We start from the raw sequence: 72,089 nt of genomic DNA on the forward strand, positions 1-72,089 counted from the left end.
GCGGGGCATACTACTGATCAAAGAAGTTAGAAAGTCGTGGTCCATGCTGTCCCAATATCGGACCCCCTCTTCTTTCATTTCAGCAATATTTGTCAGATTTTTCTTATTGACACTTTCCTTCATAAGTCCCAAAACATTTTCTATTGGATTTAGGTTAGGGTTATAGGTTTTGGGTCCGAAACCAGGCCTGTGAATGCTTTGAACGATGTTTTGGGTCGTTGTCCTGCTGGAAAATCAAAACATTTCAATGGAACACGTGAGCAGATGAAAGTTAATGTCCCTCGAGAATATCTGTGTACCGCTCACTGTTCATATTCCCTTCAAATACACAGAGGGGCGTTGCCCCTAACACAGATATGCAACCCCACACGTTAAATTTCGGACTGTGCTTTGGGCGCTGATACAAAGGTTTTTGAGTTTGTTTGGTCCAGAATTTCAGTGTATTAGGAAACAGCCACACAGAACTTTCATCTGAGAAAATCCCATTGTCCCAATTATAATTTCCATGGTGTAAGCACCAGTTCAACCTTCGGTCCTTTTGTTCAGGTTACATGATCGGTGATAGAATTCCTCGACTTTTCTACCAACCCATTGCATGCAGCTCAGTTCTAATTGTCTCCTTACAGAGAGCAACAGTTCCTCTATCAATCAAATCCAGCCTTAAGTTTTCTAAACTCCTTCGTTTGTTTTTAGAAACAAGAATACCAAGCCGCCTCCTGTCACTGACAGTCAATTTTCTGGGCCTACCTGCGCCTCCCTGGTGCTCAATGCCATATCCATTTGCAATATTTTTCAAAAACACGATAAACAGTGCACAAAGGGATGCCTGTTCTACTTGAAATCACTTTAGCTGATCTGATGTCCTTGTTATAATACTCTAAAATCAACTTCCTCTTCTCTAAATCATCCATACTGAGGATCACTGATAATGTCGTCTGCTAGCAAGTAAACAAAGGGGGATAACTCTTCACAAACTAATGAAAAAGGATTAACGGAGTTGTCTCTTGAATGAAACCAAGCACTTGATAGCTGGTCAAGGTTGTTTATACTAGAAATCCAATTAAACATATTCCTAAAATTCTCAATAATTTCTGGTCATACTATAAGTTAGCCATGCTGTCCGACGTGATTCATCGAGGTATTTTAGCACTGGTGAGGCAACACTTGTAGTCGATGAAGTAATCAACACCAATATACGTATACTGCAATGGTAATAGTATCGCCGACATTCACCAGGAGCCATATTGTTATTTACATTTTTACCAGAATAAATATAAAAATCAATATGTAATTCAAGAATATCTCATTCCTCAGCAGTTTGTAAGAGACAACAAGAATGTGTTAAGTAATCTCAGCATTGTGAATGTCAGACATGTCATGATGCATATATACTACCCATCAAAAGTTTAGACTCATTAGTGTAAATGTAGTCACTTACTTTAGTCAACTGTTCTAAACTTGATTTTGCAAAATAGTCCATTCAGTTTAAAGGTACTGTTTACACATGAACTAATGTATTGTAAAACAAATTCGTCACGTTGAAAAGATTATTGTCATGAGTTCAGTAAACGATGTAAATCAGTGAAAATTGGCGAATTCTTAACAAAACTTTACATCAAAACGCAGCTGTTCACATGAACGATATTTGCACATGCTTTTTAGCAATTTGATGCATGATCCTCGTACAATTCGTCTGCATAAGGTTTGCTGTTGGTTCCCCAAGTTAGTGGAGACATTCATCTTCGATGTAACCACATATATATACATAACATATAGTGAGTGTTTTAGGTGAGTCTAAACTTTTGATGGGTAGTATATGATAATAAATACTTTCAGTGAGAAGCATTGCCCTCTTTAGAGCTCGCACACAATAGACCCTAAAACCTCGTGCAGCAATATCGCGAGTCGCATATGTCATTGGCGTGGTGTCCTTAGCTAATTTACCACCTGCATGGCATGGGCACCAAGCTCGGAAACTCACGTGCACCCTTCAAGTGACACATCTACTTATCATCATGACATCCTTTCCATAAAAACAATATTTCTGAGTGCACTCTTTTGCATAACGGGCGGTATTTCAATGTTGAATTTCTCGTATTTCTCAGTTTTGCACAGGCCGCCATGTTGTTAGTTTGGCCAACGTAAAATTGAAACGCACATACTAATTGGTCCGTTAGACTGAGATTGAGTAGAGTAGCAAATGAATTGACAAATGACCAAGGAGGGATAAATTGAGATCGCGAGAACTATAGGAATGAATCTTGGGGTTGTGAATGTTTACCGAGATGCGAGCCCTGGAGAGCCTGAGGATGTCAGATGGCGTCAGAAAAACATTATTACGTCACGAAGTCAGTACTTACAGACCAGATGACGTGCATGAGTACTTATCATTACTCGTTATCCAATTCAACTATCTGACTGGCGTTTTCCCATCAGGCAATATCCCATGCACGTTATCATGACGTAATAGTGTTTCATATGACGTCATCTGCTTCTCACGTCACGACCTGTTCACATTTTATTTACACAGAACCACAAACAAATGTCATATTGTTGTATAGATATATTTCAGTAAATATTAATCGCTAAAATGATAAATTCATTGTCCCTGTCGGTGTGTACATGAGCAGACGAAAAGGTAGGTTTGTTAATAACTGATGAGTATATAAATATAACAAATATAAGCCCATGAGCGGTGCACTTTTTTCAACTGTCATTTGCTCTGCTGTATCGCTCATAGAATCTGGACCCCACCATCTTCTCCTCATACACACGGTAGTACTCATCCAGCATGTCCTTCGTGAACCACTTCCTCCACTCGCCAGAAACACCTGAAATGATAAAAGTTCTACGCTAAACGGGACGACTGAGTTGGGCTCAACGCCTGATTGATCACCATACTACACCAAATCCAGAAATTACTACCACAAGTACGATGCTGACCGTGTTTGAACGTCGATTATTGTTTGAGGGAGCATATACGATAATCACTTTTGATAAACCAATCATTAATTACGTTGTGGATACTTATGAACGAATATTTAAGTGTAATATCACAGAAGAATAGGTATCGATGTAACGATATTCCTCTGAGGAAACGCAGCATTCCTCCTTTCAGGATTTACTTTAGGTGATTAAAACGTTGGCTCGTCACGATGAAGACCCAGTTTCGATCCCCAACATGGGCACATTTGTGTGAAGCCCATTTCTGGTGTTCCCCGCCGTGATATTGCTGGAATATTGCTAAACACTAAACTCACTCACTACGGAGGGTACTATGAACAATTTTGGTGTTCACATACGTGAAATATATATTTAAAAAATGTGTATGTCAAAATTCAGAGTTATCAAGGTTCGTTACTGATAATACCAATCACTAGATAGTCTAATCTGATCCAGACTGGATTATGTAATGGCCACTGTAAAACAAGAAACCAACAGAGATATGAAATATACTATTTAAAAAATAGAAACGCATAACCCACAAATTTGTTGCGAAAATGTTGTATTTTCAAACATGTATAACTCGTCCACAACTAAACTTTAGTACATGAATTTTTACATCAGTTTAGAAGAAGGAAATGTCTATACAACCAAGTGGATAACATTAGACAAAGGATACGTTGAGCGCGATGGTGATGACGTAGCACGGTCCCGACGTCGTGTCTCCTGGCTCTCAGTCCAATTTTTCTCAACCTGTTCCGTACAGTTTGACCGGATATTCTCCGAAGTCCAGGCACACTGGCTGCTTGGCTCTCACCCGTGGCAGTACGATCACACAATCGTAGTACCGGATGTACCGATCTTGTCCAGCAGTGGTGACTCGATATCTGCCTGTACGGGGACGGTCATTTGTTATACCTGTTTGGTTGTAACGATCTGCAAGCCGTGACATCATGCTCAGACTAACATTCAGAATCCCCTTGCAACAAAAGATTGGTAATCTCCAGAGTGCATTCTTGCATAGGCAATGTTCCGTGTCGCAGTGTCAAGATGTGGCGTAGTGATTTGACCTTGAAACTCCTTCAAAACGAATGCCGATTTCCGAAAGTAATCTGGATTTTTATAGCATGCTCTTTCCTGCACAATTTCAACCGGAAGCTGATTCTTGTTGCGTTGTGGCGATGCCTGTTTAATCCTTGTAAGAAATCTCATCAAAATCAACATTTTCAGGTAAAATCGATTTTCTACTTGTGCAATTGTGTAAAATCATGTTATCAACACTTTCGTTGCATATTTTGACGATTGTTTGAACACAGTAGGTAATTAATATATTTTTAAAAACAAAATGCCTATGCGTTTCGTTTTTGGGATAGTATATATTGTACCTTTCCAGAAAAATAGACTATCCCCGTCAACTTTCACAGCATAGGCATCTTTGTCCACCTTCATCTTCGTTATGTGACACTTTTCTGCAATGGACTTGCACAGATCGTCATTTCTAGGGAGTCCTAAAAAGTCCGACAATTTCTGTACAGCCGCAACTGGGTCCTGTAACATATATATGTATGTGAGTTAGAGTAGAATGGACCAGCATGGATGGGTGGGAGCCATTTCAAGATCAACACAATTACAACTCGTACAAGTCCATGTCTCCAAAACAACATTATCAAACCAGCATAGGCTCGTAAATCTCAAGTCTGGACTATAGTATGAGAGAAACTAAATTGCCACTTGAAAAGAGTATTTTCTTTCAGATACCCCAAAGCATGCCCCGCGACGGGATTTTACACTCTGCATCTGGACTATTGCTCGTTTGTGAAAGTTCGTGTGACTCTGTACTGCTTTCCCATTTCCCACAAGGATCGGTTCTGCGACCAGTGTTGTTTACGCTTTACACCAGAGATCTAGGAGATGTAATCAGTACACATGATGTGAGTCACCATGTTTATGCTGATGACACCCAGTTGTCTGATTCGTGCAATCCCAGTACAGCAGATCGAATTTGGGAACGACTGTCAGAGTGTACAAGTGACGTAAAAACATGGATGACGACACATTTGCTCAAACTGAATGAGACGAAAACAGAGGCGTTGCTTGTCGGCACTAAGAAGAATCTTCATCAAGTGATGACTAACTCAGTCACAGTTTGCAACACTGTCATTCCATTTTCGAAAACTGGACTCTGATCTCTCTTTGAAAGCTCATATTGACACAGTCTGCAAATCCTGTTACTTCCATTTGCGGAACATTAGCAGCATCCGAAGCTCCCTTACTACAGCGGCAGCTCATGCACTGGTGCGATCTCTGGTTCTCTCAAAGATTGACTACTGTAATAGCATCCTCTATGGACTTTCCGAAAAACTTCTATCAAAACTCAAGAAAGTACAAAACTCTGCAGCTCGACTTGTCAGCAAAGTTCCCTCTAGGATCCACATAACGCCTGTTCTTAAGTCTCTTCACTGGCTACCAATCAGAGCCAGAATTGAATTCAAGGTCCTGAATCTTGCCTACCAGTGTTACCATCTTACGGCTCCAGACTACCTTGTTGAGCTAGTCACCAATCACAATCCTTCCAGAATGTTAAGATCGGCAGATAGACACCTTCTCACCATTCCCAGACAGAAACTCTGGGCATTCGGGTTTCGCTCCTTCAGCTATGGTGCTCCACAGTTGTGGAATCAACTCCCGACTGAACTCAAAATGTCTCCCTCCATTTACTCATTTAAAAGTTCCCTGAAAACCCATCTTTTCAGAAAATATTACAATCTATAACTGAACTTTCCAAATATTTCACCCTCGTTCTAGCATAACCTTTGCTTTGTAAATATTTGTAAATATGTAGCGCTTGCCTGATGTGTGGAATTCAGCGCATTATAAATACACATATTATTTATAATTATGTATTTCGGAACCAGCTGGATGTCATTGATCTTATATTAGCTAGTGTTTACTTGTACAAACATTGCCATGTTTACTCGCCACCCCTGAAGACCCTGGTTATAATCTTCAGTGGCCCATGCTTGTCTTAAGAGGCGACTAACGGGACGTATGTCATGGTATCCATTTGCGACGATCGATGCTCATGCTGTTCATCACTAGATTGTCTTGTCCAGACTCGATTATTAACATATGTAGCTGGATTATTGCTGAGAGAGGCGTTTCAGAATAAACAGAAAACAAACATGCTCAAGCGTCAGTTTGTCTCTTTACAAGCTAACGATTCTGTATCAGCCAGTAAGATAATTTTAATGTCAATATGGGTAAGTTCTCAATTTGAAGACTGACTGACTGAGTTTGGTTTACGCCGCTTTTAGCAATATTCCAGCCATATCACGGCGGGGGACACCAGAAATGAGCTTCACTCATTGTACCCATGTGGGGATTCGAACCCGGATCTTCGGCGTGACGAGCCAACGCTTTAACCATTAGACTACCCCACCGCCCCCTCAATTTGAAGAAAGATCCAGTGAATCCGCGACGTGTATGACAGATACCTTTATTGTGTCTTCGTATACTTGGAAATGGACTGGTACATCAGGATTTTCACTGAAATACGCTTCTGCGTCTCTGAGGTGGTCAAACATACCGTTGTTTATCACTGAAAGTAAACACAATGGGCAGCATGAGTTTAAAGGAAAGAGGCCAGTCCGTGAATGAAATATGGTGTAAATGCAAATTTGTACATTATGAATGAGTTGAAAATTACTTCGACTTCAAGACTATATCAACCAAATTCACCTAGCCCTAGCCTTTGTAATCTGACTTTGTACGGTTTTTTGCGTCTCTGAGGTGATCAACGATACCGTTGTGTATCACTGAAAGTGAACAAAATGAGATTAAAGGGTAGAGGAAAGGAAACATAGTGTAAATACAAATTTGTACATTTTGAATGAGATGAAAATTACTGAGACCACACGGATAAACCAAATACTATCACCTAGCCCATATAGTGACTTTGTATTCTGAATTCATAATGTGATAGACAGACAATCCAATATGTTACATATTTGTTGGGTCACAAACATGTATTTAACCGAACCCTCGCACATTTTATAATCATGGAGAAGGGAGTTATGACTGGTGTAATGATATAAAGTAGAATAATAAAATACGCTACCGTTTGTGCACTTTTGTACGTTTGTACTCTCATTAAAAGGGTTATCTCATTACATGGACATAGACATAACCATATTTAACAAACTGAGACACACTTAACACATTTAACAAATATTTAAGAACAATGCTTTATGTCACGCCCTTCAAGGATGATTTAACGTAGCCTTCGGTGTCCTTATTCTGTAGTATATGTGGACATGTATGACTGACAACCACCTGTGCTGTCGTCACAAACATAATGGTCTGTTTCAGCAATAGACTGAGTATGTTGCAAAAGCAATGAAATATCAAGACATCAGCAATGGCATAGAACAGGTCAAGGCCTCAAGAAGGTCAATGCAGTGAAACGTCGTTTACCCGGACAGTCTCGAAATACACAATGCCATTTTAGAAAGTGATCAAATGTAACATATGTTATATTTGGGATTACACTTTCTCTAGCACTTTTTGAGTTGAGTCCCATCCGGGATTCGAACCCACACCCTCAGAGTCAGGCACCTGAAACAATTCGGGAAACCTAAGGTACAAGTCAAAATAGGGAATTGCATCACACACCATATTTTGTCTCTGATGCATCAAATTTCGAAATGTATTCCACATCTAATGCCTCTTTCGCAGTGAACAATTTTCAGAAAAACAATGTTGTTGTACTGCATGATACTGGTATTTTTCTTCAAGGTAATGATTACCTCTTTGTTCAAGGAACAGCTGCAGGAAGTCCTCAAACGTTCCAAGGTACAGAGTGTTCAGATGGTGTCGATCGTAGTGAATCTTGTACAGAGAAACTGCTACATCTTTAGGATCCCTCACTGTAAAGATGACCCGACACTTCTTTTCCTTCAGATCAAGCGGTGCTTGAGACATGAAGAAGTGGCAGTTCAGAACGCGAGGCGATGGCAGTTTGAACACTTCTTCATCAGGTATCAGTTCTAGATGGTCCTTAAACCTTGGGATAGTTTCTGCTTTGCCTTGCAGCAGCATGTTAGTCATCTCCCACGTCCAGTGATTGCCTGGAGATGGCAGCATGTACATTTCAGAGGCGACTACCATTTGATATCCTCATCAATAGACTAATTGGTAAAACTAAAGGTTTTGTTTTACCTGTATCAATGTCAGTATCTCTTCGGCAAATCGACACACATTTTTTGTTACTAGGCGACTATCACTTTGTCACTTTACTTTCTGAACAGAAGAAAATATTAATAAGGTGCATCTTTCATACCTTTTCACCACAACTATAATTGCAAGTTTCGTGACAATATCAATAAGAAAGATAATATCTCAAAGCTCGGGACTGTTAACGTAAAGTCCATTCTGTACTTTCACGAAGCTGGAACATTATTCTTTTTGTATATACTCTAACCTGTCCTGAGATAGCCAGGGAGATAGATATCGTCCGGTCTAAGCTGTAAGGTTCGGATTCCCTTCAAGCAGCTAAGAGGAAAGTAGTTGCTGGTTCGCAGTCCTTCAAACATCTGAAACATGACTGACTGTCCCTGGCGGTCCTTCTCATGGACGATCGTCTGACCAGAGAGATCCGGCACCAAGACTTTGCCTTCCATCTAAACATACAATGACTATGGTTCATTTAATGGCCTTATAACAATTTTATGAACAGGATTGCTTGGGGTTTCTTCATAAAATTGTATATGACACAAATGACAGAGACAATTTCTTGTATAAGTTTTCATTGATATGACAAAATTATATATGTACTTGTCTGTGTCAATTTTATGAACAGAATTGCTTGGTTTTTTTCATAAAACTGACACAGACAAGTACGTATATAATTTTGTCATATCAATGAAAAATTATACAAGAAATTGTCTCTGTCATTTGTGTCATATATACCCCTTGAGTGCAAAATAGCATTATTGTGTCAGAGATATATTACTACAGCAGCAAATCAACATCCAATGGATGGCAGTAAAACAAGAAGCTAAATATCACTTAGTGTCCATTGCACAAACTTCACCAAGAGTAATATTTCAACATATTGAACGGTTTTCAGAGAGACAGAATAAAGGCAATAATGACAGAGTGAGTATGGTTTTACGACACTTTTAGCAATATTCCATCAATATCACGGCGGGAGACACCAGAAATGTGTTTCACACATTGTACCAATGTGGGGATTCGAACCCGGGTCTTCGGCGTGAAGAGCGAACGTTATAACCATTAGGCTACCCCAACGCCCTGTATAAAGGCATTATGATTTGATCAGGTGGACATGAGTCGATTCGGCGAAGTCTACCAAAAACATGATTTCTGTTGTAGAAGATTTTTTATTTCCCAGAGATAAATACAAGATGAATGCCGTTGCTAAGGAACGCCGCGAGTGCCTTTACGAGGTACAAATAGTCTCACTGGCCTAACCACCACTTTGGCTGAATTAGGCCATCTGCTGCAAGAGGCGTACCCACTCCCTCGTCACTGCATTTAAGGGTCTGATTTGGGCCCAGCCCCGACTTAAAAATGTTTCTGACGTTCTATCGTTTTGATGTTATGGTATGCACGTTTATGAAGTTATGTTACATAACTTACCGTGTATACACCCGTTGTTTGTTTCCCCGTCCATCGTGTTGTGTGCTTGATAAACACTGTTATACCAGGGCAGTGACCGCGTGACCGATGGTCAGGCGATACCCTCTACACAGCGCTGTCTCGTTATAAGGATGCGTGTTGGGAACTCTTGGGCCTGAATGGTCATTACGTTTAGATGTGTAGCTGCTATTTAAGTTACAACAAACGCACGCACGCACGCACGCACGCACGCACGCACGCACGCACGCGCACACACACGAGAGAGAGAGGGGGGGAGAAAGAAAGAGAGGTAAAGGTAGGTATAATAACTGCAAAAAACATGTCTATTCATAATGTTTCTGTAGAGTACTGTATGATTAGTATGCTGGCGGAATAAGTGTGCGTGTGTAAAGTACACCAGCATAACACATCCCGTACATACATGTCCCCTTTTTTGCATTGTTATGAAGCGGGCCCATGTTGACACCGGGTATGAACTAGTCCAGGGTCTGATAAGACTGCCTTGAGATGTGATCAAACGGATCGAGTGCAATAGGGGTAACGGGCATATATGAATAATGATAGCCACACTTAATGGTGCAGTTTACCATACAGATTTTACATGTAAGTTCGCAAATACGCTGCAAGACAGATATCTGGTCGATAAGTAACAGAGTACTGTTTGAACCCACAGGCTACAGTATTTCCATGTTAACCAAAGTGAGGGCTGAAAGGAGTATTGTTTTACCCCGCCTTTAGCAATATCCCAGCAATATCACGACGGGGGAAACCAGACATGCGCTTCAGAAACTGTGCCCATTTTGGGAACCGAACCCGGGTCTTCAGTGAGACGAGCGGAAAACCTTACAGATCTAAACGTATCAATAACCCAATACTTGTTGCAGAAAGTCATTGATCTTGCCATGATTGAATTGTTTTACACTTTGTACATATACAAGAAGCCGAAGAAATTTTCGCAAGCTTCCCCGTTTTTCAGTCAAAAATATTTGTTAGCGGTAACTTTTCAGAAAGAGTTATCGCATATATAACATATTTGACCACTTTCTGTCAGTCAGTGAAGGTTTACCCCGCTTTTAACAATATTATAGCAATATCATGGCGGCAGACACCAGAAATGGGCTTCACACATTCTACCTCTGTGGGGAATCGAACCCAGCTCTTTAGCGTGACGAGCAGACGCTTTAACCATTAGGCTACCCCACCGCCACAACAGTCAGTTAGACTGCCTAGAGTAACCAATCAAATTGACAAATGATCAAGAACGAATGAATTGAGATCGCGAGAACCACGGGAATGGGGTTGTGAAGGTTTACCCAGATGCGAGCCCTGGAAAGCCTTGGGATATCAGTCTGAGTTCACAAGCTACAAATACATTTCCTGTGACATCATTACCGCCATCGGACTCGCAATATGGCAAAACCTGCGAGACATGCAATTGACGTCAGAACAAACATTACTATGTCACGAAGTCACTACTTACAGACCAGCTGACATGCATTATAAGTTGTATGCTTCTTTTGAGGGTAATGCGGTCTGATGTACGCTTCTTTGTAGTAGGGTTACCCGAGCCGGTAGGCGAAGGATGACACTGCTACAAAGTGAGTGAGTGAGTTTAGTTTTACGCCGCACTCAGCAATATTCCCGCTATATGGCGGCGGTCTGCTACAAAGAGGCGTACATCAGACCGTATTACCCTCGAAAGAAGCATACAACGTATTTATCTTACCACCATGTTGAATGTACAAAATATCCTTTTATTTTAGTTTAAAGATCGCTATCGACTACAATGTATATGACATATAAACAAAATGGCGTCAGCCTCTCGACTGAATTTTTTATATCAGTGAAGCATATTCTGACAAGCTTAACACTGCTATAAAAATGGTTCATTATGTTTAAGTTGAGTGTGCAAACGACTAAATGTATTAAACAGTTTAAATAAAGCAGTAAAAGTCGGTAAAATAAATCTGCACAGAGTGAACTCAAAAACAGCTAATCGAACGGTTTTCGAACTCCGGACACTGCATGCGTCATATTATGACGTCATACGATTGTTAACGAAACAGCTTCTCGGCGGAGAGTTTGGCGGGTACCGTGGCAGCGGGTAATATTTTTTCCAGTCGTCACCCTTCTGAGAGGGGTGACACGGAAACTTGTTAAAGCGTCATTGACCAATGACATTAAAGTATTTCACATGAGGGTAAGATAAGAGTACTTATCATTACTCGATATCCAGTTCAGCTATCTGACTTGCATTTTCCCATCATGTAAAATCCAATGCACGTCGACCCGCCATCGTGACGAAATAGTGTTCATATGCAGCATCTGCTTCTTACGTAATGACCTATTGTCAGTTATTTTTACACAGAACCACAAACAAATGTCATATTGTTAAAAAAATATATTTCAGCAAAAAGAAATGGCTAAAATGATAAATCCATTGCCCTGTCTCTTCGTGTACATGATCGTGTACGTGTAAGTTTGTTAATAACTGGTGAGTAAATAAATATATAATACGGATTCTGAGTAGTGAGTGAGTGAGTATGTTCTTACGCCGTTTTTAACACTATTCCAGCAATATTACGTAGGAGGATACATAATCTTTTGATTATATTGTTAGTACCATTATGTTTAAGGTACTCTTGTATGTATGAATACTCTTTTGGTTATGTAGAGGGTTTTCCGAGTTATACATTGTTAATACCCATACGTTTAAGGGAACGATTTGATCACTTTATGTGTAAATATCCTTGCGATAATGGAAAGATTTTCGCATTATTTATTGTTAACACCATTATGTTTAAGGAAAGGGTTTCCTTCATTATGTCGAAGGCTTTTGCGTGATTTATTGCAAAAACATTTATGTTTAAGAAAAGGGGTTTTGTATTTGTAAATACTCTTCTCGATGTATTTTATGCATTAAATTTATTGAAAGTGTCTTTTCGCTTATGTTTAACCATTTGTACGCCCATGGCTGGAGCACATTTTCAACTGTCATTTGCTCTGCTGTATCGCTCATAGAATCTGGAGCCCGCCATCTTCTCCTCATACACACGGTAGTACTCATCCAGCATGTCCTTCGTGAACCAGTTCCTCCACTCGCCAGAAACACCTGGAATGATAAAGGTACTACCCTAAATGGGGTGACTGATTTGGGCCCAGAGCCTGTTTGGTATCAGCACGCTACACAAACACCAGAAATTACCAGATTTTGTATATTATCAGAAGGTGTGGCGGTGAATGGAACACAAGTTTGAATGGTGTACTATTGTTCGCGGGAGCAAACCCTTAAGAGACGCAGGTCATATACGATGATCACATTTGATTTTTGTTTTAACCAATCATTTATTACATTAACGTAATGTAACTTATGAAAGAATATTTAAGTGTTATATTACAGATGAATACGCATTGATGTTACAATATTCCTCTGATGAAACGCAATATACATCCTTTCATGATTTATTTGGGGTAGCCTAATGGTTAAAGCTTTTGTTCGCCACGCCGAGTAAATAGTTAACTGTATTTTCGAAGAATACATATCGATGCCATGGTTTTGTAGCGATATTGCTCTGGTGAAACGCAATATACCTCCTTTCAGGATTTACGTTAGGTGTCATAATGGTTAAAGCGTTGGCTCGTCACGACGAAGAACAAGTTTCGATTCCCAACATGGGTACAATGTGTGAAGCCAATTTCTGGAATATTGCTAAACACTAAACTCACTCACGTTTGGGGTTACTATGACAATTTATTTCAGAAACGTATATGTCTCCAAAGTTCAGAATTATCAAAAAATGCCAGACATGTATGGTGGTCATAAGTTTCGAATCGTAGGTCGAATGGCTAGATATCCTTCCGGTCAGGTTCCTTACTGATGATACCAATTACTCTGGATAGTCAAATCTGATCCAGACTGCTTTATGTACTGGCCACCGTAAAACAAGAATTCAACAGAGATATGAAACATATTGTACCTTTCCAGAAAAATAGACTATCCCCGTCAACTTTCACAGCATAGGCATCTTTGTCCACCTTCATCTTGGACATGTGACACTTTTCTGCAATGGACTTGCACAGATCGTCATTTCTAGGGAGTCCTAAAAAGTCCGACAATTTCTGTACAGCCGCAACTGGGTCCTGTAACATATATATGTATGTGTGTTAGAGTAGAATGGACCAAGAGGGATGGGTGGGAGCCATTTCAAGATCAACACAAATACAACTCGTACAAGTCCATGTCTAAACGACAACATTATCTACAATATAACAGAAACTAAATTGCCAGTTGTAAAGAGTGTTTTCTTTCATATTTCTCCAAAGCATACCCGTGAAGGGATATTACAGTGTGAATCTGGACTATTGCTCGTTTGTGAGAGTTTGTGTGGCTCTTCACTGCTTCCGCCTTTTCGGAAACATCAACGTGTCATTGATTTTATATCAGCTAGTGTGGACCATTGTTTGTGTGTTTGTTTGTTTGTTGTTGATAGCTGCATACATTAATATTCCACCTATAATATGGCGTCATTCTGTAATTAATCGAGTACAGAGCAGACAGTCCTTTGATAAAAAGTATGTTAACATTTGTCAAACAAGGCAGCGAGCCTGACCACCCGATCCTGTTAGTCGCCTCTTACGACCAGCACTTCTAACCTGGATCTGCACGAGTGGTAAATGTTGACAAGCTGATGTAGCTTGACCACTCAGTCATGCTTACACGTCAGTGTGAATCAGCTGATGAATCTGTATCAGTCGGTTACAACTGTTTAATGTCAGCATTGGTAAGAGTTCAATTTAAAGAAAATTCCAGTGCTGGATCCGTGACGTAAATGACAGATACCTTTAACGTGTCTTCATACACCTGGAAATGGACTGGTACATCAGGATTGTCACTAAAATACGCTTCTGCGTCTCTGAGGTGATCAAACATACCGTTGTTCATCACTGGAAGTAAACACGATGGGCAGCATGAGTTTAAAGGGAAGAGGTCTGTCCGTGAGTGAAATATGGTGTAAATGCAAATTTGAACATTATGAATGAGTTGACAATTACTTAGACTTTAAGACTATATCAACTAAATTCACCTAGCCCCAGCCTTTGTAATCTGACTTTCTACTAAAATGCATAGATTGTGCATGGTCAGAAACAAGTATTTTTACAAAAAGGGAACACGTACCATTAGTTCTAAAATCACGGAGAAGGGAATTAATATGAGGAGTGTAATGATCCGAACTAGAATAATAAACGAAAATGCCATCCGTTTATTTTATTTTCTCATCAACAGGGTTATCTACATAGACATAATCATATTTAACAAAGCGAGACACACTTAACACATTTAACAAACATTTAATAGCAATACTTAATGGTAAATGTCACTCCAGTCAAGGGTGTTTTAACGTAGCCAACGTTGCTCTTATTCTGGAGATTATGTGTGCATGAATGACAACCAACTGTCCATTATGACAATAGTGAGTAAGTGAGTTTGGATTTACAAAACTTTTAGCAACATTCGAGCAATATCACGAAGGGGAATACCTGAACTGAAATAACAACTTCCAGAAAGACAATGTAGTCGTACTGTATGATACTGATATATTTCTTCAAGGTAATGGTTACCTCTTTGTTCAAGGAACAGCTGCAGGAAGTCCTCAAACGTTCCAAGGTACACAGTGTTCAGATGGTGTCGATCGTAGTGAATCTTGTACAGAGAAACTGCTACATCTTTAGGATCCCTCACTGTAAAGATGACCCGACACTTCTTTTCCTTCAGATCAAGCGGTGCTTGAGACATGAAGAAGTGGCAGGTCAGAACGCGAGGCGATGGCAGTTTGATCACTTCTTCTTCAGGTATCAGTCCTAGATGGTCCTTAAACCTTGGGATAGTTTCTGCTTTGCCTTGCAGCAGCATGTTAGTCATCTCCCACGTCCAGTGATTGCCTGGAGATGGCAGCATGTACATTTCAGTGGCGACGTCTATTCGATATTATCATAAACAGACTAAATAGTAAAACTAAAGGTTTTGCTTTGCCTGTATCAATCTCAGCTTCTATTCGGCATATCGACAGAATTATTTTGTTATCACTATGCAAATTTCACTTTGTCGCTTTACTTTCTGAACAGAAGAAAATATCATTAATAAGTTTCATCGTTCATACTTTTTCACCACAACTATATTTGCAAGTTCGAGTTTCGAAACAATGTCAATATAAAGATAATATCTTGAACCTCGGGGCTGTTAACGTTAAGTCCACTCTATACTTTCACGAAGTTCGAATATTGTTCTCTTTGTATATACTCTAACCTGTCCTGAGATAGCCAGGGAGATAGATATCGTCCGGTCTAAGCTGTAAGGTTCGGATTCCCTTCAAGCAGCTAAGAGGAAAGTAGTTGCTCAATCGCAGTCCTTCAAACATCTGGTACATGACTGACCGTCCCTGGCGGTCCTTCTCATGGACGATCGTCTGACCAGAGAGATCCGGCACCAAGACTTTGCCTTCCATCTAAACATACAATGACTATGGTTCATTTAATGTTCATAGAAGTTGACACAGACAAATACATATATAATTTTGTCATATCGATGAAAACTTATACAAGAAATTGTCTCTGTCATTTGTGTCATATATACCCCTTGAGTACAAAAGAGCATTATTGTGTCAGACATATGTACCTACAGCAGTAAATGGACATCAAATGGATGGCAGAAAAATAAGAAGCTAAATATCACTTAGTGTTCACTGCACAAACTTCAACAAAAGAGAGAGAGAGAGGGGGAGAGAGAATTTAGTCCAGTATAAAGGCAGTAGACCCAAAATATACTACAAACAAAAAGAATTGGAACACCTTAAAATTTGATAGTCATATGTAAACCTAAACGTGGTGGGGTTATATATACTCCAAGATAAATGCAATTGTGTGTGTGCTTAATGGGCACTATAAACGACATGTTGGAACATGCAGTGGAGCAATTGGTTCAGTATTCGTTGAGTTTGAGTGAAATGAAACATTATCAGCGAAAAGCAAGGGTGCTGAAAAACACCAGCACCATGTTTGATTCAAACGCCCAAACACAACAGCCTAGTCCACGTGGAAGACTGTAGCTTCCCTTGCAGCTTGTGGCAACTGGTCACTGGCAGAACTTTCGCAGAATCGGTTCTGAGGGGCTTGGAGCACAACACATCGGTCATCTGCCCTTGATGTTTTTCTGGGTCTTCCAGAGCGAGGTCTGTCCTGTCCTGTACCAGTGGCCTGGAACCTGTCCATTCAATCTGTGAATGACAGAGGGACGGCGAGCAACACTTCTTATGGATTCACCATCATGTAACCATGCAGTGGCCCTGCTTCTGCCTTGGGCGCTTAACGGTCTGCGCTGTGGCATGGTGAAGAAGTTGTGAGGCTTCAATATTGTCTGTAGCTTCTTTTAAAGGAAACATTGCCATAAGCTGCAAGGGGAGTCTGTCTTCCACATGCACTAGGCTGTTGTGTTGGGGCGTTTGAATCAAACATGGTGCTGTCGTGTATCAGCACCCTTGTTTTTCGCTGTTTTTGACAATGTTTCATTTCACTCAAACTCAACGAATATTGAATCAGTTGCTTCACTGCATGTTCCAACATGTCGTTTATAGTGCCCATTAAGCACACACACAATTGCATTTATCTTAGAGTATAAATAACCCCACCACGTTTAGGTTTATATATGACTTTCAAAATTTAGGTTGTTCCCATAATCTTTGTTTGTAGTATACATTCATCGCAATATTGCATTGAGGGCAATGTATATGCCTATTAATTAGAATATGCATGTACATGACTGTATAGTCACAGTGATGAATGAATGCCTTTGCTAAGGAACGCTGCAAATGACTTCATGAGATCCATGACACAGCCAGCACTTTGGCCGAATTAGGCCATCTGCTGCAAGGGGTGTACCCGCTCCCTCGTCACCACTTTTAATGATTTTGACATTCTGTGATGTTTATGTTATGAAGTTATGTTGCATAACTTACCGTGTATACACCCGTTGTTTGTTTCCCGTCCATCTTGTTGTGTGCTTGATAAACACTGTTATGTCTGGTTGGTGTCAATGACTGCGTGACTGATTGTGTACCTCTACATAGCGCCAGCGTCGCCTCCCTATAAGGCTGTGTGTAGGTCAGCCTCGGTCCTGCATGAACTTTACGTTTAGATGTGTAATTTACAACATACTCACACACTCACAAATGTACGTCTAAACATTGAGATGTGTAAGTGCAATTCAAGTTACAACATACTCATGCACGCACACGCACATACACACGCGCACACCCACACTGACAGACACAAACACAGAGGTAAAGGTAGGTATAAAAATGCAAAAAGACACACAATGTTTTAGGTGTACATTGTGTTCTTTGTAGTGCATGATTAGTATGCTGGAGGAATATGTGTGCGTGTCTGAAGTGCACCAGCTTAACAAATCCCGTGCATAGACCTCCCCTATTTGCATTGTTATGAAGCGGGCCCATGTTGACACCGGATATGAACTAGTCCAGGGTCTGATAAGACTGTCGTGAGATGTGCCTACGGAACGCGTGCAATAGGGTTGACTGGCATATATGAATAATGATAGCCACCCTTAATAGTGCAATAGGGTTGACGGGCATATATGAATAATGATAGCCACCCTTAATAGTGCACTTTACCATACAGGTTGTACATGTCAGTTAGCTAATACGCTGCATACAGCTAATACATGGTCGATAAGTAACAGAGTATTGTACGAACACACAGACAGTATTTCTACTACCAATATTTCCATCTTGACGAAAGTGTGTGAATGAGGGAGTATGGTTTTACGTCGATTTTAGCAACATTCCAGCAATATCAGGACAGGGGACACCAGAAATGGGCTTCAGAAATTGTACCCATGTTGGGAATCGAACCCGGGTTTTCAGTGAGACGAGCGGACGCTTTAACCATTAGGCTACCCCATCCATCCGCAATCAAGAACAAAGACATTTCAAGAACAGAAAACCTTACAAATCTCAAAATATCTATAACCCAAAATTGTTGCAGAAAGTCAATGGCCTTACCATGACTGAATGGTATTGTACTGTGTACGTATACAAGAAGTTGAAGATGTTCAGTCAAATACATTTGTAACGAGTAGCATAACTTTTCAGAAAGTGTTATCCCATATATATCATATTTGACCACTTTCTATATCGCAACTTGTATTCACGTTTGCTGGAGTAAAAGGAGCGGACATTAGAAATGTTGGGCACTTATAAGGGTTCTAAGAAGAGAAACTACTTGCAATTCGACAGAGTCCAGTATATGTGAGGAGAAATATAGATGGAACTTGAAGTTGAGTTCGGGAAAACATCCAAGTACCACAAGTTTGACCCAACGAGGCTCAAATGTTTGGTGATTCTTGTGAATAAAGCTAAAAGCGACCTAAAACTGTATTCACTCTATCAGAATCCCTATCTCTATCTTGTCCAGAATATTGCTGAGTGCGGCGTAAACCTTAATTCACTCACCTACTCATCGAGAATGTTTTCATTAAAGCCAATTCCCACAAAGGGCCAATCCTTTTCAGAGTAAAGATCATAATATACCCGGCGGCATTAACTAATCTTATATAGCAAACAAATAACGTTTAAAATCCTAAGGTGTACGTGCAATTCATTGTTAATTGCTATACATGGCATAAAGTGCACTCATGCATCCTGGGTAAATATGTAAAGTGTAGACAGCAGGTCTCTACATTGATTTGACACAAACATTGTACAAATACATGGGTTAGAAGAAGGATAGGTATTACTTTACATGTTTTTTCTGCTTTATTTTCAGGCCCTGTGCTTGGTCGCATGAGTCCTTGACATAGATACTAGTACCTATTTATACAAGGCTGGTAAAGCGGAAAGGTGGACAGCAAAAACATATCTTGGCATCTGTCGCCCACATGGAAATTACACTACTCTCCTTTATGACAATGTTAGCCTGTAGTGTTTCGTGTTTCTTTTGTATGTGACGCCAGCCTGTATTCGTTTGTTGTCATACAATATTTAAGTTCAATCAAGTTTGGATCTGAATAATCAGTGAGTGATATCATGAACAACTCTTAATGCCGTCGAAGTGTTATTGCCATAAATGTTTCATCACTGATAACCGTCTACGACCTTCGTAACTTTGAATGAGTGAGTGAGTCGGGTTTTACGCCGAATTTAGCAATAATCCATGGGCGTCCAGCGTGATGAGCGAACATTTTAACCACTAGCTTACCCCACCTTTCATCTTTCAGATATATGTCGAAGTGACTCTGGTAAAAATGTTCCCTCGTCATAACGATTCCATACGTTTATAGTTTATATGGCCAGTTAAACCATATTCATTCAGTCACGTTTTGTTTTCTTTCCGTTAAACGTCACAATGACAGAAACAACAGTCCATGATTCCCAAAGTATCGGGGCGGTGGGGTAGCCTAGTGGTTAAAGCGTTCGGTCGTCACGCCGAAGACCCGGGTTCGGTTCGATCCCCACCCATGGTGTCCCCGCCGTGATAGTGCTGAAACCACTCACTCCATCCTCCAGGACAGATCATTCGTGTTAGCTCGATCGTTATTCCCAAAATAATGTCCCCCGCCGTGATAGTGCTGGAATATTGGTAAAACCAAATTCACTCACTCACTCCATCCTCCGGGACAGATCATTCGTGTTAGCTCGATCGTTATTCCCAAAATAATGTGAAGAAAGTATAATGTATCTGTTACCAAAGTGTGGGGTGACAGTGCCACGAGCGTGGAAGGATATTCTTATATTTTAGCGAACACCTGTTGTTATCTGTACTGATACTGAGTAATGAAATACAAATGTAGTTTCAATAGTACGATGGACCTGCTTTTAAAAAAGCTTTCTAATGATTCTGGACATATTTCTTCGTATATCTTCACATTAAGAAAACCGTTTTAAAGCAAATCGTTACGGCGTAACGAAAGGGTCACGGTCATATATAAGCCGTATAAAGCCGTATACGAAAAGATCCGTTTTTCTGGGGTGATTCTGTGACTTGTCCACTTCATAAAGTTGGGTTAGCATCTACCCTCAAATCCCAACACTACAAGCCTTCTCAGCTTTCGTTCACACCCCAGGGATTCTTTTCACTGTGAGAAACGTTTTTTTCAGATTGACGGACCCTAGACACACCCATGTGAAGCCAACGGGGACTAGCGTCAGTTTGGTCAAATAGATAGATACTGACAAGCTGGAACTGGGGTGTTACAACCTAAGTTACGATGGCGGAGGAGTCCAAACCAATCAGGCTAACAGTGAGTATCGCTGTTATGTTGACATATGTTAGGAATCACATGTAGGTAATATCAAGGGTGGCTGATACGGGGTGTACATTCACTACGGCATTCTTTATAGATTCTTTATCAGTGACGTAGGTGTAGAATGAATGCGTCTTGGGTTCAATTCCCCACATGGGTACGATGTGTGAAGCCGATTTCCGGTTGCCCAATTGTTGGAAAATCGCTAAAAGCGGGGAAAATCTTTTATATTCACTCACTCACTAATGCATTGTTAAATTAAAGATAAAGCGTACAAAGTGTGAAACCCTTTTCTTGGGATATTGCTGAAACTATTGCCGAAACGATGTAAACCTACCTGCACTCACTCACTCACTCACTCACTCAAAATTTTATATATGTATGACGCTTAGATGTTCATATGCGATTCCTCGATGTTTATATCATAATCAAGGACATTCATTGTCACTGCATCCTTATGATCGCTCGTTTATGAGAATCCTTCCAGAATCCTTTTTATACAGATGAGACGTTGATATTATAATGCAGTCGGCAATGGTACGATTGATACAAAAACAGCTTTGTTTTGTTTGGTTTGTTTGTTTATTCGTTCATGCCGCACTCAGCAATAATCCAGCTGTACGACAGTGGTCGGTAACTAATCGAGTCCAGACACTGCGTATCCATGGCATGCATCAACACGATCCCGTTAGTCGCCTCTTACGACAAGCATGGGTTACTGAAGATCAATTCTAACCCGGATCTTCACGGGTTCTTCAACTTCCTCGCTGGTTCCAATCCCATTACCACCCATGGTTTGTCTGCGCCATTCCAGTGTTCTAGGATTTCACCAAAGTGACAAATGAATAACACTGCTGTATTTCTTGCTTTTCTACCACGTCACTATCGTACCCAACATACGGACATACTGTTCAAAGCGGGCTAAACCAAAATCAGAATTATTTTACTTTCACTGGAAGTTTCAATCAGGATTATTCCATACCTAAGAATTGGTCTTCACAAACCCATGCTTGTTAGCAGCGACCAATGGTTTCGGTTGGTCAGGAACGCTGACTTGGTTGATGTTATGCTGCGTGGTCCACAGTGTCAGTCACCTGATTGTCTGGTCCTGACCTGACTATTTACAAACCAACGTCATATTCAATTTTCCATTCTTTATTAACATTAAGTTTTACAACTTATCATCGGTGGTTACATAAGGCATAAATTAAATCGCGGATACAGGTGGACGGGTTTGACAATGGGTACTACATTTTGCAGAATGCGCATAATTTATTTTAGATACAAAATTCTTATATTACATGCAGTAAACAAATATTTACCAAGATTACACAACTGTTTAACGTTCTTTAAACCAAATAACTGGATTAATTTAAAGACAGATGGATATTTCCAGTAATATGGCTTAATATAATTTAGTCTGACATTTACATATATATGTCAAATCAACACAAAGTGAAACTCGTCCTCAATATCAAAATTACAATTGATACACTTTCTTTTATTCACATTTATATTTTTGTATCTTCCACATTCAATTGATAAAATATGGGCAGACAAGCGAAAGTTATGATAAGTATTTTCTATAAATTAGGGGAACAGTTTGTTAAGTAATATTGCAAAGTACAACAATGTATGATAAGCTTATAGATGGAATATTGCTGAGACCGGCTGTAAACAACAACCACACGTGTACATAATGAAAGGCTTTTATTACCCATATGGGAAGGAGGACACGTGGTAGTATTTTCCTGTACGTCCCCAGGGACGTTACACATTTTGGTGAACGTTGATTGGCTGTTTCGGAAAATAAAACAGCCAATCAACGCGTAGGGATATGGCGATTCCCCACATCGTGGGTTGCCTTTCATTTTAGCGTTTTTTAGATCGAAAACTGATTTGGGTAATAAAAACAATAACCAACTCGTGACGGGGAATAACATATTATCTTTCCCTCGTTGTATTAATTATGTAACTCTCGCCACGGCCCGAGAATTACGTAATTAATTTAACTCGGGAAAGATAATCTGTCTTTCCCGGCACTCGTTAGTTATTGTCTAATTCTCTTCTACCATCGACATAAATGATGCAGACAGTTTGCACGAAGATGAATCACATTGGTATATTTCTAATTTACGGGATATTCCTCATTCTCCTGAAGACATAGAAACTAGACACTGACAGTAACACCATCTGATCTCACCCACAGCAGTAATATCGCAGGATCATTTTAAACAAATATATATAGTACTTGATCTGTTTGAGTCACTAGTCACAATCCTCATTGTAAACCTAAGGTCGTGTGTAGTGATAAACACAATAACAAGAGCATGTTTAGTTCAGGGATCTGTTCCTAAAGGAGACCTTAGTGTCAAAACGATCGTAACCATGGAGATCAGTTACCTGCAGCCTAAAGCAACGAAAACATGAAAGAAGAAATGAAAGTGATCAACATCATGAGCATCAATCTACGCAATTGGGATACGATGACATGTGTCAAACAAGTCTGCGAGCCTGACCACCCGATCCCGTTAGTCGCCTCTTGCGAAAATCATGGGTTACTGAAGATCAATTCTACCCCGGATCTTCACGGGTTTGGAAGTCAAGAATGTTTATCTTCCAACATCAACCTTACAACGGACTGGTATAAAAGAAAAGTGACTCTCAAAAACTTAACATGCCAAACACCTGAATAGAAGAACTATCAGAGCGAAGCTTAAGATCACCTTCACAGTTAGCAGTAAGTTATACCATAGGAATGTGGTTAATGGTTTTGTTGATGTCATGTCTGTATGTCTCGTTACTGATGCTCAGGCAGGCGTGATATGGTGGCATAGATTACCTGTAACGATATGCCCGCCGCATCGGAAGCCTTATAATAGTCTGTATCATATACCTTGGCTAACTATTCACTTTACTTATCACTGAGACGTATCCGGTGACAATAATTATGTGTATAATTGTTCTCTGTGCCCTTGGTACCACCAGATCTCTTGACGCAGATCAGTGCCCTGTTTCACAAAGCGATCGTAGCGCTAAGGTGATCGTAGCTCCCACACTTTAACATAGACTTACGACAGTCGTAGCGCTACGCTCGCTTTGTGAAAGGGCCCCAGGAGAGTACCCGGCTTTTCCACCCTTCCCGGGAGCCCATTCCCTCTGACACTCTGGGTTATGCAGAAGGCTGCAGTGTTGGGGAGTCTACATATTGTCCACAAAATATTTGGTGGATTCGACTAGGCAGCGCATCCTGAGGGATGTCTTGGCACGGCAACTTGAGATGATGATAAGCTCTACCAGTCTGACTGTGCCAGGACCACCCGACCTGTCTTTGCTGCATGTTTATCTTAGTTTGTGACAATAACAATAATTATGTTTAATCACACTGATTATTACTATAACCCCTATACCGAGATGCATATATCTGGGGGTTGTCAAAGAGTATGAGCATGAATATATTTTGGACGGCGTTCAACATCATTATCTACTGGGGAATTCACATGAAAAACAGCTACCATAAAATATGTTTTCAACCGTGCCTCCTCTAGCAGGTGGGAATCCACTATTTATACAATGTCATTCTAATTTAAGGCTTAACTAATTTATGATTTCTTTGAAAAATGATAACAAGTAGTAAACCTGTTTGCAAGTGTGCATATTTTTCTTTACTTTCATGTTCATTTAACGTATAATTATAATACATACTTTTATATACTTAGAGCAACTGTGGGTAAACAAATTACAACGCACATCACACAAAACCTCGGCACATGCAGATGTGTCTCTGTTATCATAATATTGTAAAATGTTGAGTGAATGATGAAGATTCCATATTTAAATCTCATTTAATCACTCAAATATTAGATTAAGGAAACACTTTATTGATACAAGATGCAGGAACAACAAAAAACATTACTAATTTTAAAATGTATGTTTATTTCAGATCGGAGATGAGGACTGTGATATGGATGAGGATGAAATGGACATTGTGTATATATCCGACAAGGGAGGTAACTCCAAGAAGATGCAAGTGTTCGAGGGCACCTACTATGCTCCAATGTATAAACCGGGAGTATTGAAACAAATCAAGACAGTCAAACTGAGACCAGAAGACGTCTTCTTCCCATCATTTCCCAGAACTGGTGAGTACATGCGAGAGTGTGCATCCGGGTTAGAATTGGTCTTCAGCAACGATGCTTGTCGTAACAGGTGACTAACGGGATCGGGTGGTTAGACTCGCTGACTTGGTTGACACATGTCATCGTATCGCAGTTGCATAGATCGATGTGCATGATGTGAATCACTGGATTGTCCGGTCCTGACTCGATGATTTACAAACCACTTTTATAACGAACAAAACAAAAACGTCTATGATGTTGGGACAAGATATAAGGCTTGTGTCGAAATTAGTCATACAGTTTGTGTGTATATTGCCAAATAAAAAAAGGCGAAAAAACCTTTCCACGTCCATAAGAAAGCAGAATCCATCGGACAATGCCTTTATCGTGAACTTGTTTATGAATCACTATTAAATAGTGAGCATTTAGTGAGCATATAGTGAGCATGGTTGAGTCCCATTTCGCCCACATCCCATTTCGGCTGGTAGGATCCTAATCCGACAATCCAGTGATTAAAGTTCTGAGGAATGTTCCACGCCGTCGGGTCACGATGACATGTCACCGAGGCTGGCCACCCAATCAGTGTTATTGTTTCATCCGTGAGAGTAACCATCAAGGAAGGAAACATTTACATCATTCGTGCACAAGGAACAGATATTTCACAAGGACGAGCCCAATTCCCCCCTCCCCGTTATGGCTGGAATATTGCTAAAAGGGACGGAAAAACTAAACACACCCACAAATTCGAGAGACCGTAATTTGTCATAGAAGACTTGCTAAGTTATTGAAATCCAAACTGGAACAAGTGTATCCTTCTCATCTCATTTGACTCATGATGATTTCACATTGTTTTGTTTACAACGATTCTTGACAGCATTAAACACATTTAATAGTGATTCGTCGACGTTGACTGATAGAATTCATTCTGTACTTTAGGCCCTGCTCCATAATGCAAACTACAGAGCGTACAATGAAGTAGTAGTACGCGGTTGGAGTAACATATACCTCATTTTACAGGCAGAGCTGGTTTGCTTAGCACTTCGCACCCCTCGTGGAATCTTCAGAACCGTTCTCTATATGAAGTCTTCGTCCGACGGCCATATTTAACAGCACCTCTGAAGTTGTAACACCGAAACTTGTTTAATATTTTCCCTTGTTGAGGTAGAAGGGTAATTATGTGTCCACACTGTGTAAATATTAAAACTGAGAACAATAACTGAATTCAGAAAACGCTGAGGGAGTGATGCCATTGCTGATAGAAGCAGTCATAAAATCTTGAAGATTGGCGTGAATGATGACATTCAGAAAACGCTGAGGGAGTGATGCCATTGTTGATAGAAGCAGTCATAACATCTTGAAGATTGGCGTGAATGATGACATGCTGAGTTTGAGTGAGTGGGTAAATGTTGCTTTAGTGAGTGAGTTTTGTTTTACGCCACTTTTAGCAATATTCTTGCAATATCACGGTTGGCGATACAGAAATGGGGAAATGTTGCTTTAAGCCACATCACCAATATTGAGGCTATTCACGGATAGAAAATATATTTGTTCCCATAGAAACAAACATAGAATAAAAGTGATGACGAAGAGCACTAAATCTTCAGTCCATTATCACAAGAAATAGTAGAAACTGACATTCAGAATTTAAAATTTACATGTTATCATATAGTTTAGTTGCCTTCAATTATACTAAAATTATAAACGGTGTTGAAAAGTTCAGCAATTGTTTGAACAGTGTAAAACCTTCGGCGAATAAGCGAAACATCCACACATTCCAACAAAAAGTGCTTGAGAGTCACAGGGACTGTGACCACAGGCCCTCGTGTCTTTGCGAGGATTAAAGATTTAAAAAAATGTTTTTGAGATGACCCCCGACTCGAAATTCTTCACAGTACAATACTGTCTTCTCAAAAACGTTTTTAAAATCTTTGATCCTCGCAAAGACACTAGGGCCTGTGGCTGTGACAAGGGATACATTGAGGGGGATCCCCTTTCTTCAATAAAAACGAATGAGTGTATGCTAGTGTCCAATACGACACCTAGGTGGTCATAACGATTTGAAATATTTACGCTGGTAAATTCGGAATTTAAGTATGTAGCTATCAGTGAAGACACAGATCATATTCTCCGTTTTGTTCACTGAGATGGTATCGTAGGAAGGGCGGACTTTTTTTTGAATATGTCTTGCTGTTTGCCAAAACGATGAGTTCAGTATCAATCTAAATCAGAAATAATACATCATAACATAAGGTTGCTTACATGGTGCTTAATTCCATACACATGAATGTTCGGAGCCCGACAGGGAGGGTGGAAACTACATGTCAGAGTAGCACAGGTGGAACACAAACTGCTAGTTGAATAAGAACGTCTTGAGCTAACGTTTGAATTGGGTCACTGATGGTAAAGTCTATTGTTCAATTGGACGAGCGTTCCACAGTTGTGCCGATACGTTATAAAATGATCAACATCCAAAGGTTTTCACTTTTGTCCGTGGAATGACTAGAATGTGTTGCGAACATGATCTGAGTCTTCTGGCAGGATGGTACTCGCTGAGCAATTCACAAAGATAGCTTGGCGCTGTTCCGTTGACACATTGGTAGGTAAGTGTCAGGACTGGATTCTCTTTGATGTGGCAGTGCTTTGACGACCTGGTTACAATCCTGGCAGCTGTATTCTGGATCTTCTGTAGGCGATGTATCTGCTCTGAAGATGCTCCTGCAAGAAGACTATTGCAGTAGTCGAGCCTGGAGAGGACGAGAGATCTCATTAGTGCTGCAGCAGATGAATCACCGAGAAGGTTGCGGATGCTGCTGATGTTTCTCATGTAGAAGTCGCAATTCCTGACTTTGGCTGTCACTTGTTGTTCCATGGAGAGTGAGGTGTCGAAATAAACTCCCAGATCTTTTGGACAGGATGAAAAGGGAATGTCAGATCCATCAACTGTTATGTGGTTATGTCCAAACTTCCAAAGGCGAACTGGAGGACTGTTCATCATAGCCTCTGTTTTGTCCGCGTTCAACATCAGCTTGTTGCTTGTCATCCAGGATTGCACGTTGTGTATACAGGTTTCCAGGTTTCTGGTGCAATGTTCCTGAGATGTAGTGTCCACACCACACTTGTCTGACAACTGGGTGTCGTCCGCGTAGAGGTGATAGTGGACATTGGAAGATGAGATGGCATTACTGATTGGTCTTGTGTACATGATAAACAAAATGGAGCCAAGTACAGAACCTATCGGTGAGGTAGGAGCGAAACCATTTCAGGGCCACTCAGTCAAAACCACAGTCACGTTGTAGGCGTGTGGTTAAAGTGTCGAATGTGGTCATTGGTGTCGAATGCCGAGGACAGATCGAGAAGTACAAGCATTCCCAAGTAACCATTATCCACGGTGATTTGGCAGATTCAGTGCTGCTCTATAAGCCGACTGGAACTGGTCAAAGTGTATGTGTGCATTGAGATAGTCCAGGACCCTAGTTTTGACAGCCTTTTCTAAGATTTTGGAAAGAGAGGGCTTCTGTATGTATTCGGGTCAGGTAATTCCACGGGATTTCCTCAGGACTGACCAAGTATTCCGACGGTGTTTGGGCATCATTTAATCACTTTCCCGCAAAAGAAAGGGCAGGAACGTGAGTTTTGCAGTCACATGATCGGCGTCTCGTAAAAAGGATGTGGTACAAACGTTTGGGATCGCCTCGGACACGGTATCGTTTGCCCTTGGTAACTGATTTTGCGGCGCTTGATCATCCTGTATGCCTGACTACACTGAGCACGATAGGCCTTCACAAAAAGTACGTACTTGGATAGTTGATAATACAAATGGCGCTGGTTTTTGCTGGAATTATCGCTTGCCGACTTCAAATCATCCACGATATTGTAGTACACGTCTCTGGGAATGAAATTCTTCTTACTGATAAAATATTTATCAAATAGAAGTCGCTTGAACTGCTCTGCTACGCTCTCAGCCATATTAAAACAACGTTGGTCCAATATCGCTATTTGCTCACCAAATAAGAGTAGACAGGTGCGAATGAAGGAGGAGCTCAAGATACACGTATTTAAAGCCGAGAGAAAATGACCTTGGCACCCGACTCACGGTAGTAATTAGCCAAGAGTGTCATCAGTAAATTGTCAAGTTTTCAACTCCTAAAGACTGAGGGATGTCTTGAGACTCAACAGTAAATTGTTTTAAGCTACAAACATTAATTTCACACATTCACTGATATCTTAACAGGAGATGTGTGTAGCTGAACACCATGAAAATCAGTAATTTCATTAAATCCCTTGAAATCTTAAGGAATGTATGAAATCCCTGGGGGTCACAGTGATTTCATCACTGACTTTTTTTAGGGATTACGTGAAATCCCTGGTTCCAGACATTCCCTTTAACGGGTACATGTTTTCAAACTTGTATATTTTATTGACCTCTTTATAGAGACTATACATAATGTTCATTGTTAAAGAGCGGCAGTGTATAACTTCGACAATACGTCGAAAATGTATAGGGGAGAATCGATGTTTTTAGGTAATACACAACCGATCACAACAATCACATCTCTTTCTACAGGGACACACTGGACATTTGAGGTAATAGGTATGCTGCTAAACAGCAAGGCAGAAACCATCCCAGTATTCAAGGGTAAGCACCAGCTTGAGTTCGAAACGTGTGATGTTCTGAGTGGTCTCCCTTCTCCCAGGGTCATCAATACCCACATGAAGTTGAGCGACGCACCATCGGAGCTGACAGAAGCTAAATGCAAGATCGTGTACAACATCCGCGACCCCAAAGATGTAGCTGTGTCTCTGTACAACGCCTACCTTGAAGGACAACACACCTGTTATACTGGATCTTTTGAGGACTTTTTGCCTCTCTTTTTGGAAGGCAAGGGTAAGTACTGTGTGATGCCATATCCGAGGGATGAACAGAGCGTTTCCTGTAGTTATCTAAATTGAAAAGTTCATTATATTAGCATAGAACGGTGGGGTAGCCTTGTGGTTAAAGCGTTCGCTCGTCCGGTTGATTCCCCAAATGGGAACAATGTGTGAAGCCCATTTCTGGTGACCTCCGCCCTGATATTGATTGAATATTGCTAAAAACGGCGTACAACTAAAGTCACTCACTTTCTTATTAACCTGTCTATATTGTTCCAATCGGGCCACAATAATTTAATTCCACAACATGGTACTGAATCTGATTGTTGGATATATTCAGGTAATATACAAATTATCATCTTGTGTGTTGGTTTGAAAGTGAGAGGTTGACTAACGTTTGGAGTCTGTCTTCAGTTGACTGTAACGGCCTGTTTGAACACTGGAGAGATGCCGATGTGTTCTTCAAAGCCCACCCTGATATCCCCGTTTATATTCAAGTCTACGAGGAGGCGCTGAAGGTAAGGGATTCCAACACCTATATACCTTGGGATACCTTGGGCCTGTTGATCGTTACTTTGAAATATACGACACTACTTTCAGATTAAAAGGTGCAGAAAGACTCACCTTCAACATTCTTGTAAGACGCAGATGATTCAGCCAAATAATTTAAAATTGCTTCATCTCACAGGATCCTTTCGGCGCGGTACAGAAGCTGTCGGATTTTCTTGAACTTGAAAGAAACGACGACTTGTGTCGTGACATTGCCGAGAAATGTCACTTCTCAAAAATGAAAGTGGACAAGGACAAATTTTCAATGAAGTTTGGGAGCAAAGATATTCATTACAGAAAAGGTGAACACACTGTAATAGCATTGATTTCACTGTTGTGTCTGTTTCACGAAATGCGCGCCCCCATCATACACGAGTAACGTTTATGATGTGTGTTTTCAGCGGACACTGTATGATCCAGCGAACATCCAATGTTTAATTGTTAAGATGGTTGATCCCCACAGAGCCTCAACGCATTTCAAATTAATGTAAAAAGGTATCAACATTCATTCTATTTTATTTCCAAAGAGGCACGGGTCTTGAAATCCGAAAATGCATTTTGGTTGTAGCAAGTGTTCACGAACATACCACCAACGACTGTATATATTTATATGAAATATTTCAGGTGTTTCTGGGGACTACCGGAACTACTTCAACGACCGCATGCTGGACGACTACTACAACGTCTACAAAGAGAGGCTATCAGGAACGAGGTTCTACCTCCAGTACCTTTACAACTCTTAAAGCTGCCAGCAACATCGTAGAGACACCTCGTCATTACTCGAATGTTTAACCTGATGAGGGCAGTCATTTTTACATTACTCAGAGCAAGTCAAAACATTGATTACACAACAGTCTTTTTTCCCCTGTTCACTGGGTCCCGTCCTATTGCGCAACTTAGTACAATAACCAATCCAGAATGTTGGGACCAGTTCATTTAACTGGATACATAATTATTAATCAGTTTTATTTGATACATCTAAGCTCTTATATATTGCAACGCTACACTCCTTCTAATCCTTGCAAACACGTAGTGCAGCATGCTCTGTCGTACAGCGAGCTCTGACAAACAGAAACCTGGAAATCGTGGAAATCTCAAAACGAGGCTCTCCCGCTAGAAAGGTTTGGCGGTCTGGTACGGACTTGATATTACATCAATCACATTGTGCGTTACAGAACTACGCGGAATAAGCGCAAAAAACACATAACAGGTGTAACCAGTGAGCCAGATGCATTGTGAATCATTTTAGGTACCTCATCAAACAGGGGCAGTCTGTGACGTCTCAGTTAAGGTCATGCTGCCTAAACCTCACCACAAAATATAGAAATACTATGGTATTAAAGTTTAAACTTAAAATTCATTTGTAAATACCATTTTCTTATGAGACAAGGAATTGGAATTCAGTGTAACCATACTTGTTTGTGATGTCTATTTTCACTTTCACACGAGAAAATTCGGATCGGCTGAAAAGTAGGTCATTGTCTGAATAGGTTAATGAGACTCAGATGTTTCGGTTTATTTAATATATTCTTCCCTTACCAGGCAGTTTTCTTACACATACCCGTTTGTACATTTTGTTATCGTATGAAATGTATTTTGTTCGTTTCTAACATAAAATTTGTTAAAGAAGCCGTATAAAAGTCAGTGAGTTTAGTTTTTAGAACTCAGCAATATTCCTGCTATATGGCGGTCGTATATAAATGAAGGTAAAAACGAATGGAACGGTTAAAATCTGCTGCACGAATGAACAATACGAGATGAGTAAGTTTAGTTTAACGCCGCTTTTAGCAATGTTCCTACAATATCACGGCAGTTGGGGCTTCAGAAAAGGGCTTCACGCATTGTACCCATGTGGGGAATCGAACCCGGGTCTTCGGCGTGATAAAACAAACGCTTTAACAACTGTGCTACCCCGCCGCCGGTGGACACAAGGGTTAACTGTGACTTTACAGAGAATGCACTGATGTTCCCTACGTTATATCTATCGGAAAACTGAACATGCACATGCTTACTAACGCCCCTGCTTACAACTGCCACTGACCCGTCAAGATCCGGGTTAGAATGAATCTTCAGTAATCCATGCTTGTCGTAAAAGGCGACTAATGGGATCGGGTGGTCAGGCTCGCTGACTTGGTTGACACATGTCATCGGTTCCCAATTGCGCAGATCGATGCTCATGTTGTTGATCACTGGATTGACTGGACAAGACTCGAATATTAACAGACAGACGAATATGGCTGGAAATTTGCTGAGTGCTGCGTAAAACTCAACTCGCTCACTCACTACAGCTGCCACTTCCCAAAACCGGTCGCACTGTCGTGAATCGATTATATCGTATAGTTACTTGATAGAATTGTTACTCTATTATTACCTGCATGCGTGTACACATCTTTTGTATGGAGACCGCCTGATCAATATACTGATACATACATCCATACATAATTACTAATATTTTAATAGCGACAATATCCAGCTCAGCTGCTCAAATGCGCTCTTCGGGACAGAAGCGTTCACGATCTAACTCGCCATGGTCAATATTCAATTTATAGACTTAAATAGACTGGCTGTCGCACTTAATAGCTTTTTGTAAATGAGAGTGCATGCTGCTGCAATCGATTCATTGGACTTCATCATCACAGACTACTATTTCTTTGTATGTTTTATATCTTTGCGATGTTTTGTCAAAAGACATTACTGAAGGCATTATCAAGGAGTTGGAAGTACCTTTAAAAGATATTCCCCTGTGTGGAACTTATTTCCTATCAAAGCTTACTAGTGTTGTAAACCCACTCCTCGCCGAGAATCTGAAGATCCGAGTTAGAATTGGTCTTCAGCAACCCATGCTTGTCGTCAGATGCGCTTGGCGGGATAGGGTGGTCAGGTTCGCTGACTTGATTCATACATGGGTACAAAAGCGGCGTAAAACTAACTTCACTCACGGGATATACTCCACCCCATCCACCCCTAAATGAAAACGTAGGGTCGCTAACATAACCACCCTTGAGAATTGAGGACTGGGTTGGAGGTTGTGTCACACTCGGCCTCTCAACTTGATCCATAAAATGTTTGAGATGTCTCATCGACAAGTCACTATCAACACGCTGCCTATTCTTACTTAGTTTCGAAGGGTCTGGGTTCTATTCCTCAGTTTCAAGAACATTTCTGATGCCCCCGGCCGTGATTATGCTGGAATAAGGCGCTGTAAAACCCAATTCACTCACTCACACAGTTTTTAGTTCCACAGCCATTGTAAATTATTGGCAATCTATGTAGAAATGTAAGTGGTTCTGTCGATTTTGATATTTAAAGCTGGGTTTATGATACATAAAAACATGCACACACACACACACACACACGAACGCACGCACGCACATACATACATACATACATACATACATACATACATACATACATACATACATACATACATACATACATACATACATACATACATACATACATACATACATACATACATACATACATACATACATACATACATACATACATACTAATATTTGTATAGCGCCAATATCCTGCTCAGCTGCTACATTACACATACATTACATACATTACATACATTACATTACATACATACATACATACATACATACATACATACATACATACATACATACATACATACATACATACATACATACATACATACATACATACATACATACATACATACATACATACATACATACATACATACATACATACATACATACTAATATTTGTATAGCGCCAATATCCAGCTCAGCTGCTCAAAGACGCTTTGTTTTTCCCTCGGTCATTGGATGTCAATCTCAACGGCACATCGTACTTTCAGTCTCAACTCCCTGGGGATCATACAACTCTTGCAAGACATTAAGCGCACCAAGTTAAAAGTGGCTTTCCCATCCTTACGAGGTACCCATTCACAGCTGGGTGGACTGGGACACATAGTCACAGCACTTTGTCCAAGTTTACTGCACGTAGCTGTACCCGCAACTAGGTGTTCGCACGTATTCATGTGGCCACCGTCTGGTTAGTTACTAACGGATTCGTGGGTTCTTTTAGGTGCACAGGGTTGTGTACTGTGCACTAGGGGTTGTGACAACACGGAAAGAGTCTGCACACAAAGAACACATAACAGGTGTAACCAGTGAGCCAGATGAATGGTGAATCATATTACGACCTCATCAAACAGGGGCAGTCTGTGACCCCTTAGTTAACGTCATGCTGCCTAAACCTCGCCATAAAATATAGAAATACGATTTCTTTAAAGTTTAAAATTAAAATTCATTTGTAAATACCATTTTCTTACGAAACAAGGAATTGGAATTTCGAATAACCATAGTTGTTTGTAGTGTCTCTTTTCACTTTCACATGAAAAAATTCCGGATCAGCTGAAAAATAAGTCATTGTCTGAATTGGTTCATGAGACTCATTATTCGGTTTGGCGCAACTAGGTGTTTGCACGTACGAGGGACAGTCAAAAAGTAGTCGGCCTGACCTAGTAAATGATACAAATGCAGCTGTTTTTATGTTTTATTTTTCTACATATTATCTGTCAACCTCAAGCAAATTGGTTTTGCTACGTTCCAGCCTTACGATCCCCATTTTGTTTGAAATTTTACCTTGGTACCCCTCAAAAGCGCAAAATCTGCAATAAATGCACCACAAACTTCAGGTAACAAAATATGCAAGAAACATTTTGTGTGTTTGAGATAGGTAGACGTCCGCTAGAATCAAACTTAGATATTAAAGTGCATAAAAAAGCAATTTGAAAGTACAATCGCTTGTTAAAGTGATTCCCCCTTCATGTTTACTGAAACAGCTTGTTTTGGAGACACTACCCACCCCCTTTCAGACGACGAAATCATAAGGACATAACTTATTCCAATGTTTTCACTTTTTCACACATGATGCTTAAGGTTCAAAGTAAATACTAAATGGTCACACAAGTGTCAACTCTCAGTATATTGTAAACAGGGCCAGCTTGAATATCAGGACACAGTGGTTTTGAAAGACTAAAATGGGGGCGTCCTTAAAAGAAACAGCCCCCGACTATATATGAATCAAGCAATCCAAAGCTTTGACTCTTGATTATGACGGGAAGTCATCTAATACTATACTAACATATTTTATATGATATGACATTATCCAAGAGGTACTAAATGACGGATCGTTTTCTGCATTTTTTCTAGAAATATTATACCCCAATGTGTTGTGATGACTAATATCTCGTTTATCAAATTACCCAAACATGTGAAATTTTTTATACGCCTTTGCTTATGATTCTTACAAACAAAAATTTCAAACATTGGACATCGAGAATATAGTTAGGCCGACTACATTTTGACCGACCCTCGTATATCATGTGGCTACCATGTGGTCATTTACCAACGGATTCGTGAGTTCTTTTAGTGCACATGGTTGTGTACTGTACACTAGGGGTTGTATCCCTCACTCTGTTATGCAGAAACCCTATAAAAGAAGTGCAGCTGCCACAATTAAGCCAATAGACACAGAACCTCTTATAATACCCAAGCTCAACAGAAATACCCATGACATATGTTACTTGAGCGCGAAGTTCCACTGTCACATTGAAAAATGAGGATCACTGCCCAGTGGATGGTATCGGATTATCATACAGCTAACACAGCGGTGTGAAATTGTTATATTAAAAAGTTGGATATATTTAATAATGGCGTCAATAAATGAGGTTCGACTCACGTGACTCACTTGACCTCAAACCTATATGCCAATGAGAACAATAAAGTTAGCGAGTGCTTCGGTTATTGAACAGTAAATCTTCCGCGTATATAGGAGAAGGTAATAAAATTTGCGTTGCATTTAAAATGTAGGCATTTTGCTCGTTCATAGTTTACCATTAAAGTTTGGTTCAGTTTGAGTGAGTAAGTGAGTGAGTATGGTTTTACGCCGATTTTAGAAATATTCCAGCAATATCACGGCGGGGGACGCCACAAATGGGCTTCACACATTGTACCCATGTGGGGAATCTAACCCAGGTCTTTCGTTCACACATTGTATCCATATAGGGAATCGAACCCTGGTCGTTGGCGTGACGAGCAAACGCTTTAGTCACTAGGCTACCCCACCACCCCTATTGAGTGTATCAGAGACTCAAAATGATTACATTCGTAAATTCTCACGAAAAACGGTGACCCTGGAACGTGTCTGATCATTTGCTTGATAACGGTGTCAGCATCTACACCGAAACGTCGCATCGGTTGCAGTAAACAAGCTATTGACAGATTAAAAAATTCCTATTTAATGAAATTAAATAATGATAAAATTGAATATCACTGGGTGTTCATATATATCAACACGTATTTGTCCAGTTATTTCCACAAGTCCTTCCTTGGTGTGCATCATAACTAATACATATCGATGTACCACGTGCATCACAGCTACGTGAGCGTCATGATCATAAATCAACAATACCATTACATAATTTCCTAAACAGAACACCAATACAAAGGCAACAGATGTTGTTGACGCGCGAGCAGACTTTTTTTTCTTCAGTCAACTGTTGAAAAGCTGCAGCCCGGCACAGTAACTGCTGCTAACAACTTCCTGTGCCTGTTCTCATACAATACAAAGGGACTAGTTGCAACAGCGGAAAAGAGGTAGGTAGGAGTCTTAAAGGTTTAAATTCACTTATAAAATACATGTAGATTATCATTCAAGATAATATTTTTTCCGTTGTTTTGTCTGATACATGAGCCTGTCGCAATGTCGCTGAAACACATTATTTTCCCTTCCCAGCAAGTATGAAACGAATCTAGATTTACTCAAGTTCAAGGGATAAAAGGTTCAAACCTGTTCAAGGGATAAAAGGTTCAAACCTTTTTAATTATTTATATAGAATTTGCTGGTTCTATCAAAATTATATGTGTATATGATCTTCATTTCTAACTCTTTATGCCGATGCATAATTGGGTTTCCATGTTCTTTTGAAAGTTGATCATATCTTACCAAATGTTACCATAACAGTGGGGCGGTGGGGTAGCCCAGTGGTTCAAACGTTCGCTCGATACGCCAAAGACCCGGGTTCGATTCCCCACATGGGTACAATGTGTGAAGCCGATTTGTGGTGTCCCCCGCCGTGATATTGCTGGAATGTTGCTTAAAGCGATGTAAACTCACTCATGTATGTTGTTTCCACTCTGTGCATTCAGGCGGATGGGAATGGTATTTTTAGCCAACGAGTCATGTGGTTCACTATAGCAATTAACGATATTTCTGAAGTACAACTTGTTCTGAGTTCCTCATGATGTTGAAGTCCGGATTCGAATGATTACAGTTTAATACTTATTTTTGCCTCGTTTACATATACTCACGTCCAGGTATCTCACGAAGGCAATGATAAATGTATGTAAATACCTATGACACTAACGGAACTGTAATGAAAACTACATATTCATCAGTTAAATCAACCGTTGTGAACCTGATGACGCGGTATCTCGGTGGGCAAGCATTCTAAAACCGACAAGCGCAATCCGCAACATGCAAACAGGCCTGGAGCATATCATGACATGGCATTTCAATGCAATAATCATGAAAGCAATAAACAGATTCGGGGTAGAATTGATCTTCAGTAACCCATGCTTGTCGTAAGAGGCGACTAATGGGATCGGCGAAAAACTAAATTCACTCACTCAGGAAAGCATTAAACAGATTTAAAGGAGGACTAAGTTCGTCTCCTGAGCCCTTAGAATTTGTATTCGCACTTTCTCAAAGTTTTGGGCGATATGAATTACAGTTTCTCGTCCTATGCATTAACAGGGCACAATATAATAGCCTTAAGAGTAAAGACGTTTACGCTTGATGTTTGTTTGCTTAAGCAATTCTAGAAGATAATTGTAATAAGGTATCTCCACTCATGCGTCAGAGTTTACTGTCTGATGAGAAGAGCTTTTGTTTTCTTTCTTTTTACAGAAAATAAGGATGAATTTAGTTAAATATTTGGCAGCGTTTTCTGTGGGCGTGAGTCTGGTAATCCTGCTGATGCACTCCAACATTAGTTTCCATGGACTTCCAACGAGGCTGAGCATCCTTGCTCGACAGACTCTCAGGATTCAAGACAAACCTCTTGGAAACTGTACCGCACCTGCACAAAAGAACAAAGAAGGTTCAGCGATGGAGCCAATTAGTAAATTCAAACAAAAGGAAGCGTTTATAACAAACAGAAAAAGAACACCGAGCAACCGAACTACTCAGCAAAATAAATCATTGCCTACAAAAGCGGCTTTTGGGGCACGTAATGTACTCAAAAGAGGCCAGAAAAGGAATTCTGTTTCCAGTTCAAGAGACGGTGCACTTGAAATCATGTTTCCTCCACGGAAGCCCTACCAAGGAGATTTTCAACTATTGGACGATCGAATATTCATATATTCTGCGATATACGAAACTGCGAGGTCGTCAGTGCGAACGCTTATCCTCGTTCCGGAACCATTCAAATCTGTCTCTTTCATTTGCATACTGAAAAGGTCAAGGTCACACATCGGTCAGAGGGTTAAAGGTCGGTTCCAGCACATCCCTTTAAGTCAATGGGGTACTTACATGTGAGTATCGGTCTATACATAGTTTCAGAACAGTGTGTAGGAGCGACATATCGAACCAATGAAATGCATGTTTGTAGTGTTCCAACAGACATGTTGGTTCATGACCAAGGTCATACAACAAACACTGCCAGGCTGAAGATTCATATGAAAACAATTCATTTATAAAATCGAAATAGAACGTTGATTAAATTTGAATTGTTCTTTATCTGATACTTCATAACTTATTGCTCAAAGAAACTGCCTCTGTGTTGTAAAAAGCAGGGACGGGGTGGTAGCCTAGTGGTTACAGCGTTTGCTCGTCACGCCAATGACCCGGGTTCGATTCCCTGTATGGATACAATGTGTGAAGCCCATTCCTGGTGATATTGCTGGAATATTGCTAAAAGCGGCGTAACACCACACTCACTCACTGTTACAAGCCATGCACACATGCAGGTAGAAATGTTTGAAATATGTTCAGTTGGTGGAAAGTGTTCTTTATCCTCTGTTTCTCATTTTATTTTTTTGTGTGAAATGTGAATGTAAACTCAAATAAAGCTTTGAGTACCCCAGGAGCAACCGCAATTATATCGCTTTGAGAATTCGTTGATGGGTCATGTGATACCAATATGTATCACTCGTCTGACAGACAAGAACATAATTCCTAAATTGTGCCTATCAGGCTCTGACTTCACAATAGCATCTCGTTACTAAAACTTCACTTTCCTGACATTCTTGGTTACCATTTGCTCTTAAACACAAAACTATCTGCTACATATGGCTTTTTGACGCAAGGGGTGGTGGGGTAGCCTACTGGTTTGCTTGTCATGCCGAAGACTCGGGTTTGATTCCCCACATGAGTACAATATGTAAAGCCAGTGTATGAAATAAGACGGGATAGATGTCTGATGGACGGTCTCGACTTACAACTAGCCAGCCCAAAATAGCTTGGTGTCTGGGCTGGTTAAATCCATTTTGTCTGATGTCTGATGTCTGGCTGGATTTTTAGCTTATTTCATACGCTTTGTGAAGCCCACTTCTGGTGTCCCCCACCCTGATTTTGCTGGAATATTGCTAAAGGCGGCGTAAAACCAAACTCACTTACTCACTCTTGACGCAAAGTTTCTACTTGGTTTCAGAAATCGATGTGGATTCGTTCACTGCCCAGTACCCCGCAACAGATATCCAGCGTTTATTTCAGTCCTCACTACCCGGATGTCCTCCCCCATCAATATCCTCCCTGTCAACTACCCCGGACCCCCCTACAACAACCTCACCCGCTGTTACCCTGCCGTGCATGGGAACTTCACCGACGTCAACACACTAGTCACTGCACTGGAGACCAACAGATACTTCGGGACAGACAAGTTCATCTTCTACAACTACAGCATACCAGAGCAGGTCAACAAAGTCCTGCTGCAGTACGAGAGAGAAGGCATCGTGGAGATGAGGAAATGGAGGCTGCCCTTTCCCCCAGAGGAAATCCACTACTGGGGACAGATGGCGAGTATACATGACTGTGTCTTCTCTCAACTTGGAGTAGCCAAATACGTTCTTCTTGCAGACATTGATGAAATTATTGTGCCTAAGAATAACATTTCCTTAGTAACTCTGGCTGACAGACGATTGAATACAAAAGATCCACGTTCGCAAAACGTATATGGAGCTCTTATGTTCCAAAATACATTTTTTGCACTCTATGAAAGTGAGACAAAATACGACTTTCCGGAAAAAGAGATTGCCAAGAAATTCAAACTGAGGGCTTTCCTACATACAAAGAGGTCAGGTATAAATCCTCCAACAAAAAGATCAAAACTTCTCGTGAAGCCAGAGGCTGTGGAGCTGCTTCATATTCACATTATGTTCGCATTCCTTCCTGGATGGGGGATGTATGTAGTCAACCCCAAAGTGGCTCTAATGCATCATTATCGGGTGAAATACGACGATCAGAGTATTGGCCCCTGGCGTCAGGATGTCACCTTTATTAAATACAGCAGTAGTCTAATACCTAAGATAACGAAACGACTTTTAAATCTGCAAAGTAAACTGGGGTTACATATATGATCTGTGTCATCTGCTTGTAAATAATAGAGATAAACTCCTGTCCGGGGCGGTGGGATAGCCTCATGGTTAGCCTAATGCTAGCCTAATGGTAGCCTATTTGGTAGCCTAATGGTAGCCTAATGGTAGCCTACTGCTCATCACGCTGAAGACCAGGGTTCGATTCCCCACATGGATACAATGCGTGAAGCCCATTTCTGGTGTCTCCAGCTGTAAAACATGGTGGCATATTGCTAAACGCGGCATGAAACCATACTCACGTATCTAAAGCCCTGTCCACATAAAGTACCCGTCACAAACACATGCAAAGTCTAGTCAACTGTACACCTGAAAAAAGAACACGAGAACTTGTGGTACAAGTCGGTATTTTTTGTCAAATTCGGAAATGTCCCCAACCCCAAATATTTTAAAGCTTAACTGAATGTTGTAACTAGAACTGAACAAGAGCCACGTGACGCTCTTTCAAATCTTGATGTAACAAGCACAATTGTTTGTACGAAATCATCAAAGTTGAAACTGTTGGAATGCTGCTCGACATGAAGGGAAAGATGACTGTTGCAAAGTTGAAGTCACCCTTTTGTCATGCAGCCTTGTAGAGTTGATTTTTGTTTTCTCATTCTGAAGCTTTATGCATATATTTAAATATGAGACACATGAGTGAGTGAGTTTTGTTTTACGCCGCTTTTTTAGCAATACTCTAGCAATATCACGACAGAGGACCCCAGAAATGGGCTTCACGCAATCTACCAATGTGGGGAATCGAACCCGGGTCTTCGGGATGACCTGCGAACGCTTTAACAACTAGGCTACTCCACCGCCCTAGAGACACATGAAGCGGTCTCATTGGTGTTGTTTATTTCAAGTTTTATGGTTATGAAAGGGATTTGATTGTTTGATTGACGGCTATATGACGAGTGTTCCTTTCAATCGTAATATTCACGGAAATTAAAAGGCAGACATTCTGGCCAAGCTAACACTAGATGAAGTGGAAATACAGCTTAATATTCTATTTAGTAAACTTGAGGTAACAAAAGCCAAATCAAATCAAACTTGACTGTCATGCCTGTAATGTATCGATATTGTTTCGTTTTGTTATCAGTCCTAGATTTGGAATATATATTCCGGGTGGGAATGCCTGTCTCACTTTTGTATGTATTCGGTATGAAACCTCAAGACCACAGAACAAGAATAAAAATGTACCGAACGAGATGCACGACTTATCGCTGAAATTACACAGCGTCAAGACAATACGATGACCATGCCCCAGGTCGGGCTCGGTCAAAGGAAGAATTGCAGTCCGATATGGTATCAGTCGTATATTTCGTAAAGCCAAGATATGCAATTACATAATGACAAATTAACTCCATTTCTGAGAGCTGAACAGCTACTTGAACGTATAGAGCATCCAAAGGTAAAGAATGAAATTATCACAATATACGAAAAGAGATTTTATCAATACAAAAACAGAACCTTTATTAATAGAAAGCCAGAACATCTCTCAATACATAAATGGCATTTATCAATACAAAAGCAGAACATTTATCAATAGAAAAAAAGAATTTATCAATACAAAAGCAGAACATTTATCAAAAGAAAAACAGAACATTTCTCGATACAAAAAGAGAACATTTATCAATATAAAAAAGAACATTTATCAATATAAAAACAGAACATTTATCAATGTAAAAACAGAACATGTATCAATACTAAAGCAGAACATGTATCAATACAAAAACAGAACATTTATCAATACAAAATAACATGTTTCAATACTAAAGCAGAACATTTGTCAATACAAATACATTTGAACCAGCAACGAGTGTAAACGTACCTATACATATGGAACATTGTTTTTAATGCTGTCAATATGGTACCATTACCTGTAACAAAGGAACTTATCCAATCTTCAGTGTAGCTTACTATCAAGATAAACTAACAATGCATAAATGGCAAATCTCAGCGCATAAAGAACGAAAAGCTATTGTTCATTCAAAAAAGAGCAAAAACATGAAAACCCTTGTAACTATGGCAGCAAATCGTTAACAAGTGTGGCCATTTTAAACATTTTGGCATACAATCCTCACAATTGACATAAGTATCCGAGCACAATGTCAATATTTGGTGTAACCTCCATCAAGTGCAATAACACCGTGACCCTTCTCATCGTTTTCCTAATTACCCGTTTAATTATTCCTTGGGGGTCAAAATATCCAGATAGTAAGTTAAATTGATGTTAATTCAAGTTCGGTTCCTATGGTTGATTTAATATATTGATAGTATAATTATTGATACTACGGAAATTAATTATGGGGTGTTGCGATATTCTTTTCCATGTGTATATGCTAATATAACATGTTCCAGTGTAACACAGCACGACAGGGAGTCACCTTGGCTAGTTATACAGCCAGGTATTCGTTCCCTATAGAGTGAGTGAGTTAAAGTTTACGCCTATATCACCATATGCAACCATCAATATCCTTCCATGGCCTTCTAAATCGCCTGATCTGAACCCGGACGAGCGTCTATGGGACGAACTTGATCGATGTGTACGTAAACATCGCCATCGTCCTCAGATACATGCAGCACTTGCCAACGCGTTGCAGGAGGAATGGCTTGTGCATGGCGGTGTCGAGCAGTGACGACTGCAAGGGCTGGTGTCACCAGGTACTGACCTGAACACCCCCTTATGTCCACACATGTGCAGTGAGTGAACTGAATTAATGCTGACAATGACAACAATACATATGTTTATCCTAGTATCCAATTGCTTTCATCTAAGTTCAAGCTTAACCGACTTATGTACACTTACATACGTTTAATACATATCCTTAAGTTTGGCCTGTGTGTTTCTGTTTTATAAGAGTTTAATTTTAATTTTCTCACACAATATACAAATGTGGGACTTTATTCATGGTCTGCTTCTAAATTATGTTGAGGACGCTGTTTTGTTAATAATCCAAAACATATCACCACTCACAAGTGATGTGAAATATCAGATATTTTTGACAGTTTTGCTCAATGTTACGTTTCTGAAATTTGTTTTGTTTTGGGTTTTTTGGTTGTTTTTATTAAGTCAAAAATTGCATTTCACGAGTATTTACAGTATACATTTTCCGGATTCAAACATTTTTTGAAATTTATGGTGCAAGCCTGTATTCTGCTGTTTTCCCCTCTCTTCTTTTTTTTAACCTCGCGTCACATACACAACATATGTAAATTTATTTTATAAAGATGGGAAAGAAAGGAGAGATAAGGAAAGAGAGATAAGAAAAGACGAATGAGTGCAGAGTGCGGCCTAGAAAACCTGATATTTCTGATATTTCGATAATCGATCGATATTTAGTTAACGATTATCGCTCTCTATGATCTATATCGATAGCCATCGTTAACCACAACAGTAGGCTTGAACTGTCAGTATTGTCCGTAATGGTGATATTGAATACAGAACATATGTTCCCAACTGCTCCATTAACCAAGCGCCTAACTACATCTCGCTGACCAGTTGACCAGCTGACCAGTGATGCTGTGCGCAGAGCTGTATTTGTTACCACTTGTATTCGTGACCAAGCTGGCGACCCAGCTCCAGGTGAATAGGTCTTGACCAGCATTATACCGTGAAAAAATGTGCGATACAAACAGCAAAGTCCATAGAATGGCACAATCACAAAGCGAGTGCCATAATTAAGTACAAAATATAATTGCCAGCTATATGGCAGCGGTCTGTTAATAATCGAGTCTTGACCAGACAATTCACTGATCAACAGCATCAGCATCGATCTACGCAACTGGGGCACGATGACATGTGTCAACCAAGTCAGCGAGCCTAACCACCCTATCCCGTAAGTCGCCTCTAACGAAAAGCATGGGTTACTAAAGATCAATTCTAACCCGGATCTGCACAGGTCAACTGAGTGAATGAGTTGGTTTTATTTCAACTGTATTCCATTTATATCACGGTGTGTCAGCTTGTGTGGAAGGACCGCGGGACGCGATGCAGGTTACACGGTTGCTCATGTTATTCTGGGACAAGCTGAATACCGAGTCGGGCCCATCTTGAAGGGTCACGTCGTATTTTTATTCTCAACTCCCTGGGGATCATACAACTCTTGCAGCCATTAGGCAAACCAAGTTAATGTGGCTTTGTACCATCTTTACGAGGTACCCATTCACAGTGGACTGGGACACTTTGTCCAAGTTTACTGCACTAGCTGTAGAAGTCAAAACAATGATTACACAACAGTCTCATTTCCTGATGACTGGGTCCCGTCCTATTGCGCAACTTAATACAATAACCAGTCCTGACCAACTCATTCAACTGGATATATAGATATTAATCAGTATTATTTGATACACCTAATTACTTGTATATTGCAAGACTACGCTCCTTCTAATGCTTGCAAACACGTCGTGCAGCGTGCTCTGTCGTACAGCGTGCTCAAACAAACGGAAATCTTTCAATCGTGGAAATCTCAAAACGAGGCTCGGCCGCTAGAAATGTTTGGCGGTCTTGTACGGCCTTGATAGTATATCAATCATTATACGTTAATACATAAATAAGGGCAAAGAACACATAACAGGTTATAACCAGTGAGCCAGATGAATTGTGAATCATTTTACGACCTCATCAAAAGGGGCGGTCTGTGACGCCTTCGTTAACGTCATGCTGCCTAAACCTCGCCATAAAATATGGAAATACCATTTCTTTAAAGTTTATAATTAAAATTCATTTGTAAATACCATTTTCTTACGAAACAAGGAATTGGAATTTCGTATAACCATAGTTGTTTGTAGTGTCTCTTTCACTTGAGAAAATTCGGATCGGCTGAAAAATAGGTCATTGTCTGAATTGGTTCATGAGACTCATTATTCGATTTGGCGCAACTAGGTGTTTGGACGTATATCATGTGGCCATCATCTGGTTATTTACCAACGGAATCGTGAGTTCTTTTAGGGCACAGGGCTGTGTACTGTACACTAGGGGTTGTATCCCTGACCCCGGTTTGTATTATAAGGGGTTAAGCGCAGTAGTTGGAACAGTGAAACAAAAAAAACGCGCGGTACGTGATGAGCGTTAACACTACTTGTTCTCGGCGTTTCATTTAATGTGCATACCCCTTTCTAATGCAAACCAATAATAGCGATTTGAAACTATGATCGTTTGTTAAATAACTGTTATCCTAAGTTGAATCAAATTCTGAGTTTTAAATGTTCAATTAGCAAGGTAAAATTATCAGGATTCGCAATCTTAATTTCACTTTATTCGATTTACTTTTTTGTTTAAAGTGAAACTAGACCGTTTGAATACTGCCGCTTTTCCGCTGCTGACGAATTTTCCAGCTTCGTAGTTTCTTCGTAGAAATTCTTCTTCAAACCATTCGCTTTTTACTTCAAAAACATCAAAGATGCTGCCGAGGTAGAAATCGCCGATGTCCGTTTACAAACAAAAAGGTCAAAGAGTTCATTGTATTCATACGCGGTGAATCGGTCACTTTACAGCGGTCTTCAACGGCCATTAAAGTACGGTTTTGATGAGCTGTCAGCCAATCAGAATCGAGTATCACACAATGTCGTGCTAGAATGTCACATTGGAAACTTAGGATCAATGCCCAGTGGTATATTCAGATTAACACAGCTGTGTAAAATTGCTATATTAAGGTCGGATATATAATAATGGCGTCCATAAATGAACTTTGAATAACGTGACTCACTTGACCTCCAACCTATAAGCCAATAAGAACTCCAATTTTAGGTTAGTGATTGCTTTGGGCGTTGAACCGTAATCTTCCGCATATTTAGGAGAAGGTAATAAAATGTGCGTTGTATTTAAAATGTAGTCATTTTGCTTGTTTATAGTTTAAAATAACAATTTGTTTCAGTTGTGATTCAGATTGAGTGAGTGAGTATGGTTTTACGCCCCTTTTAGCAATATTCCAGCAAAATTACGACAGGGGACACCACATTGTGCTTAACACATTGTGCCCATGTTTGGAATCGAACCCGGGTCATTGGCGTGACGAGCGAACGCTGTAAACAATAGGGTACCCCGCCGCCCCAATTCAGTTTGAAGTTATGAAATATGTACATGTTACACTTTAACAAAATGGCCCAACCTTGGAAAAGAAACTGCATAATCACTAGATTATTGATCATATCCATTTACTATTCAGAACAAAGAAAATGTTTACATTAAATGAATCTAAATTCCCTTCACAAAACAATCAAACCTCAGAAACCTATAGGTCATTGTTAAAGATTCTGCACTTCGGGTGCCGATGTCGAAGGCTCCGGAAATTCACTGTGGTGAGCTATTTGCCTGAGGCAACATGCGCAACATTTTTACACTTACATGTTTCAGTGATACATGGGGTAGAATAATGATTAAAGTGTTTGCTTATTACTGGCTAGTGAGTGAGTGGGTTTACTTTTACGCCGATTTTAGCAATATTCCAGCCATACCACGGCGGGGGAAACCAGAAATGGGCTTCACACATTGTACGCATGTGGGGGATCGAACCCGGGTCTTCGGCGTGACGAGCGAACGCCTGAACCACTAGGCTACCCCGCAACCCCTATTGAATATTAACAGAGACTCAAAACGACTAATTCGTAAATTCTCACGAAAAATGGTGACCCATGGAACATCTCTGATGATTTGTTTGATAATGGTGTTAGCATCTCCACCGAAACGTCGCATCTGTTGCAATAATGAAGTTATTATTCATACAAAATGTTCCTCTTCAATGAAATATAATAATAATGATATAATTGAATATCACTGGGTGTTCATATATATCAACACGTATTTGTCCAGTTATCCCACTTGTCCTTGGTGTGAGTAAGTGAGTGAGTTTTGTTTTACGCCGCACTCAGCATCACAGCTAAGGGAGGTTAATGACCGTAAGTCAACAATACCAATACAATTCATGCATTGATAATTCCCTTACAGAACACCAATACAAAGGCAACAGGCGTTGTTGACGCTCGAGCGGGCGTTCACGCCTGCAACAGAATTTCTTTTCTTCAGTCACCTGTTGTAAAGCTCCCGACACAGTAGCTTCTTGCACATGTTTTCTTACGTGGACAACAGCGGCAAGAGGTAGGTAAGACTCTTTAAATTCACTTATAAAATAGGTCATCATTTAAGATAATATGTTCCCGTTGTTTTGTCTGATCCATGAGCCTGTCGTAATGTCACTGCATCACATTATTTTCCCTTCCCAACCGCTCTGTTAAGTTATTTGTCCAGTTATCCCACTTATCCTTGGTGTCTATCATAACTAATACATAACGATATACCACATGCGTCACAGCTAAGAGAGGTTAATCACCATAAGTTAACAATACCAACACAATTCTTGCATTGATAATTTCCTAAACAAAATACAAATACAAAGGCAACATATGTTGTTGACGCTGGAGCGAGCTTTCACGTCTGCATCCCCGACACAGTATGTTCATGCACCTGCAACGGCAAGAGGTAGGTAAGAGTCTTTACATTCACTTTATAGATAATATGTTCCCTTTGTTTGGTCTAATACACGAGCCTGTCGTAATGTCGCTGAATCACATTATTTTCCCAACCCTTCTGTTAAGCTCAAGTATTAAATGAATCTAGATTTCCTCAGGTACAGACCGGGGATAAAAGGTTCCAACCTTTTTAATTATTTATAAACAATTAGCTGTTTCTATCAAAATTATATTATGTATGGCCTTGGTTTCTAACTCTTTATACCAATAAATAATTTAAAGTTTGAAAGTTCATCATTTCTTCTAAATGTTGTCATAAAGGAAAAGCAAACAACGATGGACGAACCTAATTTTCACGTTTAGTTGCAACGGGTATTCAAAAGTGCTTTTTCATGTTGGCCCCAGTCAGATGTATCCTTACCTTTTCATGTCATTCATACCATCTTTATCATAGTGCCGATTGCCGAAAACTCACCTGGGATCATAGATACTGACAAACAAACAAAGGAATATACATTTGTAAATGCAAATATCAAACAGACCAGGCGGTTTCACTGACAGATATTTCTAGTTCAGGTGGGTTTATCAGTTGACGGAAATCGGCTGTTTTACCGTTTTTAATCCAGGCGATATGGAAAAGCTACCGGCGTTAATTTGTTTAACGCCACACTCAACAATATTCCAGCTGCTAGCATATGGTGACTGTTGCACGTGTGAAATTGAAACATCATTGCACACGCTTGTTGATTACCTGGCTGTTCTACCAGCAGGGGTAATAATGAGACAAATCATCAGAGTTGGTCTGTTGATTTCATGTGACTGTGATTTTGTTTCAATTATTAGATTTTGTGTTAGCAAGGAAGTCATCGGTCTCAAATGAAATCAAAAGGACTGTAAATACCTATGACACTAACGGAACTGTAGTGGAAATTACATATCCATCGGTTAAATCAAACGGTGTGAACCTGTTCTCGCGGTATCTCGGTAGGCAATTATCTATCACTTTTATAGCTGGAATATTACTGAATGGGCGATATGAATTACAGTTTCAAAGTTTTGGGCGATATGAAATTTTATTACAGTTTCTCGTCCTATGCATTAACATGGCACAATATAATAGCCTTAAGAGCAAAGACGTTTACGCTTGATGTTTGTTTGCTTAAGCAATTCTAGAAGATAATTGAATCAAGGTATCTCCACTCAAGCCTGAGAGTTTACTGTCTGATGAGAAGAGCTTTTTGTTTTCTTTCATTTTACAGAAAATAAGGATGACTTTGGTTAAATATTTGGCAGCGTTTTCTGTGGGCGTGAGTCTGGTAATCCTGCTGATGCACTCCAACATTAGTTTCCATGGACTTCCAACGAGGCTGAGCATCCTTGCTCGACAGGCTCTCAGGAATCAAGACAAACCTCTTGGAAACTGTACCGCACCTGCACAAAAGAACAAAGAAGGTTCAGCGATGGAGCCAATTAGTAAATTCAAACAAAAGGAAGCGTTTATAACAAACAGAAAAAGAACACCGAGCAATCGAACTACTCAGCAAACTAAATCATTGCCTACAAAAGCGGCTTTTGGGGCACGTAATGTACTCAAAAGAGGCCAGAAAAGGAATTCTGTTTCCAGTTCAAGAGACGGTGCACTTGAAATCATGTTTCCTCCACGGAAGCCCTACCAAGGAGATTTTCAACAATTGGACGATCGAATATTCATATATTCTGCAATATACGAAACTGCGAGGTCGTCAGTGCGAATGCTTATCCTCGTTCCGGAACCATTCAAATCTGTCTCTTTCATTTGCATACTGAAAAGGTCAAGGTCACACATCGGTCAGAGGGTTAAAGGTCGGTTCCAGCACATCCCTTTAAGTCAATGGGGTACTTACATGTGAGTATCAGTCTATATATAGTTTCAGAACAGTGTGTAGGAGCGACATATCGAACCAATGAAATGCATGTTTGTAGTCTTCCAACAGACATGTTGGTTCATGACCAAGGTCATACAACAAACACTGCCAGGTTGAAGATTCATATGAAAACAATTCATTTCAAAAATCGAAATAGAACGTTGATTAAATTTGAATTGCCCTTTATCTGATACTTCATAACTTATTGTTCAAAGAAACTGCCTCTGTGTTGTTACAAGCAGGGACGGTGTGGTAGCCTAGTGGTTACAGCATTTGCTCGTCACGCCAATGATCCGGGTTCGATTCCCTTTATGGGTACAGTGTATGATGATATTGCTGGAATATTCCTAAAGGCGGCGTAACACCACACTCACTCACTGTTACAAGCCATGCACACATGCAGGTAGAAATGTTTGAAATATGTTCAGTCGGTGGAAAGTGTTCTATATCCCGTGTTTCTCTTTTTTCTTTTTTTTCTGTGAAATGTGGCTGTGGCAGGTTTGTTAAAAAGATGTCAAGTCAAATAAAGCTTTGAGTACCTCAGGAGCATAAGCAATTATATCGCTTTGAGAATTCGCTGCTGGGTCATGTGATACCAGTATGTATCACCCGTCTGACAGACAAGAACATATTTCCTAAATTGTGCCTATCAGGCTCTGACTTCACAATAGCATCTCGTTACTTAAACTTCATTCTTGGTTACTGTTTCCTTTTAAACTGCGAAAAACAATGAAAAACACAACACAAAACTATCTTGGCTTATTTCATACGCTTTGTGAATCTCATTTCTGGTGTCCCCCACCCTGATTTTGCTGGAATATTGCTAAAGGCAGCGTAAAACCAAACTCACTTACTCACTCTTGACGCAAAGTTTCTACTTGGTTTCAGAAATCGATGTGGATTCGTTCACTGCCCAGTACCCCCCCAACAGATATCCAGCGTTTATTTCAGTCCTCACTACCCGGATGTCCTCCCCCATCAACATCCTCCCTGTCAACTACCCCGGACCCCCCTACAACAACCTCACCCGCTGTTACCCTGCCGTGCATGGGAACTTCACCGACGTCAACACACTAGTCACGGCACTGGAGACCAACAGATACTTCGGGACAGACAAGTTCATCTTCTACAACTACAGCATACCAGAGCAGGTCAACAAAGTCCTGCTGCAGTACGAGAGAGAAGGCATTGTGGAGATGAGGAAATGGAGGCTGCCCTTTCCCCCAGAGGAAATCCACTACTGGGGACAGATGGCGAGTATACATGACTGTGTCTTCTCTCAACTTGGAGTAGCCAAATACGTTCTTCTTGCAGACATTGATGAAATTATTGTGCCTAAGAATAACATTTCCTTAGTAACTCTGGCTGACAGACGATTGAATACAAAAAACCCACATTCGCAAAACGTATATGGAGCTCTTATGTTCCAAAATACATTTTTTTGCACTCTATGAAAGTGAGACAAAATACGTCTTTCCGGAAAAAGAGATTGCCAAGAAATTCAAGCTGAGGGCTTTCCTACATACAAAGAGGTCACGCATAAATCCTCCAACAAAAAGATCAAAACTTCTCGTGAAGCCAGAGGCTGTGGAGCTGCTTCATGTTCATTACATGGACAAGTTCCTTCCTGGATGGGAGATGTATGTAGTCAGCACCAAAGTGGCTCTAATGCATCATTATCGGGTGAAATACGACGATCAGAGCATTGGACCCTGGCGTCAGGATGTCACCTTTATTAAATACAGCAGTAGTCTAATACCTAAGATAACGAAACGACTTTTAAATCTGCAAAGTAGACTGGGGTTACAAATATGACTGGTCTTAAATAATAGAGATAAACCCCAGTCCGGGGCGGTGGGATAGCCTCATGGTTAGCCTAATGGTAGCCTAATGGTAGCCTAATGGTAGCCTACTGCTCATCACGCTGAAGACCAGGGTTCGATTCCCCTCATGGATACAATGCGTGAAGCCCATTTCTGATGTCTCCAACTGTGATTTTGCTGGAATATTGCTAAACGCGGCATGAAACCATACTCACGTATCTAAAGCCCTGTCCACATACGTGGAAAATTAGAGATTCAGGTTTTGGCAAAAACCTTTCCGGGGACACCCGTCACATACACATGCAAAGTCTAGGCAACTGTACACCTGAAAAAGAACACTAGAACTTTGGTATAAGTCAGTATTTTTTGTCAAATTCGGAAATTTCCCAAACCCCAAATATTTTAAAGCTAAAATGAATTTTGTAACCATAACTGAACAAGAGCCACGTGACGCTCTTTCAAATCTCGATGTAACAATCATCAAAGTTGAAACTGTTGGAATGCTGCTCGACGTGAAGGGAAAGATGATTGTTGCAAAGTTGAAGTCATCCTTTTGTCATGCAGCTTTGTAGAGTTGATTTTTGTTGTCTAATTCTGAAACTTTATGCATGTATCTAAATATGAGACACTTGAGTGAGTGACTTTTGTTTTTCGCCGCAATACTCCAGCAGCATCACGACAGAGGACCCCAAAATGGGCTACACACAATCTACCAATGTGGGGAATCGAACCCGGGTCTTCGGCGTTACGTGCGAACGCTTTAACCACCAGGCTACCCCACCGCCCTAGAGACACATGAAGCGGTCTCACTGGTGTTGTTTATACATAAAAGGGATTTGATTGTTTGATTGACGGCTTCCTTTCAATCGTAATATTCACGGAAATTCACATTCTGGCCAAGCTAGCTCCAGATAAAGCGGAAATACAGCTTTTTCTATTTAGTAAACTTGAGACAAAAAGTCAAATCAAAGCCTACATGGCCATACGAGTTCAAGCCCAGTGAGCAAGTAAGATCGATAGTTGGGAACCCAAGATTGAAAGGAACTTGAATGTCATGACTATAATGTATTGATATTGTTTCGTTTTGTTATCAGTCCTAGATTTGGAATATATATTCCGGTGGGAATGCCCCGCATCACTTTTGTATGTATTCGGTATGAAACCTCAAGACCACAGAACAAGAATAAAATTGTACCGAACGAGACCCAGGTCGGGCTCGGTCAAAGCAACAATTGCAGTCCCATCTGGTATCGGTCGTAGATTTCGTAAAGCCAAGATATGCAATTACATAATGACAAATTAAATCTGTTTCTGGTAGATGAACAGCTACTCGACCATATAGAGCTTAAAAAGGTAAAAAAATGAAATTACCTCAATATACGAAAAGCGATTTTATCAATACAAAAACCTTTTTATGATATGCCAAAATATTGGACTTCATTCGTGGTCTGCTTCTAAATTATGTTCAGGACGCTGTTTTGTTAATGATCCATGCAAGAACATGTCACCACTCACAAGTGATGTGAAAGATGTTTATTTCGTTCAGATATTTGTGGCATTTTTGCACAATGTTACGTTTCCAATATTTGCTGATATTTAATCGATATTTAGTTAACGATTATCGCTCTCTGTGATGTATATCGATAACCATCCCCAACCATTACAGCAGGCTTGAACTGTCAGTATTGTCCGTAATGGTGCTATTGAATACAAAACATATGTTCCCAACTGCTCCATTAACCAAGCGCCTAACTACATCTCACTGACCAGTTGAGAGAGTTTGGTTTTACGCCGCTTTCAGCAATATTCCAGCTATATGGCGGCGGTCTGTAAATAATTTGGTCTGGACCAGACAATTCAGTGATCAACAGCATGAGCATCGATCTGCGCAATTGGGAACCGATGACACGTGTCAACAAAGTCAGTGAGCCTGTCCACCCGATCCCGTTAGTCCCGTCTTACGACAAGCATGGGCTACTGAAGATCAACATTCCAACCCGGGTCTTCACAGGTCCTGACCAGCTGACCAGTTATGCTGTGCGCCGGGATGTATTTGTTACCACTTAAGTCGCGGCATGTATTTGTACTCGTGAACAAGCTGGCGACCCAGCTGGAGATCAATGGATCCTGACCAGTATTATACCTTGAAATAAAGTCCATAGAATGGCACAATCACAAAGCGAGTGCCATAACTAAGGTCAAAATATAAAGGCCAGCTATATGGCGGCGGCCTGTTAATAGTTGAGTCTTGGCCAGACAATCCAGTGATCAACAGCATCAGCATCGATCTACGCAACTGGGAACTGATGACATGTGTCAACCAAGTCAGCGAGCCTAACCACTCTATCCCGTTAGCAGCATCTTACGACAAGCATTGGTCACTTAAGACCAATTCTAACCCGGATCTTCACAGGTGTGTCAGCTTGTGTGGAAGGACCGCGGGACGCGATGCAGGTTACACGGTTGCCATTCATTTGTGCCCAATTCATGTTCTTCCCGGACAAGCAAAATACCGAGTCGGGCCCCTCTGGAAGGATTAATTTTCACATTCAGAACTTAATAACTTCTTCAAACAAGAACGAAAACTCTATTTCTGTTTAATTCCAACAGTGGTCAGGATTAATGAAGCACTGGACAGTTGCTGCTTTGAAAACCTGTTTTAAACAACAATAATAATGATGATAATTATAATGATTTGTTGTAAATGTGTTCTGGCGCAATTATTACCATCTGTGCACCTTATATTTACAAAGGTATTCTTCTGAATAGGGTTGAAGAATCGTAATTGGGATGAATGAAAAGGATCAGCGAGAGGTGGGGAAAGTCTGTTTGGAGGTTATGTAGAGTGGTGAGTTGTGACGAATTAGTTACCACTGTGGTGAATCCAACGATGCATGAAACATAATAGGGGAGGTCTGGGATTCCAACAGACAGTCAAAGATTTCCAGGTTGCTCAAGGAATGCAACTCCGCACAGCTAATGTTGGCGACATACAATATCTGATTACCAGTGCGTATATAGCTGAAAATTTGCATTCGGGGTGCATGATTTGATTTAAACATATTTTATTCATTGAAGAAAAAGATTGGGCACAGGTTATCCAACTTAATGGAGCCCTCTCCCAATATTTACAACACTTTTATTTATATGATTTAAATCAAATATGAATAAAACAGAGAAACAGAGACGATATACATGAGAGATTTTGAGTTTGAGAACATAACATTTCAAGATGAACAGAGGAATGATGTTTAAAGGGGTGCTAACATTGTCATCTCTAAGAATGACCAGCCATGTATTGAAACTGAAACTGTTATTTATTCATAACAATCTGTCTTAAGAGGCGACCAACGCGGGATCGGGTGACCAGGCTCGCTAACTTGGCAGCTGCGTACATCGATGCACATGATGTGAATCAGTGGTTTGTCTGGCTCAGACTCGATTGTCTCCAGAGAGCCGTTATATAGCATGTAATGTAAATGAGTGCGGCGTTAAACACCAAAAACCAAAACAAAGATCACCGGATTGTCTGACCAGACTCGACTGTTTACTTACCGTCGTCATGTAGCTGTAATATCCCCCAGTAGGCGTTAAACAACTAAACAGTTATGATACTCATAACAAATAGTTACGCTTCATCCCGTTCACGGTTTGTCTCTCAACCGCGGTTTGAAACAACCGCTGCCATTGGTCTGTCTGTTATAATTTACCGTAAAATCAAAAACATATGTTCCCAATACAAATTTGTTACACGATTTGTTTGCGTTTATTGGTTGATGAAAACGAAAAATCAAAACGCTGTGTTTGTGGAGGATAAGGGAGGCAAATCTCTCCGACTGCAGGTATTCTGTGGATTGTAGACAAGTGCAAGTTCGACTTGGCCCCAAAAAGCAGATATTTGAATTTGGGTGTGTGATACATACATACATACATACATACATACATACATACATACATACATACATACATACATACATACATACATACATACATACATACATACATACATACATACATACATACATACATACACACACACCAGTCTCGTTTCCTGCTGACTGGGTTCCGTCCTATTGCGCAACTTAGTACAATAAGCAGTCCAGAATGTTGAGACTAACTCAATCAACTGGATATATAGATATCAATCAGTATTATTTCATGCATTTAACCTCTTGTATATTGCAACACTATGCTTCTTCTAATCCTAGCAAACATGTCGTACAGCGTCCTCTGACAAACGGAAATCGAGTAAATCTCAAAACGAGGCTCGGCCGCTAGAAATGTTTGGCGGTCTTGTACGGCCTTGATATTTTATCAAATACATTGTACCTTACAAAAACACACTTAATAAGCGCAAAGAACACATAACAGATGTAACCGTTGAGCCAGATGAATTGTGAATCGTTTTACGGCCTCATCAAACAGGGTCAGTCTGTGACGCCTTAGTTAACGTCATGCTGCCTAAACCTCGCCATAAAATATGGAAATACCATTTCTTTAAAGTTTAAAATTAAAATTCATTTGTAAATACCATTTTCTTATGAAACAAAGAAATTAGAATTTAGTGTAACCATAGTTGTTTGTAGTGTCTCTTTTCATTTTCACACGAGAAAATTCGGATCGGCAGAAAAAAAGAGTGAATTGGTTCATGAGACTCATTTTTCGGTTTGGCGCAACACAGTGTTTGCATGGATATCATGTGGCCACCATCTGGTCATTTACCAATGGATTCATGGATGCTTTTAGGGCACAGGGTTGTGTACCGTACACTGTTATGACAGGGATCCATTGTCCTGTTATGCAGAAACGCTATATACAGCTGCCACAATTAACCCAATAGACACAGAGCCTCTTATACCCAAGCTCAGTACAAATACACAATATGTTACTTGAGCGCTACGTTCCATTGTCGCATTGAAAAATTAGGATCAATGCCCACTGGATGGTTTCGGATTATTATACTGCGAACACAGCAGTGTGAAATTGTTATATTAAAAAGTCGGATATATTAAATAATGGCGTCCATAAATGAGGTACGACTAACTTGACTCACTAGACCTCAAACCTATAAGCCAATGAATGAGTTAGTGAGTGAGTGGGTGAGTGAGTGAGTTGGGTTTTACGCCGCTTTAGCAATATACCAGCAATATCAAGGCAGGGGACACCAGAAATGGGCTTCACACATTGTACATGAAGCCAATAAGAACTCGAATACAGTTAGCCATTGCTTCGGGCGTTGATCCGTAAGCTTCCGCATATTTAGGAGAATGTAATAAAAAGTGCGCTGGATTTGAAATGTAGGCATTTTGCTCGTTCATAGTTTACCATTACAGTTTGATTCAGTTGTAATTCAGATTGAGTGAGTGAGTGAGTTTGGTTTTACGCCGATTTTTGCAATATTCCAGCAACATCACGACAGGGGACACCAGAAATGGGCTTCACACAATTTACGCATGTGGGGAATCGAACCCGGGTCTTCGGCGTGACGAGCAAACGCTTTATCCGCTAGACTACCCCACTGCCCCTGTTGAATATTAACAGAGACTCAAAACGATGTAAATTCGTAAATTCTCACGAAAAACGGTGACCCTGGAACATCTCTGATGATTTCTTTGATAACGGTATTAGCATCTCCACCGAAACGTCGCATCTGTTGCAATAAAGAAGTTATCTATCCATACAATGTTCCTTTTCAATGAATTGAAATAAAATAATGATAAACTTGAATATCACTGGGTTTTCATATATATCAACACGTATTTGTCCAGTTATCCCACTGGTCCTTGGTGTGTATCATAACTAATACATAACGATATAGCACTTGCATCACAGCTAAGAGAGGTTAATCACCATAAGTTAACAATACCAACACAATTCTTGCATTGATAATTTCCTAAACAGAATACAAATACAAAGGCAACAGATGTTGTTGACGCTGGAGCGGGCTTTCACGTCTGCATCCCCGACACAGTATGTTCCTGCACCTGTTTTCATACGTGGCCAACAACGGCAAGAGGTAGGTAATATAAGTGTCTTTAAATTCACTTTATAGATAATATGTTCCCGTTGTTTTGTCTGATACACGAGCCTGTCGTAATGTCGCTGAATCACATAATTATCCCAACCCTTCTGTTAAGCTCAAGTATTAAATGAATCTAGATTTCCTCAGGTTCAGACCGGGGATAAAAGGTTCAAACCTTTTTAATTATTTATATAGAATTAGCTGTTTCTATCAAAAAATATATATATATATATATGATCTCCGTTTCCAACTCTTTCTGGTTTTCCATGTTCGGTTGAAAGTTCATCATTTCTTCTAAATGTTACCATAACGGAAAAGTAAACAACGATGGACGAACCTAGTTTTCACGTTTAGTTGCAACGGGTATTCAAAAGTGCTTTTTCATGTTGGCCCCAGTTAGATGTATCCTTACCTTTTCATGTCATTCATACCATCTTTATCATATTGCCGATTGCCGAACACTAACCTGGCATCATAGATACTGACAAACAAACAAAGGAATATACATTTGTAAATGCAAATATCAAACAGACCAGGCGGATTCACTGGCAGGTATTTCTAGTTCAGGTGGGTTGACGGAAATCGGCTGTTTTACCGTTTTTAATCCATGCGATATGGAAAAGCTACCGGCGTTAATTTGTTTAACGCCACACTCAACAATATTCCAGCTACTAGTATATGGTGATTGTTGCGGGTGTGAAATTGAAACTTCGCTGCACACGCTTGTTGATTACCTGGCTGTTCTACCAGCAAGAGTAATTATGAGACAAATCATCAGAGTTGGTCTGTTGATTTCATGTGACTGTGGTTTTGTTGCAATTATTAGATTTTGTGTTAGCAAGGAAGTCATCGGTCTCAAATGAAATCAAAAGGACTGTAAATACCTATGACACTAACGGAACTGTAGTGGAAATTACATATTCATCGGTAAAATCAAACGGTGTGAACCTGATCTCACGGTATCTCGGTGGGCAAGCATTCTAAAACCGGTTTTCGTCCGGACAAGCGCAATCCGCAACACGCACACAGGCCTGGAGAACATCATGACATTGCATTTCAGTGAGATACTTATGGATACGGGGTAGAATTCATCTTCAGTAACCCATGCTTGTCGTAAGAGGCGACTAACGGGATCGGGTGGTCAGGCTCGCTGACTGGGTTGACACACGTCATCGTATCCCAGTTGTGTAGATCGATGCTCATACTGTTGATCACTGAATTGTCTGGTCCAGACTCGATTATTTACAGACCGCCGCCATATAGCTGGAATATTGCTGAGTGCAGTGTAAAACAAAACTCACTCACTCACTCATGAAAGCATTAAAAATTTAGAGGAGGACTAATTTCGTCATCTGAGCCCTTGCAATTTGTATTTGCACTTTCTCAAAGTTTTGGGCGATGTGAAATTTTATTACAGTTTCTCGTCCTATGCATTAACGGGGAACAATATAATAGCCTTAAGAGCAAAGATGTTTGATGCTTGTTTGCTTGAGCAATTTTAAAATATACCTGAAATAAGGTATCTCCACTCAAGCCTGAGAGTTTACTGTCTGATGAGAAGAGCTTTTGTTTTCTTTCTTTTTACAGAAAATAAGGATGAATTTAGTTAAATATTTGGCAGCGTTTTCTGTGGGCGTGAGTCTGGTAATCCTGCTGATGCACTCCAACATTAGTTTCCATGGACTTCCAACGAGGCTGAGCATCCTTGCTCGACAGGCTCTCAGGAATCAAGACAAACCTCTTGGAAACTGTACCGCACCTGCACAAAAGAACAAAGAAGGTTCAGCGAAGGATCCAGTTAGTAAATTCCAAACAAAGGAAGCGTTTATAACAAACAGAAAAAGAACACCGAGCAACCAAAATACTCAGCAAACTATATCAGTGCCTACAAAAGCGGCTTTCGGGGCCAGAGAAGTTGCACTTGAAAACATGTTTCCTCCACGGAAGCCCTACCAAGCAGATTTTCAACTATTGGACGATCGAATATTCATATATTCTGCGATATATGAAACTGCGAGGTCGTCAGTGCGAACACTTATCCTCGTTCCGGAACCATTCAAATCTGTCTCTTTCATTTGCATACTGAAAAGGTCAAGGTCACACATCGGTCAGAGGGTTAAAGGTCGGTTCCAGCACATCCCTTTAAGTCAATGGGGTACTTACATGTGAGTATCAGTCTATACATAGTTTCAGAACAGTGTGTAGGAGCGACATATCGAACCAATGAAATGCATGAGATTCTTCAAAGGCATTTAGAAGTTGGTGTAGTAATACTTGTCTTGTTATGAAATGCATGTTTGTAGTGTTCGAACAGTCATGTTGATTCATGACCAAGGTGAACACTGCCAGGCTGAAGATTCACATGGAAACAATTCATTTAAATCGAAATAGAACGTTGATTGAATTCGAATTGCTCTTTATCTGAATGCTTAAAGAAACAACCGCCTCTGTGTTGTTACAAGCAGGGACGGTGTGGTAGCTTTGTGGTTACAGCGTTTGCTCGTCACGCCAACGACCCGGGTTCGATTCCCCATATGGATACAATGTGTGAAGCCCATTCCTGGTGATATTGCTGGAATATTGCTAAAAACGGCGTAAACCACACTCACTCACTGCTACAAGCCATGCACACATGCAGGTAGAAGTGTTTAAAATATGTTCAGTTGATGGGAAGTGTTCTTAATTCTCTGTCTCTCATTTTATTTTTTTTGTGTGAAATGTGACTGTAAAGTCAAATATAGCTTTGAGTACCCAGGAACAAAAGCAATTATATCTCTTGAGATTCGTTGATGAGTCATGTAATACCAGCATGTATCACTCGTCTGTCAGACAAGAACATAATTCCTAAATTGTGCCTATCAATAGCATTTCGTTACTGAAACTTCATTTTCACGACATTCTTTGTTACTATTTGCTCCATGAATGTGGTGGTGTGTGGTCCTGTGCATAGAGCTCAGGTCACAAGTCAGTTGAAGTTAAGCAACATTAGGCGCGGAGAGTCCTCGGATGGGTGACCGTGTTTGGCAGCTCCTGAGAGTTTCTAAGACTTCAGTCCTGCCCCACAACGAAGCACATGTCATACATCTGGTCTAAAAATTGCCTCTGTTCACCCACAGGTACCCGGTTGACCTTGGGTTATCCGGGTTAATAATGTGTTAATGCCCTTTGATCATACCTTCATGTCGTGAAGACTGCACAATATAAATGCCATTATTATTATGTTTTAGATTAAAGATAGTATGCAGCAGAAAGGGTTCGGGTGATCCTGGCACAGTCAGGCTGGTAAGGCTCATCATCAGCTCAGGGCCCTCGCCCCCTCTACACGCAGCCCAGACAGCGAATGGGACTTCTCCCAGGAAATGCTGCCTAGTCGAACCAACTTTCCGGATAATATGTAGACTCCCCAACACTGCAGTCTTCTGCATTTCCCAGAGTGTCAGAAGGGCTGTGCTCCCGATGAAGAAGCCGGGCACTCTCCTGATCTGCGCCAAGAGATCAGGAGCTACCAAACCAAGAGCACCGAGAACAATGGGGAGCCTGACCACAGTGTACTTGGGATGCAAGCGAGACATTTCAAAGGCGAGGTCCGCATATTTATCATGACTTTTCCTGAATCTTGCCAATCACATTGGTGTCAAAAGGGACAGAAAATGCAATGATATATATAAATTCATTGGCTTTATCAAAAAGGACAAGATCAGGTTTGTTGGCTGGAATTCTTCTGAGGCTGTATATAGGCCTATTCCAGAGAAGTTTGAAAGCATCATTTTCCATGACGTCCTGGACATGTTCAGGGTCGTACCATGGATGGACCTCGGAGTCAAAGCCACAGGCATGGCGGAGACGGTAGTAAAAGCAACGAGCCATGCCATCATGTCGTTTAAGATATGCTGTTTGTGCCAAAGAAGGGAATCCACTGACAATGTGTTGGACAGTCTCTGTGAATTCATTGCAAAGTCGACAAAGTCATGTTAATATTCTCTTTAAGAATCATATTTAGGCGATTGCGAGTGGGAAGTGACTGGTCCTTAGCAGCAAAAAGAAAGCCCTCAGTTTCACATTTGAGACCAGCCGACTTCATCCAGGCGAAGGAGTCGGTGGGATTGCTATTCTGTTCCCCACACACGATGTAATGGCTTCTCACAAAGCTTCTTCTCAAAAGACCGACTCTGTGCAAAAGTACACAAAATTCTATCATGAAGAGCCTCCACATTAATCAAACCCCGACCTCCAGAATTGACTGGCATATATAAACGATCAAGAGAGGAACGAGGGTGGTGGGCTCTGTAATCAGACATAATCCTTCTGGTCAGGCGGTCAAGACTTTAGGTATCTTGTTTTATCCAATCAACTACTCCAAAGGATTAGGAGAGGACTGGCACAGCAAAGGTACTGGTGGCTCCGATCTTGTTTCGAGCACCCAGCTCTGAGCCCCAGATTTTCCCCAAGCGAGATCTGTACTCGGCCGGAATTTTCTCTTGAATCTGGGCACTCCGGAGCCTTCTCGAACTTGCACTCCAAGACAGGTGTAGGCCCGATCCTCCACAAGATGCTCAACAACTCCTCCCCCCTGTAACCCGACCGACCCACCATTAACCACCTTGTCACGCTTCAGATGAAGAGCACCACACCTGTGAAGGCCAAACGTCATGCCAATATCATTAGAAAAGGACCCGACAAGGAGAACCTGTTCTTTCAAATTGGTATCTCCTTTGGCAAGGAGCTCAATATGATCCATATAAAGGAGATGAGTAAGCGGTGTTGGTGATCTGTGCTGAGGAGGTCCGGGATGGTAACCCTCCTCTCTATTGAGCAGAAAGCTCAAAGGATTTAGAGACAAACAAAAAAGCAAAGGACTGAAGGAGTCCCCCTGGAAAATTCCCCAACTGATTGGAATAGATTCCGAAGTCTGCACCTGCCCTTGAGTAAATCAAGTAGTTGCTCCGGGAGGTCAATACAACAAAGAGACTTCAGAATCCATTCGTGAGGGACAGAGTCGTATGCTTTTTTGTAGTCAATCCAGCACATAAAGAGGTCGCGGTGATATGTTTTAGCCTCTTCTACATTTATTTTCTGTACAAGAAGTTGATCCTTGCACCCCCTATAAATTATATCATTAGCAGAGCAGTATGATGACACGAGGTTTGTCAAACACCCTGTGAATAATTTTTATTGTGTATTCAAACATGTGATAGGGCGGAAGTTTTGGGGATCAGTCAAGTCTCTTTTTTGGGAAGGGGTATTGTGCGACCTTTGCAGAACCATGAAGGAACATCACCTGTGTCCACGAGCGAATTATAACACTTTTCAGGCAATCTGGTGAAATGTAGCATACAAACGACCTAGTTACTTTCTCATGCATTGCATGGTCATAATCACGGACCCATGTAGCCCCAAGGTTACAGTCGCCGGGTACAGACCACAACTGTTTCCAGAACCTCTCATTGGCATCCGTGGGAGGCCGCTTATCATGCTCACCATCACCATTTGTTTTAAGTTGCCTGTAAAAGTGTTTTACATTATTTCTAAACAGTTTATTTTGTTTGATGAATTTATTTTTCTTTTCTATTATGTTTATTATTATTATTATTATTATTATGATGATGATTATTAAAACGCAAAAATGTATCTGCTACATATGCCTTGACGCAAATTTTCTACTTGGTTTCAGAAATCGATGTGGATTCATTCACTGTCCAGTACCCCTCAACAGTTATCCAGCGTTTATTTCAGTCCTCACTACCCGGATGTCCTCCCCCATCAACATCCTCCCTGTCAACTACCCCGGACCCCCCTACAACAACCTCACCCGATGTTACCCTGCCGTGCATGGGAACTTCACCGACGTCAACACACTAGTCACGGCACTGGAGACCAACAGATACTTCGGGACAGACAAGTTCATCTTCTACAACTACAGCATACCAGAACAGGTCAACAAAGTCCTGCTGCAGTACGAGAGAGAAGGCATCGTGGAGATGAGGAAATGGAGGCTGCCCTTTCCCCCAGAGGAAATCCACTACTGGGGACAGATGGCGAGTATACATGACTGTGTCTTCTCTCAACTTGGAGTAGCCAAATACGTTCTTCTTGCAGACATTGATGAAATTATTGTGCCTAAGAATAACATTTCCTTAGTAACTCTGGCTGACAGACGATTGAATACAAAAAACCCACATTCGCAAAACGTATATGGAGCTCTTATGTTCCAAAATACATTTTTTGCACTCTATGAAAGTGAGACAAAATACGTCTTTCCGGAAAAAGAGATTGCCAAGAAATTCAAACTGAAGGCTTTCCTACATACAAAGAGGTCACGCATAAATCCTCCAACAAAAAGATCAAAACTTCTCGTGAAGCCAGAGGCTGTGGAGCTGCTTCATGTTCATTCCATGGACAAGTTCCTTCCTGGATGGGAGATGTACGTAGTCAGCACCAAAGTGGCTGTAATGCATCATTATCGGGAGAAATACGACGATCAGAGCATTGGCCCCTGGCGTCAGGATGTCACCTTTATTAAATACAGCAGTAGTCTAATACCTAAGATAACGAAACGACTTTTAAATCTGCAAAGTAGACTGGGGTTACAAATATGATCTGTGTCATCTGCTTGTAAATAATAGAGATAAACCTCTGTCCGGGGCGGTGGGATAGCCTCATGGTTAGCCTAATGCTAGCCTCATGGTTAGCCTATTGCTCGTCACGCTGAAGACCGGGGTTCGTTTCCCCTCACTTCCTTTTAAGTTCTGATCTAAACCTATTGATATTGTCTCGAGTTACAGTTATCTGGGGCTACTAGTTACAGAACACATGGATTATCAACGTATGGGGCAAGCTGTGGCGAGTCGTGCGTTAGGACTACTTATATCAAAGTTCAAGCTCCTTGGTAACATGCAATACACCACTTACACAAAGCTCTACGATTCCGTGGTTTGGTATACTATTCATTACGGTTCTTCAATCTGGGGAACAAAATAGAGCGATGCTTTTTTACATGGGACTGCGGAAATATGCCCCAAATATGGCAGTCAGTGGAGACATGGGATGGATACCCCCTAAAGTTCGACAGTGGGAAAACATAGTCATGGTCATGATGAGGAACAACCGTCTCACGAAGCGTATTTTTATGTGGGCCCTCCGCTTTGCTGAAAATAAGAAGAGAAACTGGAATTTTAGAGTACGTTCTAGATACAGAGATCTTGGGCTCCAGTGTTTTACTTCTACCGACAATCCATTCCACACCATCTATATAAGATCTCATGTACGTGAGGCTGTGTTTACCGTGTTTAAAGAAGAGTGGACGTCAGCTGTGCAGCGCCCTAATAGTAAGAGAGGAAATAGAGGGAACAAACTACGCGTTTATAGAACTTTTAAGGAGACATATGAGACCAAACAATACAACCGTATTCTCATGGCGAGATCTCACCTTGTCCACTGTATGAGTGAGTGAGTGAGTATGGTTTAACGCCGTTTTTAGCAATATTCCAGCAATATCACGGCGGGGAACACCGGAAATGGGTTTCACACATTGTACCCATGTGGGGAATCGAACCCGGGTCTTCTGCGTGACGAGCCAACGCTTTAACCACTAGGCTACCCCACCGCCCTGTCCACTGTATGAGAGTATGCGTCGAATTTTATTTGAAAAGTGCTTTACGGAAAGACTTTCATAATGCAATAAACTCTGATAAGTTTTATCCTTTCAAACACTGATTGTGCTGTTTTTAGAGCCATAGCCTGCAAACATATTTTAGATAAACGTAAAAGTATTTTACATTAAAATTGCTTTTAATTGTATTTATGTATATTTTAATTACCAACTTTGTTTTGTATAAGTCTCGCATAACTCTAAAAGGAGTTGCTCAAGGTATTTTTGTATATATAGCTTTTAATGCAATGTAATTTATGTACCACAATTGAGATGAGACTATAATAAAATACTTGTCAGTGTGGGTACAATGTGTGAAGCTCATTACTGGTGTCCCCAACTGTGATATTGCTGGAACATTGCTAAAAGTGGCGTAAAACCATACTCTATGTATCTAAAACCCTGTCCACATACGTAGGAAATCAGAGCTGAAATCAGAGTTGATTATACAATTCCGAATATATCATGTGAATGTGTTTATGAATCACTATCAAACAGTGATGATATCAGGTGTTGGCGGAAAGGTGACCGTATCTTACCTCGCCGGGGGCACCCGTCACAAACACATGCAAAGTCTAGTCAACTGTACACCTGAAAAGAACGCAAGAACTTGTAGTACAAGTCGGGTTTTTTGTCAAATTCGGAAATGTCCACAACCCCAAATTCCATATACCATAACTGATCAGTTAAATGTTGAATGTTGAACTGAACAAGAGCCACGTGACGCTCTTTCAAATTTTGATGTAACAAGCAAAATGTTTGTACGAAATCATCAAAGTTGAAACTGTTGGAATGCTGCTCGACATGAAGGGAAAGTTGACTGTTGCAAAGTTGAAGTCACCCTTTTATCATGCAGCCTTGTAGAGTTGGTTTTTGTTTTCTAATTCTGAAGCTGCATGCAAAGATCTAAGTATGAGACACGTGAGTTAGTGAGTTTTGTTTTTCGCCGCTTTTAGCAGCACTCCAGCAATATCACGACAGAGGGCCCCAGAAATGGGCTAAACACAATGTACCCAAATGGGGAATCGAACTCGTGACGTGCGAACGCTTTAACAACTAGGCTACTCCACCGCCCAAGAGATACGTGAAGCGGTCTCACTGGTGTTGTATATTTCAAGTTTTATGTTCATGAAAGGGATTTGATTGTTTGATTGACGGCTATATGACGCGTGTTCCTTTCAATCGTAAAAGGCAGACATTCTGGTCAAGCTAACTCTACATAAAGCGGAAATACAGCTTAATATTCTATTTAGTAAACTTGAGATAAAAAGCAAAAGCAAAGCCTACATGGGCATACGAGTTCAAGCCCAGTGAGCAAGTAAGATCGGTAGTTGGGTAGTCAAAGTTGAACCCAAGATTGAAAGGAACTTGAATGTTATGACTGCTATGTATCGAAATTGTTTCGTTTTGTCGCGGTGGCTGATCGGTTCTGCTTTTGTATTGATAAATGTTTTGCTGTAGTATTGATAAATATTTTGCTTTTATATTGATACATGCTATTTCTGTATTGATAAATGTTCTGCTTCTGTATTGATAAATGTTCTGCTTCTGTATTGATAAATGTTCTGCTTCTGTATTGATAAATGTTCTTTTTCTGCTTTAGTATTCATAAATGCTTATTGTGTATTGATAAATGGTCTGCTTTTAAATTCCTAAATGTTCTCCTTTTATATTGATAAATGTTTTCCTTTTGTGTTGATAAATGTTCTGTTCTGTATTGATAAATGCTATTTCTGTATTGATAAATGTTCTGCTTTTATATTGATAAATGTTTCCTTTTGTATTCATAAATGTTCTGCTTTTGTATTCATAAATGCAATTTGTGTATTGATAAATGTTCTGTTTTTATATTGATAAATGTCTCCTTTTGTATTCATAAATGTTCTGCTTTTGTATTCATAAATGCAATTTGTGTATTGATAAATGTTCTGTTTTTTGTATTGGTAAAGGTTCTCCTTTTGTATTCATAAATGTATTCATAAATGCAATTTTGTATTGATAAATGTTCTGTTCTCTTTTGTATTCATAAATGTTGCATTTGTATTTATAAATCTTCTTTAGTGATTTTGTACTGATATTTTCATTTTTACCTCTCTGTACGTTCGAGAAGGTGGCCATCTCTCAGAAATGGAGTTAATTTGTCATTATGTAATTGCATATCTTGGCTTGACGAAATGTACGAACGATACCAGATGGGACTGTAATTCTTGCTTTAACCAGGAGACTCTATAAGGGGAGTGGTCACCTCGGAAAGCTCCTAAGCTATGCCTCGGCTCGTCACGTGACCAGTGCAGCCAATATGGCGGCAGCGTAGTTTTTTAAGATTGAGCCCGGTTTATTTTCAACAGCTGATTACATACGCTGAGTGTTGTGACAACTGAAAACCTACATGTAGAAGATAAGTTACCTATTCTGTCACTTCATTTTTAAGTCAAATACTTGTTATTAGTGTCAGTATAAGTACAGTAGCTTTGTAGTAAAGTTTCAAGTGGGCATGTTGTAGCTCACTGGCTTCAATTCTCAGTACACAGCGAAGAAAGACTAACTTATATCGCTAAAAACTTCTTTCACATATTCGTTTAATTTTTAGAAGGGAAATATACCTTTTGTTAAAAGGTGTTTGCAAGTAATAGTGATAGTTTTATAACTAAAAAAATTTGTTAGGGTGTATTTGAGGTGTGTGAAAAATATGACATATCGCCGATCTGCCATTGAAATACTACAGGGCGTTGTTTGAGTGTTTCTAGTTATTGTTCTAAAACATCTTTCACATACACCTTTAATTTTTATGAGGGGAATATACCATCAGGTGAAAGTTTTTTGCAAGTAATAGTGATAGTTTTTTTTTTTTTTGTTAGTGTGTATTTGAGGTGTGTGAAAAATATGACATATCGCCGATCTGTTCTGATACGCCATTGGTGCTTGTGATGCTTGAGTGTTATAGTTCTAAAACTTCTTTCTTTCTTGTTGATCTTAGTATTTGACAAAACTGGAAAGGTGTTTGCAAGGCTTTGTGATAGTTCTTAACTTTCTGTTCTTGAGGGGTCTGTGACAGTGTCAGTTAACATTCTGTCAATGCCCATGTCATTCCACACATGCAATAAGATATCTGAATTAGTTACTAATGTAAAAAAATGTCTCAAAGTAGATTTTTATAAAAAGGACAGCTGATGTTAACATGTGTTCTACCGATAGTTTTGCGTTCTTTAACATGTTTGGGGAGGGATGGCCGTGGTGTATCATTTATTCTTTCATTCATTCACATATGTTCTTTTTCTTTTGTTCTTTTTCTTAATTTCTTTCATTCATTCACATAAAATTCTTGCTCTTAATTCATTCATTCATTCATTGTAAAATTCCGACCTTTACAATACACTGGCTGAAGTACTGTTAAACGCAGCCGAAGTTGCGCTGGGACCGAACCAAGTCACTGTGTGCGTTGGAGCATGACGAGGCACACGTTAATTAGTACAAATGGTAAAGAAAGCAAGCGAGTGACCTATCCCTGTTGTAGAGTATCCCTGCTTTAACCGAGCCCGACCTGGGGCATGGTCATCGTATTGTCTTGATGCTGTGTAATTTCAGCGATATCTCATGGATGTCGTTCAGTAATATGTCAATATTTGGTGTAACCTCCATCAAGTGCAATAACACCTAGATCCTTCTCATCGTTTTCCTAATTACCCGTTTAATTATTCCTTGTGTAAAAATATCGAGATAGTAAGTTAAATTGAGGTTAATTGAAGTTCCGTTGCTATGGTTAATTTAATATATTGATATTATATTGATACTACGGAAATTAATTATGGAGTGTTGCGATACATTTTTCCACGTGTATATGCTAATTAACATGTTCCAGTGTAACACAGCACGACAGGAAGTCACCTTGGCTAGTTATACAGCCAGGTATTCGTTCCCTATAGAGTGAGTGAGTTAAGGTTTACGCCTATCTCACCAATGCAAACATCAATATCCTTCCCTGGCCTTCCAAATCACCTGATCTGAATCCGGTCGAGCATCTATGGAACGAACTTGATCGATGCATCCGTAAACATCACCAGGTACTGACTTGAACGCCCCCTTGCGTCCACACATGTGTAGTGAGTGAACTGAATTAATGCTGACAATTACAACAATGCACATGTTCATCCGTGTGTCGAATTTCCTTCATCTATGTTCAAGCTTAATCGATTTATGTACACTTAAATACGTTCAATACATTTCTTTAATTTTGACCTATGTGTTTATTTTTTATAAGAGTTTATATATATATATATATAAGAGCCCTAACCATAACAGTAGGCTTGAACTGGCACTATTGTCCGTAATGTCAATGGTGATATTGAATACAGAACATATGTTCCCAACTGCTCCATTAACCAAGCGCCAAACTACATCTCGCTGACCAGTTGACCAGTTGACCAGTTATGCTGTGCGCCGGGCTGTATTTGTTTCCACTTAAGCCGCGGCATGTATTTGTACTCGTGAACAAGCTGGCGACCCAGCTCGAGGGGAGCAGGTCTTGACCAGCATTATACAGCGACAAGACGTGCGATACAAACAGCAAAGTCCATAGAATGGCACAATCATTTGTCGATGCATCGATGGAGGAGGTATGTGTTCAGGACAATGGCTTTTTAAATGGGTGCGTTATTCATCAATACTACGATGTTTGGAAATTGAGGTCAAGCAACGGACAGGGTTGCGTTTTGGATATTGTAACCAAACGATCGTTAACAATGTGAGTAGGTGTGCTATACATTACTAGACATCGGGACCGTCTAACGTCCGTCTTTCGTAAATCCTTAGGTTTACAAGTGTTTGACTGAATGATTGGTTGGTTGGTTAACGCAGTGAACTGAAATGATGCTGACAATGACAACAATACATATGTTCATCCGTGTGTCGAATTCCCTTCATCTATGTGTAAGCCCAATCGATTTATGTACACTTAAATACGTTAATTACATTTCCTTAATTTTGACCTGGGTCTCTTTTCTGTCTTTTTTTTCTTTCCTTTTTCCTTTTTTTGGACATCATTTGAAGAGTTTAGTTTTAAGTTTCTGAACACACAATATGTCGGTCAGGACATCATTTTTTGTATGTCTCTTGTGGCAGCCACCAAATGACTGAACTGACTGAGGTAGTTTTACGCCGCTTTTAGTCGGTCAGGGGGAAATATCACGGCGGGGACAATTTCTCGCGTTCATTGTGCCCATGTGGCAGTAACTGATTATAACATAAACATTTTATATGACGAGTCTGTACGTTTTAGGCTCGAGTCGGTGGTATTGGAATTGAAAAAGAAGTTTGGGTTTGTTTTTTGTTTGGGGCTTTTCTTTGTTTGTTTGTTGGGGCGGGGGTAGCCTTGTTAAAGCGTTGGCTCGTTTGAATCCCCACATGGGTTTGTGAAGCTCATTTCTTGTCCCCGGGATGTTGCTGGGCTAAAGCGGCGTAAAACGGCGAACAAAATTCAGTTTTGGGGTTTTTTTTGGGGGGGCAATGAGAAACACGATGAAAACTAAAAACTAAAAATGCTGCCCTATTCGATGTTGGACTTTTTTCATGGTCTGCTTCAAACTCATGTTCAGGACGCTGTTTTGTTAATGATCCATGCAAAACATGTCACCACTCACTAGTGATGTGAAATATGTTTATTTATTTCAGATAGTTTGGGCATTTTAGCTCAAAGTTACTTTTCCGATATTTATCGATAATGGATCGTCATTTATTTAACAATTATGGTTCTCTATTATCTACACGTATACCGTTAGCCAACCCTAACCACTACAGGAGGCCTGAACTGTCAGTGTTGTCTGTAATGGTGATATTGAATACAGAAACCCTTAGGTTTACAAGTGAGTGAGTGAATGATTGATTGGTTGGTTTGTTGTTTAACGCCGCACTCAGCAGTATTACAGCAAAATGACGACGGTCTGTTAATAATCGAGTCTACACCAGACAATCCAGTGATCAACAGCATGAGCATCGATCTACGCACTTGGGAACCGATGACATGTGTCAACCAAGTCAGCGAGCCTAACCACCCGATCCAGTTAGTCGCCTCTTACGACAAGCACTGGTTATTTAAAACCAATTCTAACCCCGATCTTCACAGGTCGATTGAGTGAATGAGTTGGTTTCATTTCAACT

The 72,089-nt window shown here is 40.3% G+C and overlaps 3 protein-coding genes across 3 annotated transcripts; 1 reads left to right on the top strand and 2 right to left on the bottom strand.

Annotated features, from left to right (window-relative positions):
* Nucleotides 1-2,548: 2,548 nt before the first annotated feature.
* LOC124288661 (amine sulfotransferase-like) lies at nt 2,549-9,737 on the bottom strand. Its single transcript, XM_046725231.1, has 6 exons — nt 9,604-9,737; nt 8,423-8,621; nt 7,749-8,069; nt 6,438-6,541; nt 4,329-4,491; nt 2,549-2,831 (listed from the first exon to the last, which is right to left on the bottom strand). The coding sequence occupies exons 2-6, from the start codon at nt 8,619-8,621 to the stop codon at nt 2,707-2,709; spliced, it is 912 nt and encodes a 303-aa protein (XP_046581187.1). The 5' UTR covers nt 9,604-9,737; the 3' UTR covers nt 2,549-2,706.
* A 2,252-nt stretch (nt 9,738-11,989) lies between these two features.
* LOC124288660 (amine sulfotransferase-like) lies at nt 11,990-17,749 on the bottom strand. Its single transcript, XM_046725230.1, has 6 exons — nt 17,613-17,749; nt 15,908-16,106; nt 15,223-15,543; nt 14,444-14,547; nt 13,581-13,743; nt 11,990-12,715 (listed from the first exon to the last, which is right to left on the bottom strand). The coding sequence occupies exons 1-6, from the start codon at nt 17,643-17,645 to the stop codon at nt 12,591-12,593; spliced, it is 945 nt and encodes a 314-aa protein (XP_046581186.1). The 5' UTR covers nt 17,646-17,749; the 3' UTR covers nt 11,990-12,590.
* An 11,996-nt stretch (nt 17,750-29,745) lies between these two features.
* Nucleotides 29,746-31,196, top strand: LOC124288627 (sulfotransferase 1B1-like). The gene is made up of 4 exons (XM_046725179.1): nt 29,746-29,920; nt 30,319-30,422; nt 30,593-30,755; nt 31,078-31,196. The coding sequence occupies exons 1-4, from the start codon at nt 29,746-29,748 to the stop codon at nt 31,194-31,196; spliced, it is 561 nt and encodes a 186-aa protein (XP_046581135.1).
* Nucleotides 31,197-72,089: the final 40,893 nt, after the last annotated feature.

This window comes from Haliotis rubra, unplaced genomic scaffold (genome assembly GCF_003918875.1).
Source record: "Haliotis rubra isolate DU_JTF1 unplaced genomic scaffold, ASM391887v1 Scf421, whole genome shotgun sequence".
Lineage (NCBI taxonomy): Eukaryota > Metazoa > Mollusca > Gastropoda > Lepetellida > Haliotidae > Haliotis > Haliotis rubra.

Bases quoted from the DNA above. Each gene is read 5' to 3' on its own strand.
- LOC124288660 (XM_046725230.1), bottom strand. From the start codon at position 17,645: ATGGACGGGAAACAAACAACGGGTGTATACACG. The intron at 16,107-17,612 runs GTAAGTTATGCA...TTGTATGTTTAG, and splicing joins AAACAACGGGTGTATACACG to ATGGAAGGCAAAGTCTTGGT. The intron at 13,744-14,443 runs GTATCTGTCATT...TATATGTTACAG, and splicing joins TGTATGAAGACACGTTAAAG to GACCCAGTTGCGGCTGTACA.
- LOC124288661 (XM_046725231.1), bottom strand. From the start codon at position 8,621: ATGGAAGGCAAAGTCTTGGTGCCGGATCTCTCTGGTCAGACGATCGTC. The intron at 6,542-7,748 runs GTAATCATTACC...GTTTACTTTCAG, and splicing joins GCTGTTCCTTGAACAAAGAG to TGATAAACAACGGTATGTTT. The intron at 4,492-6,437 runs GTATCTGTCATA...TATATGTTACAG, and splicing joins TATACGAAGACACAATAAAG to GACCCAGTTGCGGCTGTACA.
- LOC124288627 (XM_046725179.1), top strand. From the start codon at position 29,746: ATGAAGTTGAGCGACGCACCATCGGAGCTGACAGAAGCTAAATGCAAG. The intron at 29,921-30,318 runs GTAAGTACTGTG...GTCTGTCTTCAG, and splicing joins TCTCTTTTTGGAAGGCAAGG to TTGACTGTAACGGCCTGTTT. The intron at 30,423-30,592 runs GTAAGGGATTCC...TTCATCTCACAG, and splicing joins TCTACGAGGAGGCGCTGAAG to GATCCTTTCGGCGCGGTACA.